Genomic DNA, 72089 nt, shown 5'->3' on the forward strand with positions numbered 1-72089 from the left:
CTTGTCACAAACACGTCTTCTTATGTCCTTGCAAACCAAATTAACCATTACAATATTCCTTTCACTTTGGGGCTTATTTCATTTTTCCAAAGTAATAGGCACTACCCTACTAGGTGATATTTTAACTCTCTATTCTCTCTCTCTCTCTCTCTCTCTCTCTCTCTCTCTCTCTCTCGTTAAAGACTCATCTCGACAGGTAGATCTTTGTGGGCTCTTAGCAATATCCCTACGAGCTAACATTCTCTCTCTCTCTCTCTCTCTCTCTCTCTCTCTCCTCGTTGGATAGATTTCTAAGGTCTCTTGAGATAGTTTCTTACGATGTTAAAAATTCTCTTCTTCTTCTTGAGTGTGCGTGTGTGCCAATAAAAAGAGGAAAATGGTATAATCACCCAAGTGTGGTAGATTGGTTATTCTTGAATAACGGGTCTTGAGTTCAACTCTCGTTGTCGGATGGATCTTTAAGGTCTCTTGGCGCAAAGCTTGAGTTCGAAGCTCGTTGACGACCTTAATTATTTCTTCTCTCTCATCTATCTAATAACTCTCTCTGCTCCTCTCACGGTGTCACAGACATGAGGCTTGCCTGCGTTCGTACATCGTGTTTGGCGAGCTTCCCATTGCTGCCCAGCCGCGCGCATGCGTTTGGCAGAACTCACCCTTTCGCTCCCCACGGCATTGGCTCCTTCAAGCCAGAACGTCTGCAGCTCGCGGCGCTTCTGCCATGTCCACTTTCAGGTAGCTCTTTCGGCGTCACAAGAAGCTTGTATCTTTATCTTTCTGCCCAGAAGTATTTCCCATGACTTGAATATATTTTGTCTTGTGATTGCAAGTGCATACTTGATGTGTGCATACGATTGCTTAAGGAGAATATGCACCTTCTTAGCAGTAACAAGGATGGGGCTACACTCATTGGATTAACAGATTGAACAGATAATGGAGCTTGATCAGAAGGTGTGACATTATATATCATACACACATATGTTACACATTCAACATTGAGATGGTCTCCACCGATTCTTTCGTTGAGAAGCCATAGAACATTAGTGTGAGCATTACGCTGTTGGTTCGGAGAGAGAGAGAGGGAGGGAGGGATCATAGACAATGGTTGAGGCCAACTACTTTATGGATATTGGACAGTTTGCAGTTTAGAGAGGCCTTAGGGAAGTTAGCTTGGTCGGAGAGATGTGCATCTTGGTATCTTTCCTTGGCTTTTGAGGTGGACAGTGAGTGGGTCCCTTCTTTGTGTCGTAGATCCGCATCCTTTTTAAGGGTACATCATCAGGAAATGTTAGTGGATGCGGATGATTTTGGAGACATGGCTTGGATGCTGTATATCAGTCAGATACCCAACATTGGAATTTGTGGTTTTCGCTACATATGTGAGGTGGACAGAGCTTTGGGAAGATTTGTGTAGACTTGATCACATTCCGATAGCTATACTTCACCACCTGATTAGAGTATCTTTATCCCTAGATGTATCTTGTGGTTTGATTCGGGATTTTTTCCCATGATCTCCTTGTATATCTTTTAGGGTTTTTCTCATCTTCTTGTATATGGACCTATGGTCGATTTTATGTAATGCAAAGGATCAAAGCCCCACTTTTATTGCAAATTAAAAAATAATAAAAAATAATATATATATATATATATATATAGAGAGAGAGAGAGAGAGAGAGAGAGAGAGAGAGAGAGAGAGAGAGAGAGAGAGAGATTTACTAAATGTGAGGTTGAAGTCAGCCTATGAGACAAATCAACTTTCATCTAATGGAAATGACAAAACAATCCAAACTGAATCAAAATAAAGAGAAAACCTTGGTGTATGATGGGATCTATGTGGTGGTGGGGGGGGGATGGAGCTCTAGTACTAGGGATGTGTGCATGTCTAAATGCTCGGGGTAGTATAACCATGTAGATGCATCAAGCTAGCTATCTCCATCCTATGCTAATAGGTGGGTGTAGAATGTGGTACATGGGAAAGGATCGGGGACAAGGGCTGCTCGGATGAATGCAGCTGGGTGAGCCACCATCTTGTCTCTCCTCAGCAACTCGACACTCTCGAGACTTGATTTCCTTGATCTGCCTGTGGTGGAGCCGTGGGGCACGACATCCGGTAACACGCGGACGCTGTCTGGCCCGGCTCATCTTAGCTTGCTGAGAGTCATTCCCCTCGGTGGGTCGGGGAGTGGAGGAGATGTGGTCCTTTGGAAAAAAATTGTAAGCTGTGAGACACTCTCCTCCCCCCCCATCGTGTCTCATGTGTCTGCAGAAGTGTATCTCTATGCCTCTGTATCTCTAGCAGGTACTACCCCAATTGTCTTTGATCTCGAGAGTGCACGATCTCACGCAGGGTAGGTTACCCTTTGAATAGTGACTCGTATCTGCCTCTAATATGAGCATAGGCTCTGCATCTGCAAACAAAATGCTCCTCACTTTCCACCTCCTCTCTGCATACTCCATAGACTCTCTCCTCCTTAGGAATGTTGTAACCGGCCTGTTCAATCCAAAAAGGGTGGTAGACTTTACTTTAAACCTTGATTTAGCTTTCACCCATTATTAGTCGTCTATTTTACCTGTACTTTCAAGACACAACAAAGGGGAGAGGGATACAGGCTGCTAGATTGCACCTGTATGAGTAGACAGACACCAGATTGACCCCTAACTTAGGCGCCCCTTTCGGTATTTCTTTATTGTTCAAAAGAGGGAATAAACGCTGTGGTTCCTACAAGCTGCCCCGCACAAACTCGGCTGAATTTCCACTGTTCCAGCGCGATTTCGGCAGCATAACTGTACTAGAACCCTTCACAGTCAGTATTCCCACGCATTGGCCAACTTTCCCGACGCATACGGGCGCTTTGCAAAACCTGGCGAGAATCTGCAGCACGCTGAATTCTCTGTTTTCAGCCCTGAAATTGCGCCAGATCACCTGTACAGCGGTCCCCTTGCGTCCCCGAACCTCCTGGGGGTATTAGGGTCCGTTTAGGGCCAAAACCCTAAACCTGCAAAAATACACAGCAGGCTGTAATTCACTGTTTCGGGCTCCGTTTCGCGTGCCGGTCGCATCCGTAGCAAGTCCTCGAGCTCCCGCACCTGTAGGGCTACTTGCCCTTTGAATCGGACAAGATTTCTGGCGTGAAACCTCTCCGAATTCACCTGTACTTGCGGGGGAATTAGCCGCTAGCTAATCCAGTACCTGTGCAAGAGGCTCTTGCCTCGGCAATCGCGCATGAACCCACACAACTGTACATTGGTCAAATGAAGAGCCCACTAGAGGGGCATAACATACTGCCAAAGGGGAGAGAGAGGACAGTGCGTAGCGTGCAGGGCATCACTCCTGGCACCGCACTGTGCATAAGAGGGAAAGCAAGCACTCCATAGCTCTTAACCTGTGACAAATCTGAAAATGAGGCTCTCCCCCTCCTAAATTCAGCGCCACTTCTTGTTGCATGAGGCAAGTGCACTAGAAGGTGCCACTTGGCACATTTATAAGCATTTTCCCGTTTCGGGGTTGCCGTCTAAAAATATCCCAACCGGTTGCCCAGTCGACTTCACGGCAGAGTAAGAAAATGTTCCCTTTGTCATTCCGGAGATAATGACGTCAACACATTTTCAGGTCCCAAAATAGCAGTTCCCTAAATTTTAGGAGATGTTGCCATTGTATCTGTCTAGGTCATCCGACCCTCTTTGTACACTGCGGCCACATCCAGAACTGAAATGTAGCCTCTGTAGCAAAGGATTCCACTTTGGCTAGTCAATGACCCCACTTTGGCTAACCATAGTCTTTGTCCAACCTTAGTGTTCTCTTGCCCTCAGGCCTGGACTCCCTCTGGACAGTTCCACACTAGCTATGCAATGCAGGGCAGTTAGATTTCCCGAGGGGTGTTTCCAAAAAGTGAAAGTAAATAGATAATAAGAAAGAAATCAACAAAAAGGATAGATAGTAGTCACACGCTGGTGACATACCCCCCTCTTGAAATCTCAAACGTCCTCGTTTGCATCTATGTCGTACATGCTCACTGTCAACACTGATGTATTCAACAACTGTCGACACATATACGACACATACATGCTCATTGTCAACCCTAGTGTATTCAACACCTCGTCGACTCATGTATTGCCTGTGTGTGAACCCTGTCCCAATGACATAGTGGTAGCTGCGCACTCTGCCATTGCTTTGAGTCACTAACTTTCCAATGACAAAATGGTAGCTGCACATTTTGCCACTGTCTTATAGTACACGTTGGATCCCGTAACACTTTCGAGCATACCCAAACCGACAGTTTAAGAATGCAGTTACATATGTACTCTTGAATAGAAGCAATCACTGTATCCTTGACAAACTGACAAGAAATACTCACTTCTATAGCACTAACCAAACTTTTGGACATTCCATAAGAGCAATTGCCAAACTGACAATCTGTACAGCTCTAACATTCATGTAACAGGTATTTCATTTGAGCTCACTTTAAATACCATGTACATCATTTGTTTCAGAAGCCATTGTCACACTGACAATCCATGTAGCTTTGAAACTCAAGGGGTCAAGTTAGGTTGCAAATCGAAGGCTTCAAGGTAAAGTGATAACATAGTTGGTGACTCTGCAAGTTCACCTTCTTCCATCCACTTAGCATCCATTGGTGGATAGTTTCTGAACTTTACCAAGTAACGCCTAGCAACCTTGCCTTTCACTTTCCTTTCTTTGTGTGCCAAAATCTGTTCAGGGACCAAGATCTCGTCAAGTTCCTCGACTTCCGGCTGATCTTCAGCTGGCATATCTTCTGGCACATCACCCACATAGGGTCTGAGAAGACTCACATGAAACGCATTGTGAATCTTCCAACTGTCAGGCAATTTCAGCCTATATGCAACATCACTGATTATGTCGCATACTTGAAAAGGCCCATAGTAACGCATGCTGAGCTTTGGAAACAGTCTTTCCTTGCCCTTCATCTTCTTTAACCTTGCCTTTTCAAAGCGTAAAAGCACCCAATCACCAAGTGAATATACCACTTCACGACGGTGACGATCAGCTGCTTTCTTTTGCTTTGCCTGAGTCCTTTCTAAGGCCACTTTGACCTTCTTGTACATTTCATCCATGTCCTGAACATACTTATCTGCTTCAAATATCTTGTCCTTTGTATGCAGTATGGGAGGAACTTTCTTGCCACCTTCAACTATCTCAAAGGGTGCCTTGCCAGTTGATGAATGCACTGTATTATTGTATGCATACTCCACCAATGGCAAATACTGCTCCCACTTTCCTTTATGCTCTGACACATAGCACTTCAGCAGATCTAGGACAGTAGAATTTGCCTCTTCTGACTTCCCATCTGTTTGAGGATGAAATGACGAAGAGAATTTGAGCGTGGTGCCCATATTCTCAAACAAGCCTCTCCAGAACAAACTTGTCATGCGTGGATCACGGTCGCTAACAATCGACTGTGGCATGCCATGATACTTGAAAATATTGCTCATAAACAAGCGTGCCATCTGATCTGGCTTTATCTTCTTCCTGACAGGAATAAAATGAGCCTGTTTGCTGAATCTGCAAATAATGATCCAAATACCATCGTTTCCTGTCTGCGTTCTCGGAAGATCAAAGATAAAATCCATAGCAATACTTTCCCATGGTTTATCTGGAATAGGTAGTGGTTGCAATAACCCTGGTGCCTTTTGCCTGTCAAACTTGACCTTTTGGCATATTAGGCATTCTCGCACAAAGGCATCCACATCCCTTCTCAATGTAGGCCAATAGAAGAATGTCTCAACCGCTTTAACTGTAGCATCAATACCACGATGCCCTGCATACTGTGGGACATGACTCTCTTCCATAACTTTGCGTCGCAATGGCTTTGTGACACACAATCTGCCATGCATCATCATGAACCCGTCTTTAAGAAGATAGTGTTCATGACGTTGTCCATCCATTAGTTGCTCGAAGACCCTTGCAAAATCTTTATCATTTGCATACTGTTCTCTCATATCATCAAGTTCATGATGATAAGGAATCGACACAACTGAAATTTGTGGCTTCCTTGACAAGGCATCAGCCACAACGTTCTTCTTGCCTTCCACATGCACAATCTGAAAATGGAACATGGACAAGATATTTGCCCATCGCATATGCTTCTCAGATAACTTTGTCTGTGTCAAGAAGTATCGCAAGGTCTGATGGTCCGTTTGGACAACAAAGTCTGCACCTAGCAGGTAGTGTTTCCAACTTAAGAGCGCATGAATCACAGCCAGTAACTCTTTCTCATAGACCTGCATGGTCATCTCTGGCCCTTGCAAAATTCTGCTCTCATAGGCTACTACCCTGCCATCTTGCATTAGCACTGCACCAATGCTACTACCACAGGCGTCACACTGGACAACAAATGACTTCCTAAGATCTGGCAACACAATGACCGGATCTGAAGTCATCTTTTCCTTTAAGAGATTAAAAGCTGAAATCTCTTTCTGTGTCCATCTAAAGGTGACTGCCTTCTTTTGAAGAGCATGTAAAGGTGAAGCAATCTCAGCGAAATTTCGGATAAACCTTCTGTAATAGGAGCATAGTCCCAAAAAGCTTCGGACATCATGCACCGTCTTCAAATTTGGCCATGACTTGATCGCTTCGACTTTTGCAGGATCCATTCTGACACCATCCTTTGAGACAATGTGTCCCAGAAAGTGAATCTCTTCCAGAAAAAACTCACTTTTCTTTGCATTGATGAGCAACCTATGACTGCGTAGCTCTTCGAACACAATGGCCAAGTGATGCCTATGCTCCTCTTCATTCTTTGAGTAGACTATCATGTCATCAAAGAATGTACCAACAAACTGCTGGTGTGGACGGAAAATTCTGTCCATCATCCTATTGAACGTAGCAGGAGCATTTGTGAGACCAAAGGGCATCACTAAAAATTCGTAAAGGCCAAACGTCGTTCTAAAAGCAGTCTTGTGCACATCCTCTGATCTAATGCGGATCTGATGGTACCCACTCTTTAGATCTATCCTGCTAAACATAGCTGCTCCTTCTAATTTGTCCATAATATCATCAATTCTAGGTATAGGGAACCTATTCTTGATGGTATTCTTGTTCAATGCACGGTAGTCGATGCACATACGCCATGAGCCATCTTTTTTTTGCACCAACAACATTGGAGAACAGAATGGAGATGAACTGGGCTGAATCAGCCCCTTTTCTAACAACTCCTGTACTTGGCCCATTATCTCTTTCTGCTGAGCCGCACTAGCCCTGTAAGGAGGCTTATTTGGTGGGCTACTGCCTGGCACCAAATCTATCGCATGGTCCTCGGGTCTCTCTGGCGGTAATTGAGACGGTAATGAATCGGAAAAACAGTCACTATACTGTTGTAAAAACATTGACCTTTCTTTATCTAGCACAGATAAATTTGATTCATCACAATCTGACACTTCACGTGCAAAAACCAAGTACGTAGAAAGATGCTTTTTCATTACAGAAGTAATAGCAGAAGCTGATACAGTAGGAATAGACTCCCCTTTAAGCTTTACATCCAGAATATGAGTCTTTCCCCTGCTCTGTACAGTGATCTTTTTGTTGTAGGCATCCAGGATTCCCTGTACACGAAACAACCAAGGAATACCTAACAACACATCACATCCGTCCAGTGGCATGATGTAAAATTCTTCAGCATCTACATAGGACTGGATATGTAGACGCAACTTTCCAATGATGGGTGTCACAGCCTTTGTATGGCCAGGACATGCCAAACCTGCCTCTGTTGTATACCCCACCTATTCAGGTCTGATTCCCAACTTTGAAGCCAATTCTGGGGAAATAAAGTTGGCTTTGGCACCTGGATCAAAGAAGATAAGCACTGTTTGATCCCTGACCTTTCCCCATGCTCTGCAAAGCTCACTTGCATCTGAATTTGGCTTATCGCCCACCATATCTGGCACTAGACCAGCCATGGGCTTCTTTCCTTTCTTGTCTTCCTTGTCATCAGAATCAGCTGGCCTTTTCTTTGTAGGACAATTGTAAGCAATGTGGCCAGGCTGCTCACATATAAAGCATTTGTTCTCTGTCCTCAGGACCTTCTTTTGCTCTTCTGACTTGCGAGGAAAACGTCTTTTCCATTTCTTTGCTGGTCCTTTTTCTGATTCAGCCGTAGCTTTGTCTTTCCCTGCGTTGGCTGACTCCTGAGTCCCTTTAGGAGCCTCATTGGGAACGTGCTTCTTGGCTGAATTTTTCTTACCTGATCGTGCCTTGACGCCAGTGTTAAATTCACAATCTTCTCCCTTGAGCAAACCATTGCCAGTGTTTGCTACCTCGATGAGCTGCGTTAAAGTAGTGACTTTTGTCTTCGTGCAGTACTTTCTCAATCCTTTAGGTAGGCCACAACAGTATTTTTCAATCTGTTCTGTCAATGGCACAAACCTATAGGAAGTTACTGGAAGTAGAGCTTTCCAAAACTTCCGATTGTAATCATCCAGATTTCTGCAAGTGGCAGCATTTAGCTGGTGCCATTCTGTCATGACATCTGCTTCAAAGTCATCAGATAACCATGCTGCTGCAAAAATCTGCTTAAAGTAAATCCATGTGGACGGAGCTTGCCCTTGAAGCAATAAAGTTGTCCACCATTGTCCCGCATTCCCTGTCAAGAAAGTGGCTGCCTTGCGGACCTTTGAAGCCTTTGTAAAGTTTCCCCCTGCATAGGCCTTGTCAAACTGCGGGAGGAATGAGAGAGCCTTCTTCCTGTCATCAAACCCTGTAAAGGTCGTGAAAGACACACCTTTGCCACCTTCTTTGTACGGAGTTGGCCTCTCCAGCGGCGTTAAATTGTCATATGGAAGTGACTGAAACATGGGAACACTATTAGGGTTCATCTGTGTTCCTTGGCCGCTATTAACTTGACCTGGAAATGCCATATTTGGCTGCTGATTTGTAATTCCAGCCATACCAAAATTTGCCTGTGGCATCCCAAATTGGCCCTGAGTGCTTTGAAACCCTGGTTGCATACCCATGACATTGTACATGGGGTTAGGCATCATCGTTTGAGCACCCCCAAACACTGTTCGTGGCGTGTAAAACTGATTTCCAGGTGCATGACCAGCCATGCTCTGGAATACCGATCCACCTCCAAAATAGCCAGGGTGTACTGAAGGTGGTGGAAAGACCTGTTGCATAGCCTGTAGGTTGCTTCCCTGCCCATTAGAACCAGCTATAGGCTGCTGAAAGGTGGCGGGCTGAACTGGTACAGCTTGAAAGACAGGCATCTCAGCCACCTGTTCTTGCACCTTAGGCATAGGTTGTGGAGACTGCATGTTCTCCGTCAAGTGTACAGGTGTTTCCATTGACTGTGCGGTATGAATCACCTGTGCTCGAGCCTTAACAGGCTTTTGAATATGATCCAGTGACCCAACTTGCTGAGACGGAACAGGAGGTTGCAGAAAGGCTAAAAACCTCGGGTTTTGCATTACTTGTGTGAACATAGCCACAGCAGTAGCCAACTGGGTCCTGAATATATCATCATCTGTCTGTGGTGGTCTTGAGGACTCACCCACTTCATGTGTCTGTTGACCCTGTGAAGAGGAAACCTCTTCAGTCACATCATCTGGTCTGTCAGCCATAATTGCAATTCCCTGTGTCTGGTCTATGATCCCCTGTGTCTTCAAGCCCAAAACTGACCAAGGCTCACTTCTATGGGAAAAAGTGATTTAATCCCGTCGATGGAACCATGTAACCGGCCTGTTCAATTCAAAAAGGGCGGTAGACTTTACTTTAAACCTTGATTTAGCTTTCACCCATTATTAGTCGTCTATTTTACCTGTACTTTCAAGACACAACAAAGGGGAGAGGGATACAGGCTGCTAGATTGCACCTGTATGAGTAGACAGACACCAGATTGACCCCTAACTTAGGCGCCCCTTTCGGTATTTCTTTATTGTTCAAAAGAGGGAATAAACGCTGTGGTTCCTACAAGCTGCCCCGCACAAACTCGGCTGAATTTCCACTGTTCCAGCGTGATTTCGGCAGCATAACTGTACTAGAACCCTTCACAGTCAGTATTCCCACGCATTGGCCAACTTTCCCGACGCATACGGGCGCTTTGCAAAACCTGGCGAGAATCTGCAGCACGCTGAATTCTCTGTTTTCAGCCCTGAAATTGCGCCAGATCACCTGTACAGCGGTCCCCTTGCGTCCCCGAACCTCCTGGGGGTATTAGGGTCCGTTTAGGGCCAAAACCCTAAACCTGCAAAAATACACAGCAGGCTGTAATTCACTGTTTCGGGCTCCGTTTCGCGTGCCGGTCGCATCCGTAGCAAGTCCTCGAGCTCCCGCACCTGTAGGGCTACTTGCCCTTTGAATCGGACAAGATTTCTGGCGTGAAACCTCTCCGAATTCACCTGTACTTGCGGGGGAATTAGCCGCTAGCTAATCCAGTACCTGTGCAAGAGGCTCTTGCCTCGGCAATCGCGCATGAACCCACACAACTGTACATTGGTCAAATGAAGAGCCCACTAGAGGGGCATAACATACTGCCAAAGGGGAGAGAGAGGACAGTGCGTAGCGTGCAGGGCATCACTCCTGGCACCGCACTGTGCATAAGAGGGAAAGCAAGCACTCCATAGCTCTTAACCTGTGACAAATCTGAAAATGAGGCTCTCCCCCTCCTAAATTCAGCGCCACTTCTTGTTGCATGAGGCAAGTGCACTAGAAGGTGCCACTTGGCACATTTATAAGCATTTTCCCGTTTCGGGGTTGCCGTCTAAAAATATCCCAACCGGTTGCCCAGTCGACTTCACGGCAGAGTAAGAAAATGTTCCCTTTGTCATTCCGGAGATAATGACGTCAACACATTTTCAGGTCCCAAAATAGCAGTTCCCTAAATTTTAGGAGATGTTGCCATTGTATCTGTCTAGGTCATCCGACCCTCTTTGTACACTGCGGCCACATCCAGAACTGAAATGTAGCCTCTGTAGCAAAGGATTCCACTTTGGCTAGTCAATGACCCCACTTTGGCTAACCATAGTCTTTGTCCAACCTTAGTGCTCTCTTGCCCTCAGGCCTGGACTCCCTCTGGACAGTTCCACACTAGCTATGCAATGCAGGGCAGTTAGATTTCCCGAGGGGTGTTTCCAAAAAGTGAAAGTAAATAGATAATAAGAAAGAAATCAACAAAAAGGATAGATAGTAGTTACACGCTGGTGACAAATGTCACGAGCTCGCCCCACCTCTATCTCTAGTCTGTGTGATGATACTCTGAGCTGACCAATCGCGGATCGTGAGCTGTGTGGCATGTAAATGTCCATATAGCGTGGTCGTTGTATGAAACCGTCCTCGAGTTCGGTAAGGAAATGATCTCTGTAGTGTGACATCTTCTGCTGAAGGGGAGATGTGATCCAAGTGTGTCTAATATATAGTTGCCAGAGATCCTATCAGAGCACTATGTTTTTCTCACGTAGTGAGAGATGAACCTGGGGTGAGTCGGGGTCATCCTAGAACGGTGGCAAGCTCTCAAGATCAAGGCCATGTGCTGCTAACCATGCTCTGACTTGGGTGTGCCAAGCTCTATCGTATCCAGAATCTATCTATACGGTTGCTTCGAATGCTCACCGTGTGAGTCTATCATTCGGGAGCTCTCTCACTCTCTGGATAAAGTAGACTGAAAGAGTGCCTCCACTACCATGGGGAGGGGGGAGTAGCAAGCTCTACACTGATGATGTCGTGTGGCACTGTGTGCTTGCCTCAAAACAAGCAAGAGATCATGCATACCTGTGGTCTCTCAATTCGTGCGCAATGGCTATCTATCAACCCGGGTGCCCATACTGGTGTTGCGTACATTAGGGCTTGGGTGACTTAAGGTATCAAATAGCCACCCCTCGTGCGGGGCTCCTGAAACTATGCCTGATGACATCTCCACTCTAACATAGCCAAAGCTACATATCCATGGGTGAGTGTCAGTGGCAGCCTGAGCCATGGAGAAGAGGCACTGTCTGCTAGTGAAGGTGACTCCTAGATAGACATAGGAGGTGACCACCTCGATTGTGCCTCCTGCTGCTATATATGTGGCTACTCCCTGAACTCACTTGGAGGTGTGGAAGATCATGACCTTGGTCTTCCCAAGGTTCACTGTCAATCCTCTGTGTACAAAACTCATCCAAGGCACTCAAATGGCTCTGTAGACCCTCTGGTGAGAGAGAGAGAGAGAGAGAGAGAGAGAGAGAGAGAGAGAGAGAGAGAGAGAGAGAGAGAGAGAGAGAGAGAGAGAGAGAGTAACGACTTCAAAATGCCAAAATGACCTATGAGACCAATCCGTTACAAACTCGTGAATCTGATACCATCTGGGTACAAAAAAAGAGACGTCAAAATGAATCTAGAAGTGCTACTAGTTGGAACTGCGTGGGGTATGTGTGGCCACCGATACAATGGGTGCCCAATACAAGAGGGTGATATAATGGGTGATGAATCCATCCTCATTTGTACTTTGGATGTCGAGATAGTATGGCTTGAATCCTCTGCGGTAATCTCCGTCAATGCTGTGAAGCTTCTCTCCTCAGTCGTGGGCGTCTTAATCTCTCTTGCTCTAATGCTCGGTCAATTAGAGTATGGCGGGTGTGAGTATGAGCTGAGCTTTGCAGTGCTGGTTGTTTCTCTATCTGTTTTGTGTCTGGTGTGAAGAAATCCGTAATTTGTCCCTGGGATTTGTCTCTCTCCAGATCTCCTTAGTGTCTGTGTAACTCAAGTAGATACAATTCAAGACATCTCTGGTCTTGATAGCGCATGACTCTAGAGAAGGGTTAGAAGCCCTCTCTGAATAGATAGTGGAAGCGACCCTGTATCTCGTAATACACTGTGCATTGAATATTTAAGGCATCTTTGTCTGTGGCTCTGTATGGCATAGGTGGCATATCCTGCTAGGTGATGGTATCCCTCTGAATCTACCAGTCTCAATCTTAAGTCTGAGTCTCAAGCTGGTGTGAAGATATTCGTATCTGACCAAGGGCACATCATAACACATGAAATGTGTATCCATATAGCCGGGTCAAATCACAATTCATCCCCTAAAGAGTTGGAGAAGATGCTCTCTATAGAAAGCCATCTTCGTGCCCGTGCCCAACTTCTGTGTCGACTCTATCCATGTCATCCTTGTGTCCAACTTGGTGAGGTCTTGGTGAATGAGTCTAGTAATCTCCACCCGTGTAAGAGACAACGATGGTGCATTAAGGGAGTACAAGAAGGGAGGCAAGCTGTCCATGTTGAAGCCATGTATGTGGAATCATGATAATATTTGTGCATACCAGCATGATGTGTCCCCTGCAAAGTTAAATGTCTAGAGGACTGAAGGGCCAATATGGCATATCTATCTCTAGTAGTATCCCATAAGGTGTGCATAAAGGAGACTGACCTAGTAAGCGCCTCTATCTCCATAGGGGGGCTTGCTAACTCTGCTCTTATGATCTCGTGTGGCACGGAGGCCTTTGCTATAATCAGCCAAGAGATCGTAGATACCAAGGGCCTCTCCATAGCTCTCCACCCATCCTGACCCACAGAGGGTTCCCAAACGTGAACCCCATAGAGCATATCTAAAGCTACCAAGGTACCAGAGAGCCAGAGCTTTATTCGGGGTTCCTGGAATTGAACCTTTGAACACTTCCTCTCCAATGATCAATCCTCCCAAGGCCACATACGCTCTGGTCAATCTAGTCTCTACTGCTCTCTTCAAAGAAAACCTTGACCCATTGAAGACTACCCCAGGATAAGTGTATGCATCTGTGTATCCTGACCATAAGTAAATATAGGTGCTGATCTTCCTGATCCATTGTGGTGTGATGTTAAACACCATAACCTTGGTTTTACAAAGGTTTACAGACAATCCACTATCCTCTGCAAAGCTATGTAAGCATCCGCATACCCTTTGGTGAGTCAGAGATCGACACATGTTGGAATTAGGGTTGCAGAGAAACGCACACAGCTTGGAGAAGACGAAGGAAGCTCAAGGCACACAATAGAGAGTGTATTACCTAGTGTGCAATGGAAAGATAGATAGCCCTAGAGTGATGGGCGCATATACAATGCACGGGGGAAAAAACCTCCTAAAGAGGGAAAAAATGCCTTGGCGGTCCTAGTGTGTTCACTCACATCACTACCACATGTATATGTAACAACTCCCCCCTGGAGTGATGCGGTGAACGAGAGCTGGCACATGAGTAAAGGGAAGTGCCATGGCCTGAGGACATGATCAGTCCACAAAGGGGAGTAAGCCCAAAGCTTTGCGGAAAGCTTCTCACTTCTCACGAGACAATGCCTTTGTGAAAAGATCTGCAAGGTTGTCCTGTGTTGGCACATAAGCCAAGCTGATCTCTCCTGCTAAGAGCCTCTCCCTGACATAGTGGTAATACACCTCAATGTGCTTTGTGCGAGCATGAAAAACTGGGTTCCTCGCAACTGCCAATGCGCTCTGACTGTCAGTGTAGATAGTGTTGGCAGCGTCTTGTCCAACACCCAAATCAGCCATAAGGCGTCTGAGCTATACACACTCAACCGTAGTTGTGAAGACTACCCTGTACTCAGCCTCAACTCGAAGTGGCCACAGTAGGTTGCTTCTTGCTCAACCATGATATACATGAACTGCCAAGCATGAAACAAAAACCACCTGTGGACACTCGTGTTAAGTGCAGCGGAAATGAATGTTGTATTTTCTCAAGATTAGTGATCTTTATTGCTCAAGGTTCCTTTTAGTTCTTAGGGAAAGAGAGAGCTTTCCGTCTTATGGAGTGCTATGGTCACGAAAAAAGTGAGTGGATATTGTGCGTGCAAGTGAATGAGACTGAGAGAAGGAGAGAGAAGAGATACGACACCGAGAGGTTTGTAAAACCCTCCTCCGAAGGCCCCACTCTCGTCGGCGAGAGTGGTCTATTCTTTGATTGCACAAAGGTGTACCATGCGTATGCAATGGACTGATGCAATGGGACTATGCCGGTGATGACGACGACGACGACTTGATGGCTGAAATCTGAGATCTTCTAATTGCTGAATTTCGGGATTGTTTCGGTTGCTGAAAATGACTGTTTTGGCTGCGTTTTTATGGCTGAAAATGGGGAAACATCTGCAACCATCTTGGGGCTGATCTGCTATTGTGTCATAGGCTGAAAACTGCGAGAATCCAACTGCTGAATTCTGCGTTTTTGCTACTGCTGAGCTGGCGTTTTTGACAAGGCTGAAAAAACGCCGAAACTGCAAGTAATGCTGGCGTTTTTGTCAAGGCTGAAAAACGTTGGCTGGGATGTATCTGCTGAGGTTGGAAAACGCCAGGCAAGAGGACTTGTAGGCGATGGCTTGCTGGGAGGAAACGCCAAAGGAAGTGGGAGGATGGCGATGGTTTGATGTTGAGGGGGGGGGTACTACTGAGAAGTTGCCTGTTGAGCGGGAAGCTCCTGCTGCCTCTTCTACCAGGAAGTGCTAACTTGGGTTTGCTTATATATTAACTTAGCAAAATTGCCCTACCTACTTTTGTTGGAAAGTCACTTAAAAATAATAACTGAAAATAACCAAAAATAGGAAAATAGGCTAAATGCACTGGAAAATTCCCGTGACTGAATCTGATGGATTCTAAAGGGAATACTGATGATCATGTTGTGTGCAAGCGGAGGATATGCATCTATGCTAAGTGAGTGGGCATGCACGGTCTACGAATAGACTCACAAAAGTGCCAGATCATTGCTAATCTAGACTTGACTGAACTGACTGAACCCTTGTCATGCTGTAGCTTGTCCACGGACACATAGGGTTGGATGTGTCACGTGACAACTGGTGTGTCAAAACAACCAGCCCAATCTGAATCCGTAAAAGCATGTAAGTATGACGGCAATGATCCCTCCTTGGGATAAAACAAGCCAAGATGTAAAGTGCCACTAAGGTAGCGAAAAATCCTCTTGACAGCGTGCCAATACTTAGACCTTGGGCTATGTATAAATCTGCTGACCTGTGAGACTGCAAAGTGAACATCCGGCCTCCTGTTGCATACATAAATGAGGCAGCCAACAGCAGTTTGGTAAAGAGTGACATCAACAGGATCACCAGCATCATGTAGACTCAACTTCAAACCTGTTTCCATGGGAGTGGCAATAGGTTTGCAATCCTCAAGTCCAAACTTACATAGTAATGTCTCTATGTAACTTTTCCGACACAAGGCAATACCACCATCACACTGCTTAGACTGTATACCCAAGTAATGATGCAACAGCCTCAAATCTTTCATCTTGAAAGTAGCATTCAAATCAGCCTTAAATTCAGCAATCTCTCTCTCATTTGGTCCAGTGATCAGCAAATCATCTACATAAAGAACCACAATGAGAAGTACATCACCCTCACGCTTTACATATAATGTGCTTTCTGTTGGACTGTTACGAAAGCCTTGTTTTACCAAATGAGTGTCAGCTTTCTCATACCAAGCACGAGGAGATTGCTTCAACCCATACAAAGCCTTCTTACATCTGCACACTTTGTCCTCTTGTCCTTTCTTGACAAAACCGCGAGGCTGCGTTACATAAACTTCCTCAAATATGTCACCATTCAAGAAAGCAGTAACAAGGTTTGATTGATGTACATCCCAACCAAAATAAGATGCCAATGCACATAGAAAACGCACAGTAGTCATACGACAAGTGGGAGCAAAGGTCTCTTTATAATCTATGCCTTTTTGCTGTGCATAACCCTTTGCAATAAGTCGAGCCTTATGGCGAATCTCACCATCCGGCTTGCGTTTCAACTTGTAAACCCACTTCGTACCAATGGCTTTTTTGCTAGGAGGCAAATCACATAAAGTCCATGTGTCATTTTCTATAAGTGCATCATATTCTGATTGCATGGTAGCCATCCAATTTTCTGAATTTTGTGCTTCATCAAAAGACAGAGGTTCCTCAACATCATGTAAGCTAGACACAGCCAAAGCATAACAATCTGATGCATAAGATGCATGGCAAGAGCCCGAACGAGTACGACTAGACAAAGGTGCATCCAATTTACTGTCATGCAATGTATGCACCAGCCATTTTGGCATACCTCTAGCCTGCTCATTGTTAGTCCTTTCCTCATCAAGTACATCATGTATATCTGCATCAATAATAGGCTGATCTATAACATTTTCTGAAACCCAAGGCTGTAAATTTGCCTCATTGGAATTTACATTCGTATTTCCACCACTGAAAAGAGGCAACAAAGTGTCATAAATGTCCTGTGAGCTTACATTACTGTCTCTAGTACAAGACAGTAAGGGCTGAACAGAATCTTCCACAAACACTACATCCCGTGAAACCAGAATACGCTTTGTTTGTGGATGATACAACCTGTTACCTTTGCTTTCAGCACTATAACCAACAAAAATACATTTGACAACTTTATCATCCAATTCTGTGCGCTGTGTTTGTGGCACCAAAGCATATGTCAAACAGCCAACTAGATTGCCTTGATTGCTTCACTATGTATATGGTAAATGGTAAGAAGTAAACCAAAGCATATGTCAAACAGCCAACTGGATTGCCTTGATTGCTTCACTATGTATATGGTAAATGGTAAGAAGTAAAAAAGTGATAGTGGTGTGGATTTTACCGTATGGCATAGCTCGTGATGATGGCTCCATAAGATCTCTCCTCGAAGCTTTCCCCAAAAACTCTATGACCTCGCATCACAAATGAGATTTTGCATGAAAAGATTATGGACGTTAACATTTCCATACTATAATAAAAACGAAACGAGATGCAGTTCGTGCATTTGCGATGCTTGTGCCCGTAAAAAGATGAAAAAACCATACGTATGTATGGTGTGGAGTAGGCACCGTTCTCCACATTTATAAAGATACAGTAGGGAATGTGCCCTTCCCCCGTCACTTTTATCCCCTCCAGTGTTGAAGGGGGACTTATGCTTCTACTCCAGTGTCGGAAGGACTTTTTATTGTAAAAATATTAATCGCATCACCGATGTTTTATAAAGACATGTATCATTCCACGTTGCCATGTGTTGGTGTATTGTCCGTATGTCCCTTTGTTGGGCATAACAAGTCTAATTTGCCACCTTCATCTGAAATCTTTTCAATAGAAATGATATAAATTCATTGCTTTATTGTATACATGATATAATCTAGGAACTTTTAAGATCACATAGAGGAAATCAAAACACGAAATATAAGTTTACCTTTGCTATTGGTCGTCTGCATTGAAGCACAATGTTGGATGGATCGGTTGCTAGACCTCCCTTGCATTGTTGCATCACCTTCCCATCAGTATGTGTTGTGTCATCGTCATCCCTTCCACAACTTCTGCCAACATGTCGACTGTCACATTCAGTTTTTCTATCATGCCTACCATTACCTGCATTACTTTTCATGTACGTGGTCTTAGGGTAGGCCGAATTTTTTGGATTGTCCGTCCATAAGCTCACACACATACACATACACAAACTCACAGTCTTGGGGCACCCCATCTGGCATACATATCAATCAAAACACAGTCAAGCATGACATCTTTCTCCAAGAGCCCTCAATTCACATTTGCTGAAAATAGCCGAGAGGTTTTTGGCGTCGCCCTTGTGGAACAAATCCTGCAATCAGGGGAGAGGCCATCGTTTCGCATCAGCCAAAAATTGTCCCTGCGGGGCAAATCTTTCAATCGGTGCATTCTAGCTCTAGACGGGAAGCTTGGCATTGCCAAGCACAAGATCTTTATCCTTATCTTACCCAGAAGAGGGCTGCCTCTCTGTACCAGATTGCATTAGACTCTTATGGGCATTTCACAATATAATGAAAGCCTTTAATCCTCTAGTGTTGTAATTACTCTCTCCTAAACAAGTTGATTTCCAGATTCCCTATATAACACGATTCTTAGTGTGTACACTTAGAAATTTGGAATAACTTTTGTCTTTTGGAGGTAGCCTTATCATAAAACCCAAGACATAGAAACTCTAACCTCAGCAATGGATCTGGCACATGAGGTATCTCTTGTCACCATGATGGATAGCTTTGTGAGGCTATGTCAGCCTTTAATACCATCGTAGGCAAATACCATTCAAAGCTAGAGAAGCTACATAGCCATACTTGCAAAATCCCCCTTGTGTTGCCTTTTTTTTTGGTGCATGCCATATGGTCTCTTCCACATGATCTAGAGATGACATTGTGTTGTAAAATCGCCTTTCAACCCACACAAAGGAGCACCACCATTATGTCATCTGGCTATCTTCAAGCACAGGTCACCACAGCTGGCATTGCGAATACAAATCGTGACCTTCAAACCTAAGTCTTTCCTAATCTCCTCCTTGTCATGAAATGCATCTTTAAACAAAAGACCAGGTTTCTTTGACATGGGAAGAACCGCTGACCTGTGCTCCAACATCACCATTGCTGCTCAAATGCTTGATGTGATTGTTGTCCACGTAAATATAGATATAGCAGGAACATATATCAACTTGCCATCAATTTTTATCATCTTTCTTTTCTTCTGGTTAAGGCAAGAAATGGCCCCTACAACCACTGTAACAGACTTGGACACTCCAAGTCAAGAATCAACCGCGACAGCACCAAATAACCACTTCAAAACAATTCACAGATCACAATAGATTTGCACTGGCCCGGCGGAGTTCCGTGCCTAGAGATATTGGCCCCAAAGACTGGCGCCCCTTTCGGTATTTCTTTTTATATTAATCAATCATCAAAGTACAAAAGAGCGGTTAGGGTTTCACTCTCAGACTCTGCGTCCAGATGCTCTGAGAAGTGAGGCCCTCACCACTAATTTAAAGGTTACAAGGGATGCCCAAAAGCAGAGCCCCAAAAGCTTCAAATCAAAAGCAATTGCTCTCTCTCTCTCACAGAGAGTCAAAACATGAAAGCAAAAGCATTCTCTCTCTCTTTCTCATTTAAGTAGAGAAAAAGCGAAATTTGCGTCGCTCATCATTTTTCAAATTTTTTTTTTTTTATAATAATAATCCGCCTCTGCGATTTCCGGAAATTAGGGTTTTTGGCAGAAATTAGGGTTTGCAGGAATTTTAGGGTTTCTGGCAGAAATTAGGGTTTCTGCTATCCGCCACGTCATCACTTTGTGACATACCCCCCTCTTGAAAGCATTGTAATCGACCGCGATTACGCCTGCAAAACCGACAAAAGCCATAAACTGTCTTAGCAGACACTGACTGTTAGTACCTACGTACTAGGAACACACATCTAGCACATGTACAAAATCGACAGTCACATCACACGACATCACAGGACATCACCAGACATCACAGGACATCACATGACATTCAACATTCATTCGGATCTTAGACCATGATTTATCGGCAATGTAGCTAGCAATCACATCTAGGTCCAATCGGGACCTCATCGATGTCCGATTGACTAACCCCTATTGCAACCATGTCTATTCGAGATCAATCAGACCAAAATGCTGCAGTCATTTCGGCTATCAGTTCCTGCACTCACAAGAAGTCAAGAACAAATCAGTATCATAATCAGGAATTCCATTTCATAAAGTCATCCAACAGAATACTGTCAGCTCTCAGTATCCCTGAAGCTCAAAGAGACATCAGTGACTTTAGTATCAAAATCGAGGCATCTGTTGACAAAGGAGTGGAGTGACTCCCCTCTTGTGCATCCCACTGCACCTGATCTCCGGCCAAGCTGAATTCTGGGTTCCGTTTGGAGTAGACTATGCTAAACCAAAACATCGAGGTAAAGTTTCACAATCCGAGGAGTATCTGCTAGGTCCTCCTCCTCCATCCACTTCGCATCAAATGCAGGAAAGTTCTTGAACTTAACCAAGAACCGCCTTCGGACTTTACCTTTCTTCGTATCATTATGTGCCAAAATCTGTTCAGGAACAAGGATCTCCTCGTTTTCTCGGCCCGGTAGTCAACCACGGCGTAGTTCTTGTGGTACCAAGGGATCCCGAGTAGAACGTCACTCACGTGCCCTGAACACCCCTGTCATTGCAAACGAAGTTTGCCAATGCTCGGTGTAATGGCAACATCCCATCCGGGTGCCAGTCGAACTACCTCCGCCTGTGGCGTCAGTCTGTCGGGCGTAGTTCCAAATCGAGCCGCCAATTCCAAGTGAAAAGAAGTTAGCCTTGGCTCCTTCAAAAGAGCTTCTTGATCCTTCGCTTTGCCCCGAAAGCGGCAAAGTTTGTACTTTCATTCATTAGATTCGGTGCAGGTCCCACGCCATGTGGTACCAGTTCTGCTTTTCTATCTGCCTTTTCTGCCACATTCCTCAGCTGCTCTCGAACTCTCAGACCTATCGTCGTTTTTATCATGTTGTTCTTTCTGTGCCGTATCAGGGCACTTCGCGGAAATATGTCCATGTTCCCCGCATCCAAAGCACTTCCCCTCTCTGATGAAGCGAGCTCTCTCCTCAGGAGTAAGCTTGGGTCGTGCATCCTTTTTTTTTCTCTGGGTTGCTCTTTTTCATTCTACTTTCATTCCCAGAAGTCTGTTCGGCTCGTTGTGTCATGGCCTCATCTGTGGGGTAGGTCAGACTGCCAGAGTGAATTGCAAAGCCCCGCTTCGCATGACTCATCAACTCCTGAATAGAAGCTGACTTCTGTTCCAAGCAGTGGTCTCGGATCTCTGTAGGTAGACATAAGGTAAACCACTCAATCTGTTCTCTGAACGAGATCTTCTTGAATGAAGAGGCGGGTAGAAAAGAGCTCCAGAATCTTTCACAATAAGAATTCACTGTATCGCTCTTGGTCATCCGGAGATGGTTCCAAGCAGCTCGTATATCTCGCTCAAACTCTTGAGTCAACCAAGAAGAAATAAAAAGCCTCTTGAATTTCAGCCATGTAACTGGCACAGTCTTGCTTAATAGAAGCGTGGACCACCAAGTACGAGCATTCCCCTTAAAGTAAGAGGCAGCTCTCCGAATCTTGGAGTGCTCTGAATAGCGTCCTCCTGCGAAAGCGATGTCAAACTGCTGTATAAAAGACAAAGCCTTCGAAGCATCTGAGTATCCTGAAAAGTATCAAACTTGATCGAGTGGCCACCTTCCTTAAACTCTCGGACTTTCTTGCTTTTATCTTCGAGAAAGTCATACTGGTTGGCTTTGTAAAAATTCTTCTTGTTCGCATAAAACTTTCCGTCATCGGAACCTGAGCTGTCTGTAGACGAGTCCTCAGTAGAACTGTGAGTCTCTGGGCGAGATTTAGCCTTCTTTGCCTTTCTCTTGCCCTTTCCAAAGCGTTGCTTCTTGCTTCGCTTTTTACCTTTTCTGTCTTCTTCGCTCGAATCCGAGGAGCTAGAAGAACTGTCAGAAGAAGAAGAAGAAGAACTGGGTAGGTCTTCAAAGTTGACGCGCTTCTTCAATTTCTTTGCCTTGTCAAATGTCGACCGACGACCTAAATATCCCGGGATGTCAGTGCCTTTCTTCTGCTTTTTGCCGTGCTTTTTGGCTTTCTTTTGCGTGTCAAAAAGCTGAGCAATCCGTGCATCAACCACGTTCTCCAGTTCCTTCTCCGTATATTTCTTGGAGGCAGAAGGTTTCTTGAGAGCTGGTTTCGGGAGTGGTGTTGTGGTTCTCTGCCACTCCATCTGTACCTCTTTCAAAGAGGTCTGGTTCATATATTTTGCCATCTTCGAGTCCTTGGCAAAATTGAGCATCATCTTTGTTGCATCGCTGATCAACTGGCGACGCTCTATCTCTTGCCGCTCCGCCTAAGTAGGCCAAGGCGGGCCATACTCTGCTTGAATCTTCGTTGTGATCCCAGCCCGCATCTCCAGATGCAGAGGGAGTCGACTGATCATTGCCTGAAGCCATAGGTGTCGCGGAAAAAAATTCGTGGATCGGATTTCCCGTAGAAGAGAAATCGGCCGTGCTCTGATACCACTGTAACAGACTTGGACACTCCAAGTCAAGAATCAACCGCAATAGCACCAAATAACCACTTCAAAACAATTCACAGATCACAATAGATTTGCACTGGCCCGGCGGAGTTCCGTGCCTAGAGATATTGGCCCCAAAGACTGGCGCCCCTTTCGGTATTTCTTTTTATATTAATCAATCATCAAAGTACAAAAGAGCGGTTAGGGTTTCACTCTCAGACTCTGCGTCCAGATGCTCTGAGAAGTGAGGCCCTCACCACTAATTTAAAGGTTACAAGGGATGCCCAAAAGCAGAGCCTCAAAAGCTTCAAATCAAAAGCAATTGCTCTCTCTCTCTCACAGAGAGTCAAAACATGAAAGCAAAAGCATTCTCTCTCTCTTTCTCATTTAAGTAGAGAAAAAGCGAAATTTGCGTCGCTCATCATTTTCCAAATTTTTTTTTTTAATAATAATAATTCGCCTCCGCGATTTCCGAAAATTAGGGTTTTTGGCAGAAATTAGGGTTTGCAGGAATTTTAGGGTTTCTGGCAGAAATTAGGGTTTCTGCTGTCCGCCACGTCATCACTTTGTGACAACCACACTAGTCACACCCCGTCTTCCTTCCCTTCACTTGGATGATGACAGTTCAAAGAATGTGAAAAAATTCTGACTCGAAAACGATTGTGAGATCAATTTTCCTTGGAAGTGTCAAAGTAAAGGTATTCTAACTTTGAAGTAGCAACTGTTTTACATTATATTGTCTCTTTTGTCATGCAGCTGGAGGACAAAAAGATGCTATTTTATACAAAGACAAGTATATCAAACAGAGCGGACCCCCTAATTTTAAGCAATTCATACATAGCTTCAAAGAAAGGTAAGAAAGATGAAAATGTATAGACAATATACCTTTGTTAGAAGGACTAAAGCCGTCGTCGTACTTTTTACAAAGCGAATGACACATGCTTGATATTTTCTGTTACATGGTTCCCTTCGAAGATACTCCAGGATCCAATAGCGTTCACTGTGAATTTGTAGCTTTTTGGCCTGTCTGCATGCATCAGAGACAGATACAAGGGAAGTCTCCAGGAAGCCAAGTAAAAACGGAGGCTCCTTGCCTCTCAAGACCCGCCTTTAACTGTAACAATTCTAATCAATGAGTGCGTTTGGAGCATGCTAAACAAATCAAAATGCAGGTAATAATCTGTATTACCTGAAAATGAGCCAAAAGGTCAGCATACCACCGAGGTGATGTAAACTGCACGTATCCAAGAAGCCCTAGCGATGCGTGTTGCAAAGGCTTCAAGAAATTCAGATCAACTCGAGAAGATGACCGCAACAATGCCGATGAACAGGCTGGTCCTTCTGGGATTGTAAATGTATGCTTGTTCGACTCTTCATGTTGAGCTTGACACCTGTATGGAAGGGAAAGACCCCTCTCACCCCCATACTTGGCAATTATTTCACCACAAAGAATCATCATCTTTGTCACAAGAACAGATAAGAGGCTAGACTAATCATCTACAGTTATAGATTTGGATTAGCTGTCTCCTCTCCTTCGACGCATATCCTGGGCCTTGGCATACTCGCAATATCAGTGTGAATTTATATGCCCATATCAGTATCTTGCGTAAAGCCACATGCCTCCAAGCTGCACCCCATATGTGATTGCATCAGGAGCTGCAGGAGAGAGGCCCTGGCTTTGCACCCCATATGTGATTGCATCAGGAGCTGCAGGAGAGAGGCCGTGGCTTTGCATCTGTTCGATAAAAACAGTGTACAACTTTCTGGCCCTGCCCTGCTCCTATCGTGCGTATCCCGCAAGCCTGGAGCTAATCCTCTCTTCTCCCTCTGCTTTCGCTCCCTTTTGGAAGGTTTTTTAATCTGCACCATCGTTTCTCAACTTCTTTGTCCAATGAAAACCAGCCACCTGGACTGCCTCTCCTTTCAGAGTTTCCAAAATCGCTCTTAGATAATCAAGGTAAAAACAGCATGTGCTTAATAGAAGACTTTCTATCATGCCATGCTTCATATGGAGTAATAGACTGCAAAGCTTTCGTAGGACACCTGTTTAGTACATAAGTGGCACAGAAGATGGCCTCAAGCCAAAAAGAATGCGGCAAAGCTTGACTTTTGACCATACAACGTGCCATTTCTGTCACGGGGATGTGGCAGCTGTTAACTATGTCACGAGGACGTGGCAATTGCTAACCTTAGTTGTTGGTTTTTTTCCAATAATTTTTGTTTTATTTTTGAGACCCTCTTTTTGAAGTAGCAAACGGTTGGACATTGTATGGCCAATGTGAACGGTAGTTTCATCCGCAGATGGGAAGTGGTCGGCATTGGAATTCGTATAGTAAGAGGATGTCTAGGCTAAGAGCAAGATCATATAGGTCCCCCCCGTCGCACTTAGCAAGTTGGTGGATACTAGGAAGTGAACTCAATAAAGGCATAAAGTCAAGGTGGGACTACCAATAGAAAGTATCCGACAGTTGGGCCACATTGCACTTTTGGATGCGGTCCCAACGAGGATAGATGGTTAGATGACCAGTGGGAGCCCAACGGAATCATTTCCTAAAATTTAGGGAACTGCTATTTTGGGCCGTGAAATGTGTTCGCGTCATTACCTCCGGTATGACTAGGGGAACATTTTACAACTCTGCTGCGAAGTCAACTGGGCAACCAGTCAGGAGATTTTTAAGCGGCAAACCCGAAACGGGAAAATGCTTGTAAATGCGCCAAGTGGCAGATTTTCATGGACTTGCCTCCTACAGAAAAATGGGCGCTGAATTTTAAGCTGAGAGGAGCCTCATTTTGGTTTTTGCCATAGGTTAAGAGCTATGGAGTGCTTCCTTTCCCTCTATGTACAATGTGGTGCCAGGAGTGATGCCCTGCACGCTACACATTGCTCTCTCTCTCTCTCTCTCTCTCTCTCTTACATGCAATTATGTGATGCCCCACAAGAGGGCTTTTCATTTGACTGATGTACAGTTGTGTGGGTTCATGCGCGATTGCTGAGGCAAGAGCCTCTTGCACAGGTACTGGGTTAGCTAGTGGCTGATCCCCCGCAAGTACAGGTGAATTCGGAGAGGTTTCACGTGAGAAATCTCGCCTGATTCAAAGGGCAAGTAGCCCTACAGGTGCAAGAGCTCGAGGTCTTACTACAAATGCGACCGGCACGCGAAACGGAGCCCAAAACAGGGAATTACAGGCTTCTGTGTATTTTTGCAGGTTTAAGGTTTCGGCCCTAAACGGTCCCTGATACCCCCAGGAGGTTCGGGGACGCGAGGGGACCACTGTAGAGGTGATCTGGCGCATTTTCGGGGCAGAAAACAGAGAATTCAGCGTGCTGCAGATTCTCGCCAAGTTTTGCAAAGTGTCCGTATGCGTCGGGAAAGTCATCTATTGCGTGGGGCTACTGACTGTGAAGCGTCCTAGTACAGTTATGTTGCCGAAATCATGCCAGAACAGGTATTTCTCAGCTTGGATTATGCGGGGCAGCTCGTAGGAGATCACAGGTTTTATTCCCTTTGTTAAAGAATAAAGAAATACCGAAAGGGGCGCCAATTTTGGGGCCTACAGGTTGTCAGTGTCTGTTCGGGGCATTCTAGGTTCTGAGCCGTGTGTGTATTCAAGTGTTAATTCCTGTCGTAGGTTCTCTTTGCAAAGTGCTCTGTGTGTGTGTGTCTAAAGTAAAGAATTTCGGGTGAAAGCCAAAGCCTACCGCCCCACGGCCGGTTTGAAGGTTCCATTGCCGGGACATCAATCACTTTTTCCTCAAAGAGTGAGCCTCGGTTGTTTTGGGTAAAGACAGAGTGCAGGAACGCGGGATTACACTATGGCCGACAAAGGAAAGGGCATTATGGAAGAGGGTTCCTCTTCAAAGGACAGAGAGGAAATCCCTATGGTTTTTGAGATTGGCGAGAGCTCACGGCCACGTCAGTCTGTACCTCGTGTTAATGTGAATGTCCCTCCAGTAGTACAGGGCTTTATGACTGGACAACTTGAGGATGATGCGTTCAGGACTCAATTAGTTGCCGCGGTGAATGTCTTTTCGCAGCTGCAGAATCCAAGGTTTATGGAGTTCTTGTAAGCGCCACCAGCGCAACAGCAAAATAGGCAACCTACACCGCATATGGAGCTTGTTGAGGCTCAAGCCCAAGTACTTAATGCGACTCAGCAGGATAGGGAACACTTGCATGTTGTGGAGTCAGGGGCTTCAAAACAGGTTCCTCCCGTGCTTGAACAGGTGGCTGTTCCACAGGTTATGCCAGTTCAGCCCGCCACCTTTCAGAGCCCGCATGCTGTCTTGAATAGACAGGGAACTGGATACTAGGCAATGCACCCAGTTTTTTCACCATCCCAGGTACATCCTGGGTATTTCGGGGGTGGACAGTGTTCCAAAGTATGGCTGGTTATGCGCCTGGAAGTCAGCCATATGTGCCAAGAATAGTATTTGGGGGTATGCAAGGAATGATGCCAAACCCCATGTATGGTAGTATCGGCATGCAGCAGGGTTTTCAGTGCAACTAGGGCCAATTTGGGGTGCCATAGGGTCATTTTGGTATGGCTGGTTTTTCTGGACAGCAGCCAAATATCGCACCTCTGACGCAAAATGTGAATGGCCAAGATGTGCCGATCATGCCTACTACAGTGCCCATGTTGCAGACCATTCCTTATGACAACTTGGGGGCACTGGATAAGCCGAAATCTTACAAAGAAGGTGGTGCAGCGGTAAAATTCAGTACTTTCAGTGGCTTTGAGCATAAAGCGAAGGCTCTCACTTTCCTCCAGCAGTTTGATACAGCTTATGCAGGAGGGAATTTTACAGAGGCCTTGAAAGTCAGGAAAGCTGTCACTTTCTTAAAGGACAATGCGCTTACTTTATGGACGACATTGTTAATGCAAGGACAGACACCCGCCACTTGGGTTTACCTCAAGCAAATGTTTGCATCTGCTTGGCTGTCAAATGAATTTGAAGCCGACGTCATGACAGATTGGCACCAGCTTACTTCAGCTTCATGCAAGAGCTTGTTGGAGTATATTAGGAGGTTTTGTAAAGCGTTACTCTCAGTGACCTCCTACAAATTTGTGCCATTGATAGAGCAGATAGAGAAGTATTGTTGTTGGCTGCCTAAAGGGCTTCACGATTACTGTACCAAGAATAGAGTGGCTACCCTCACTCAGCTAATGGAAGTTGCTAACACTGGTCTTGCCTTGTTGAAAGGAGAGGACAATGGGTTTCCGAGCAACGACAAAGGAGGGCAGCAAAAGAAAAATTCAGCGAAGAAGCTCTTTGTGAAAACGGCTCCTGATGCGTCACAGGGGTCAGAAAAGGCCACCAAGGACAAGGATTCTGCCGGGACTTCTGGAGCGCAGGCGAAGAAACAGTAAAGAAAGCGTGTTGTGCGTAAGTCGCTCGAGGAAAAGAAGGTCCTAATGGTTGAAAATAAATGCTTTATATGTGAGCAGCCTGGTCACTTTGCTACCGATTGTCCACAAAGGAAAAGACCAGCTGACTCAAATGATAAAGAAGACCAGAAAGGCAAGAAGCTTAAACTACGGTAGGTTTGGTACCAGACATGGTGGGTGACAGGCCCAGTACAGATGCCAGTGAGTTATGTAGGACATGGGGTAAAGTTAGGGATCAGACGACACTCATCTTCTTTGATCTAGGTGTCAAAGCCAACTTTATCTCACCAGAGTTAGCTATGAAGCTGGGCATCAGAGCTGAAGAGATGGGGTACACAGCACAGGCAGAGTTGGCATGTCCTGGCCACTCAGAGTGTGTTACTCCCATCATTGGAAAGTTGCGTCTGCATATTCAGTCGTATGTGGACACAGAAGAGTTCTACATCGTCCCGTTGGAAGGATGTGACGCCTTGTTGGGGATCCCGTGGATGTTCCGAGTGCATGGAGTCTTGGATGCCTACAACAAAAAGATCACTGTACAGCATAGGGGCAAAACTCACATCTTGGATGTAAAGCTTAAAGGAGAGTCAGTCCCTATTGTATCTGCTTCTGCTATCACTTTTGTAATAAAGAATCATCTTTCTGTGTACTTGATTTTTGCACGTGATGTCTCAGATAGTGATCAATCAAATTTATCTGTGTTAGATAAAGAAAGGTCAGCATTTTTGCAAAAGTTTAGTGACTTTTTCTGATTCATTACCGTCGCAATTGCTGCCAGAGAGACCTGAGGACCATCGGATAGATTTGGTGCCAGGATGTAGCCCACCAAGTAGACCTCCCTACAGGGTTAGCGCGGCGCAACAGAAAGAGAGTATGGGCCAGGTTGAGGAGTTATTAGAGAAGGGGCTGATTCAGCTTAGTTCTTTACCCTTTTGCTCCCCAGTGCTCCTAGTGCAGAAGAAGGATGGCTCATGGCGCATGTGTATTGGTTACCGTGCGTTGAATAAGAATACCATCAAGAATAGGTTTCCTATTCCTAGAATTGATGATATTCTCGATCGTTTAGAGGGTGCTTCAATTTTTAGTAGGATAGACCTTAAGAGTGGGTACCATCAGATTCGTATAAGGCCAGAGGATGTGCACAAGACTGCGTTTAGAACGACATTTGGTCTTTATGAGTTTCTAGTGATGCCGTTTGGGCTAACAAATGCTCCTGCTACGTTCAACAGAATGATGGACCGGATTCTCCGCTCGCATCAACAGTTTGTTGGGACGTTCTTCGATGACATGATAGTGTATTCGAAGAATGAAGAGGAGCATAGGCGTCACTTGACCATTGTGTTCGAAGAGCTGCGCAGTCACAGGTTACTTGTCAATCCTAAGAAAAGTGAATTCTTCCTCGAAGAGATCCACTTTCTTGGCCACATAGTCTCAAAGGATGGTGTCAGAATGGATCCCGCAAAAGTGGAAGCTATTAGGACATGGCCAGACTTGAAGACTGTGCACGATGTCAGAAGCTTCTTGGGATTGTGTTCCTACTATAGAAGGTTTATTTTGCATAGATAGCATCTCCTCTTCACGCTTTGCAAAAGAAAGAGGTCACTTTTAGATGGACCCAAAAAGAGATTTCAGCTTTTAGTCTCTTAAAGGAAAAGTTGACTTCAGATCCTGTAATTGTTTTGCCAGATCTCTGGAAGTCATTTGTGGTCCAGTGTGACGCGTGTGGCAGTAGCATCGGAGCAGTGCTAATGCAAGATGGATGGGTAGTAGCTTATGAAAGCCGAATTTTGCAAGGGCCAGAGATGACTATGCAAGTCTATGAGAAAGAGCTCTTGGCCGTGATTGATGCACTTTTTAGTTGGAAGCACTACCTCTTAGGTGCTGATTTTGTTGTCCAAACAGATCATTAGACCTTGCGATACTTCTTGACACAGTCAAAGTTATCCGAAAAGCATATGCGATGGGCAAACATTCTTTCCATGTTCCACTTCCAGATTATGCATGTGGAAGGCAAGAAGAATGTTGTGGCTGATACATTATCAAGAAAGCCACAAATTTCAGCTGTGTTAATTCCTTATCATCATGAGCTAGATGACATGAAGGAACAATATACTGTTGATGAAGATTTTGCAAGGATCTTTGAACAATTACAAGAGAGGCAACATCATGAGCACTACCTCCTCAGAGATGGTTTTATGATGATGCATGGCAGACTTTGTGTCACAAGGCCACTGCGACATAAGGTCATGGAAGAGAGTCATGTCCCACCGTATGCAGGGCATCGTGGCATTGATGCGACAGTTAAAGCGATAGAGACATTCTTCTATTGGCCTACCTTGAGGAGAGATGTGGATGCCTTTGTGCGAGCATGCATAATTTGCCAAAAGGTCAAGTTTGACAGGCAAAAGGCACTAGGGTTGTTACAACCACTGCCGATTCCGGATAAGCCATGGGAAAGCATTGTTATGGACTTTATCTTTGATCTTCCAAGAACGCCAACAGGGAATGATGGTATATGGATCTTTATTTGCAAGTTCAGCAAGCAGGCCCATTTTATCCCTGTCAGGAAGAAGATAAAATCTGATCAGATGGCATGCTTGTTCATGTACAATGTGTTTAATTACCATGGTATGCCACAATCGATTATCACTGATCGTGATCCTTGCATGACCAGTTTGTTCTGGAGAGGATTGTTTGAGAACATGGGCACTACTCTCAAGTTCTCGTCTTCGTTTCATTTACAAACTGATGGACAGTCAGAAGACGCTAATTTTACTGTCTTAGATCTGCTGAAATGCTATGTGTCGGATAATAAAGGCAAGTGGGAACAATATTTGCCTATGCTTGAGTATGCATACAATAATATGGTGCATTCATCTACTGGCCAAGCACCTTTTGAGATTGTTGAAGGCGGCAAGAAGGTTCCTCCCATTTTGCATACAAAGGACAAGATCTTTGAGGCAGATCAATATGTTGAGAACATGGATGAAATGTACAAGAAAATAAAAGTTGCCTTGGAGAAGACTCGGGCAAAACAGAAAAAGGCTGCTGATCGTCACCGTCGTGAATTGCTGTTATCACCTGGTGATTGGGTTCTGTTAAGGTTCGAAAAGACAAGGTAAAGGAAAATGAAGGGCAAGGAACCGCTATGTCCCGAGCTCAGTATGCGTTACTATGGGCCTTTTCAAGTGCTTGACAAGATCAACGATGTGGCTTACAGGCTGAAATTGCTTGATGCATGGAAGATTCATAATGCGTATCACGTGAGTCTTCTAAGACACTTCGTGGGTGATGTGCCAGAAGATATGCCAGATGAGGATTAGCCAGAAGTTGAGGAACTTGATGAGATCCTGGTATCTGAGCAAGTTTTGGCACATAAGGATAGAAAAGTTAAAGGACAAGTTGCAAGACGATATTTGGTGAAGTTCAAGAACTATCCGCCTATGGATGCAAAGTGGATGGAAGAGCATGAACTGTCAGAGTCACTAAATGTATTGCAGCTTTACCTTGAAGCCTTTGGGTTACAACCTACTTATGCCCCAACCCAACATGTGCAAAGGAGGGGTAATGATAGAGCTAGTACATTATTTAAATATACATATGAATTCAGTGTAATAGATGGAAATGACAAATATGAAGGTCTCATTAAGTCATTTGTATCTATGTGTTACGACCTTTCTTGCAGATACATGCGATGATAAAAGAGTGTTAATAGCACAAGATCATAGTGGCGTGTATTTATGGTATGCAATCGAGGACGTTTGCGATTTCAAGAGGGGGGTATGTCACGGGGACGTGGCAGCTGTTAACTATGTCACGAGGACGTGGCAATTGCTAACCTTAGTTGTTGGTTTCTTTTCAATAATTTTTGTTTTATTTTTGAGACCCTCTTTTTGAAGTAGCAAACGGTCGGACATTGTATGGCTAATGTAAACGGTAGTTTCACCCACATACGGGAAGTGGTCGGCATTGGAATTCGTATAGTAAGAGGATGTCTAGGCTCAGAGCAAGATCATATAGTTCCCCCCCGTCGCACTTAGCAAGTTGGTGGATACTAGGAAGTGAACTCAATAAAGGCATAAAGTCAAGGTGGGACTACCAATAGAAAGTATCCGACAGTTGGGCCACATTGCACTTTTGGATGCGGTCCCAACGAGGATAGATGGTCAGATGACCAGTGGGAGCCCAACGGAATCATTTCCTAAAATTTAGGGAACTGCTATTTTGGGCCGTGAAATGTGTTCGCGTCATTACCTCCGGTATGACTAGGGGAACATTTTACAACTCTGCTGCGAAGTCAACTGGGCAACCAGTCGGGAGATTTTTAAGCGGCAAACCCGAAACGGGAAAATGCTTGTAAATGCGCCAAGTGGCAGATTTTCATGGACTTGCCTCCTACAGAAAAATGGGCGCTGAATTTTAAGCTGAGAGGAGCCTCATTTTGGTTTTTGCCATAGGTTAAGAGCTATGGAGTGCTTCCTTTCCCTCTATGTACAATGTGGTGCCTGGAGTGATGCCCTGCACGCTACACACTGCTCTCTCTCTCTCTCTCTCTCTCTCTCTCTCTCTCTCTCTCTCTCTCTCTCTCTCACAAGGCAAGAGCCTCTTGCACAGGTATTGGGTTAGCTAGTGGCTAATCCCCCGCAGATACAGGTGAATTCGGAGAGGTTTCACGTGAGAAATCTCGTCCGATTCAAAGGGCAAGTAGCCCTACAAGTGCGGGAGCTTGAGCACACGAAACGGAGCCCAAAACAGGGAATTACAGCCTGCTGTGTATTTTTGCAGGTTTAGGGTTTCGTCCCTAAATGGTCCCTAATACCCCCAGGAGGTTCGGGGACGCGAGGGGACCGCTGTAGAGGTGATCTGGCGCATTTTCGGGGCAGAAAACAGAGAATTCAGCGTGCTGCAGATTCTCGCCAGGTTTTGCAAAGTGTCCGTATGCGTCTGGAAAGTCATCTATTGCGTGGGGATACTGACTGTGAAGCGTCCTTGTACAATTATGTTACTGAAATCGGGCCAGAACAGGTGTTTCTCAGCCTGGATTATGCGGGGCAGCTCGTAGGAGATCACAGGTTTTATTCCCTCTGTTAAAGAATAAAGAAATGCCAAAAGGGGCGCCAATTTTGGGGCCTACAGGTTGTCAGCGTCTGCTCGGGGCATTCTAGCTTCCGAGCCGTGTGTGTATTCAAGTTTTAATTCCTGTCGTAGATTTTCTTTGCAAAGTGCTCTGTGTGTGTGTGTCTAAAGTAAAGAATTTCGGGTGAAAGCCAAAGCCTACCGCCCCACCGGCCGGTTTCAATTTCCATAAGTGACCTGTTTTTCCTCTCATGCAACACCATTTTGCTGAGGTGTATAAGGCACTGTACATTGGTGTTTTATCCCACTACTAGCCAGAAATGCATTAAATTCATGAGACATATACTCCCCCCCTCGATCGGAACGGAGGGTGCCCATAGTACATTTCGAGACATTTTCAGCCATAGCCAGAAATTGTTTGAAGCACATAAAAACTTCGGACTTCGCTTTAAGCGGAAATACCCATGCATACCTGGAGTAAACATCAATGAAAGTCACGAAGTAAAGGTAATTGCTCAAGGACGGAGTTTGCATGGGTCCACAAACATCACTATGCACAAGTTGCAATCTGCATGTGGCCCTAATTGAACCATCCTTTGGAAGCTTCGAACGCTGCATCTTACCCAAAATACAGCCTTCACAAACATGTTTGACAGGTGCTTCAAGAGGTGGCAAAGAAGCAACCATATTAGATTTTTGCAAACGCAGCAAACTGGCAAAATTCAGATAACCAAAACGTGCATGCAAATGTTTTGCATCTGAAATAGCCCTTGAATCAGCAACTGCATTTGCAAAATTTTGTCCACACTTGTCATACAAAGTGAGCTTATACAACCCACGACACAAAAGCTCAGATGCAACAATTTCATCACCAAAACTGAGATCATGAATTGTATATTTGCTATCCACAAATTTGACTACAAGTCCAAGTCTAGCAAGTGTAGGTACAGACAAAAGATTCTTCTTGATCCCAAGTACATAAAGTGCATCAACAAGTGTGAAAGAACTGCCATTTGCAGCAGTAAGCACAATCTTTCCAATTCCTTGAACCGGATAAGAGGCATGGTTGGCACAAGTGACTGAATTCCCATGAGGGACAGACTCGAGAGAGGTGAACAATTCACGATGTGAGGTAATGTGCTTTGTAGCACCATTGTCGAAATACCACACATGTGAATGTGCAGCAACTGACATGCATGCATCATGGACAACAGGATTGTAAGTGCACTCTGCACTAAAAGCCCATTGTGCATCAACATCAGCATCACAGTCTCCTTTCACAGAAGACTCAACAATGGTTGCATTGATAGTGGAACCAACATTTGCAGTGGAACCACCCTCTTTCTTCTTAGCCTCTTTGGCCTTCAACTTAGGACACTGCTTGATCAAGTGATCATTAGCTTTACAATAATGGCAACGCATCTTCTTTTTGCCCTTATCACCAGAATTTCCAGACGAAGTGCTGCTAGCAGAAGCATTGGGAACAAAAGTTTTGCCACTCGCAGCAGAACCATAAGAAGTGGTGGCATTGCTGTTACCACCCTTTCTTTGAGAAGCAATAAAAACCTGTTCAACTGCACGCTGTCTACTCCTGTTTTTTCTGGAAAGTGACTCTTGCAACAGCAATGTGCATAATGCATCAAACTTGACAACTTCAGGATTTCCTTGGGTCATAAGTCTCCAAGTACTAGCAAAAGTCTGGTAAGAATCTGGTAAGGCATCAAGAACAGTCTGCACAAGGGAACTGTCTGAAATGACTTCACCTGCAGAAATAAGTTGCTCATTGATATCCTTGACACCAGTCGGACAAAAGTGCAGCCTATATGCATATGCTTTGGGTGGCCAGCCTTGTGAAGCAGCAGAGTGGTATAAGTCTTAACAATGATCCCCCAAATCGACTCAATGGGCACTCCCATCTCATGTAGTCTGCGCATCAATCTGGCTGTGGGAACCACGTCAAATGCTTTGTGGAAATCTACAAAGCTACAATAAATCCGTCTCCGCCCTACCCTCCTGGATGATGGCTTTGAGTGTTAGAATATGGTCAAGAGTGGAGAAGCGTCTCCTAAAACCGGCCTGTCTCGCTACCCGTATGCTATCACTCTCTGCTCATCTGCTCGACTACTGCTCAAGGATGGATGCTTACAACCGTGCCAATGTGAAAGAGGGGGGGGGGGGGGGGGGTGGGGGGGGTATGAAGAGGGAGGTGCTGGTATGAAGATTTGGCCAGCGCTGCAAACCAGGGCACACATAAGACACTTGCACATAGCAGCAGACTTCCTCTAACCTATACATGTGCTGTGAATGACGATCCACGAGCTTCTATCAGATGATGCTATGTGACAAGTTAGATCTTAACGCTTATTTGCTAGTGTCTTTTTTGTATGACACCCTTTGTTTTTCAAGAGGCTCCTTTTTTGTGCACTAAAAACATGCATAGTGGACCATGCTGTGCTCGTGTGCTTCAATGTACTTTATTTCCTGCAAGTACTTCTAAGAACATGCATTGTAATGTTTGGATATTTTCGTTCGAATTTTGTTATGATGTTTATCGATACCAATGCATAGGACAACGAATGTATGCTGTGGTAGGAGCTACTGTAACAACTAGTGAAGCTAGCAGAGGGCCTGCCTCTGCAGGTCCTCCTCCTCCCATTACTGAAGAAAGCATTGATTACAACCCACCACGTGGTACCAGAGACTTTGCCCCAGATGAAATGCGTTTGCGAAGCTGGCTCTTTCAGCGCTTCAGAGAGGTAATTTAGACATTATGTTCACAAAATAATTTCAAGTGCTTGTTGTGGATGTTTTTCCACATGTTTCATGCACTGAATTGAAGAGTACATTTTATTCACATGTTGATAGGTACTGGTTGCTTGCATCACTTGTCTTGGACAACACATGATTTACATTGTGGCGGTGCCTAAAGGTATCCAGGTTATTCGCTTTTGAGGAGGTGGATTTTCCTGTACTTGAATCAGAGGCTTTGTTTGTAAGGAAAGCAGGTGAAGAAATCACACAGCAGGTATTCTTGAGAACCAGCACTCTTCTTGGTATTTATGCATTTAAAACCTCTAGTCTTGTGAGATTCATGCTTGTCTTGTTATTTTTGTAGCTTTACAACTTTGAGGACAAGAGTGGTCGCCGTGTTTCGTTGCGACCAGAGCTTACCCCATCATTAGCTCGACTGGTTTTGCAGAAAGGGTATGTACAATGACAAGTACTTTTGTTGTTTGGGGTTTTGTGATGATAGTGTGTTTCTTTTGTTGCATGTTGATTTTGCATAGAAAAGGTTTGCCATTTCCTGTGAAGTGGTTTGCCATAGGGCAATGCTGGCGATATGAAAGGATGACCAGGGGTAGAAGACGTGAACACTATCAATGGAACATGGATATACTTGGGATATCTGGAGTCGAGGTAACTTCTAAACGCAAGCTTCTTGCTTTGTGTGTGTGCGCGCTACTTCACTGTCTTCAGTTTGAAATCTAGATTATCCAGCTGTAGATAAAGAAAGTATATTGCAAGGTCCCACAATAAACTGTTGTGATTTGGACTGGTTTCTTTTAAATGCATAGAAAATTGGTCGTTGCATATGCTCTATTTCATACTACATAGTGAGGACACAAAGGCTGTGCAGACTCCAGAGGCCTTGGGTAAACCAGCTTGTATTGTAGGCATCATCCGCAGCTGAATGTTGTGTATACAAGGTGGTTCACAGTTTTGACACCTTTATAATTAACAAATTGGTGGGTAGTTTTAAAAGAGTCTTCCTGTTGTTTAGCTGGCTAACTGTCATCTAACATATGTTGAACTGTTAACAGGCAGAGGCAGAATTGCTGGCTGCTATTGTCACCTTTTTCAAGAAAGTTGGCATCACAAGTGAGGACGTTGGAATTAGGGTTTCCAATCGAAAGGTTTGCCATTTGTAAGCAGCTTTTTTGTCATGTGATACTCTCTTTGGGTCTTTGTCAGTTAGTTAACTACCGGTCATAACGAAATGCTTTGGAGATGCTCAACCATTTACTTGTGCTATGCAGGTTCTTCAGTCTGTTCTTGGGCGGTTTGGTGTGCCGAACGAATCGTTCGCTGCAGTCTGTGTGGTTGTGGATAAGGTTGTTCATCTCCTTTAGATTTTGAAGTACTGTTCAACAGATTTCAGATGCTTGTGGGTAAAACTCGTTTAAATTCTGTCTAGAATACAAGAACATTAAGCATGGCCAGCCCACCGAAGGGCACGAATACAAACGAACCAAGTTTAATTACAAACGCTAAACAATTACAGAGATCGTATAACAATCTCCTACTTGTAAACAACCGTTGAAGATGTATTTTGGAGTTATCAAGCCGTGTGGATGCTTAATACCTTCGTGTTTATAGATGCTCATATGTGTGTGTTGGTGTGTTTTGTTGGGAGTTATATTGATACCTTGTTCCACACCCAGTGCCCACCATGGAAGCTGGGAATGTGACAGTGTTTAGTCAATTCTGTGCCTGATGGAGCTGACGTTTTTGTCGATGACTACCACGAGTCTACAACTTTGTTTCTCTTGAGAACTGAGTTTGGGCTTTTCTTGGACTCACGTGCGTGCACACACGCTAGTGGGAAATTTCAAGGCGAGGAAAACCCATCGGAAATGGGATAGTACTATGTGGATTAGCTTCATGGTGAATTAATCAGTGATCTCGTAAAAGCAGAGTATCTTAGTAGCATTTGAAGTAGAGCTCATTGTTCTCAAAAGATAGATCCTCCAAAACAAAAGCAAGCGATGTCGAAGAGACATCTGAAAACATGGAAAACAATCGGGATTATCTTGGTGAAGCATGAGAAGATTAGGATATCTTCGGAGATCTTCAAACTGCCAAAGCGTCCAAAATGTGTCCCAAGTGAAGAAAGGCTATATCCTTAAAAATATTTGTAGATTTTCCTTGCTTTGAAAGCATGATGCCTTGTTTACACACAAACCTCTGTGCTAGTGCTGGTTTAGTAGGCCTTTTGCCCTTATGAGTGCAGAAGCAACTTAATACCTGGTTTTAAGCCATTATGAGCATTGTGGCAAACGTTAAAGATTTGTTTCATTTTGTCTTTTGTCTGCTTAATTAAATTTACTCCACTTTGCAGTAGTGTACATGTTTGTTCCATGGGTTGAGGTTGGACAGATTTTGGTGGGTCCTCACCCTGAAATGTGGCATTGTGTTTGGAGTTGGTTCTTTTTGCTTGCGATTCTTCTTATAGAGTTTAATATATTTGCAGATTGAAAAGATTGCCAGGGACGAAGTCGAAGGAGAGCTGTTGAAGCTTGGGGTTTCAAAGGATGCTGCTGATGGTATTCTTAGTGCGCTGTCACTGCGGACCCTCGCTGAACTTGAAGGTAGTATCAAAGAACACGTGGAAAAGATTCTTAAACTCTTAATTTTGTTTCTATTTTATGGATAATTGCTAACCTGGGAGTATGTACAGCAACATGTGAACTACAGTTGCATTTCATTTGTAGACATCATTTCTAAGATGGCCTGCGAACTTAGAACAAGTCTAACATCTGTATTTTTGGACTACATAAGTAGTCCTTAGTAAAGGGTTGTATTTTGGGTGCATCGGATAAAGTTTGCAGATTAGTGCCACATGGCAAGCTAATGATAATAAACCTTTTTATTATTATTTCTTTTAGGCCTTGGAGAGAGGGTGTTGACATTTGTGTACCTCTCTCTTTAAAGAGCATTGAGTATTGTGTCAAACCTTAATTTTTTATGCTGCTTGAGTTTTTTCATGTAAAATTCTTTTGTGAGTGTACTGTCAAAATCAACTGCAAAGCAAATTCTCTTAGTTTTCACAGAAAGTCTGGGGCGACAAGACATTCCCAAATTTGTTGTGTTTATTGCGACTGTAAGAGGGATGTGTCCATAATCTCCGTGCTAGATGTGTGTGCCAGGCAATCGATCCAAAGTCGTGAGTGCTGCAAAGCATGGCATGCTGGGCCTGTGGTTGTACTCCTTTTGGTAGGGATAATTTACCCTCGCTGATTAATGCTCTCTATTTCTATGGTTTTATGAGTGCTGTGGATGTATAATCATTTGTGTTTTTCTAAATAGAATTAGGGCCACGCATGCTCCAAGTTCAAGGGTCGAAACATACTTCCATACCTGTATGTTTGTCGTACGGAAACGTATGGGAAAAAAGTTCTCTTCAAATGTTTCTGATCTTATGGTAGGCTTTACTAATGTCAAGTTTATGGGGGTTATTGTGTTGATGAGATCACTGGTATGATTGCTGCTATCTTCAGCTATCTTCTAGCTTGTAGCAATAGGCGTCTAGATGGAGCTGCTGAGGGTCCCTGCTGTGTGGCCTCTTGGAAGAACCTGTTAATCGGAAAATTTGAGCTGCTCTTTCTTGCTTAAGCATTTCTTATCGGTTGCTTTGTCTTGATTTTTGTACTTCTAATACTGTTTTCTGTTTGATTTGTCAGCTTTGCCTGTGGACTTCTAATGCCATTTTCTGTTTGACCTGTCAGCTTTACTTGGTTCTGAAAATGAGGCAGCGACTGAGCTGAAACAGTTATTTGCCTTGGTTGATGTGTATGGTTTTAGCGATTGGCTGTCCTTTGATGCTTCAGTTGTTCGAGGGCTCGCTTATTACACAGGCACTGTGTTTGAAGTAATCTCTCTCTCTCTCTCTCTCTCTCTCTCTCTCTCTCTCTCTCTCTCTCTCTCTCTACATACATATACATATATCTTTTTTTATACATTATGTTTGCACATGTGCAAGCGCGCATGCACGCGCACACACAAACAGATCTCTTAATAAATACACCTTCTAAGAACGTGAAGGGATTTGTTGAAGGGGTTTGACAAAGCAGGAAAGCTACGTGCAATCTGCGGAGGTGGGCGATACGATCGCCTTCTGTCTACTTTTGGAGGGGAAGATACTCCTGCATGTGGCTTTGGTTTTGGAGATGCAGTAATAGTAGAGGTCAGTTCTTTGTTTACATTCAGTTATGTTCGTCTTTAATGTTCTCAATTGCAAAAGCCAGCAGTTTTAATGCTCCGAAGGTTTTGAGCAGTTACTGAAAGAGAGGCAGTTGCTGCCCGCTCTCCAGCAGGACGTAGACTGCATTGTGTTTTCCCTGGAGGATACCCTGCGGCCACAAGCTGGCTTAGTAGCCAGAACGTTGCGGGATGCAGGATATGCTGTGGAACTTGTGCTGGAGAGTAAAAAGATGAAATGGTAGAAAATTGTGTTTTTTCATCCTTTTTGCCACAATTGTTTGAGGGCTCTACGGGAATTCTTAACATGTCGATTTTCTGTAGGGCCTTCAAACATGCAGAAAGGTTGCAGGCCAAACATTTGGTGCTGTTGGGAAGTAGCGAGTGGGAACGTGGATGTGTGCGCATCAAGAATTTAATCTCAAGAGAAGAGAAAGATGTTGCCATTGATGAGCTTGTTACAGAGGTGGACATGTTGAAAGAGTGAAAAGGCAACAAGTTCCTGCCCTTCTAATTTTTCAACGATGTAAGGGATGTTTTGATTGCTTGCTGAAGAGGCTGAGAGGTGTTTTGTGAGTTCATCGAGGAAGGTGGAGACCACAGATGAGAGGAAGGCCACATTTTTACTTCATATTTGTGTTATGGATACCCTGATGGCGTGCTACCTTAGTCTTCGGTTAGAAGTTTTTTAGGTTTGCAAAGTTAACTATTGGTGTATTACCATCAAGAGTCTGTTTACTCTGTTTCTGCAAAAGAGTAACGGAATCATTAAACACATTAATGGTTGGAAGCTTTCACGGTGAGTTCGCTGATTGACCTTTAGCAGAGATTTAGAGAAATCTGTGCAACTATAAGCCACTCCTTTTTCACATTTAAAGGGGTTTTAATTGTAGAAAGTTTCTAGATAGCTCGTACTTTACTACACCTGGTTCTCATGTTTTGGCATCATTGCTCTTGAGAGCAAACCTTGACTAGTGAGTCCACACTCACATAGGGGGCATGTAAGTGATTAGCCACTTTGATAGCTCGATTGGTTGCATATTGTTTAGATTCACAGTAGATTTAGAGGTGTGTAACAGCTCATTTCAGCATAGCTCGAAAACTTGTAGGTACATCAATACTTGGATGAAATGGTAGTACGTAATGAAACTATTTTCTTCTTTAATATCTACTAGCATTAGTTTCTATAGATACTCATTTTGCTCTGAACTCCTCACTTTTTACTTTGAACACAAAATGGGGGCTTCATGATCTTGACCAATTCGACCACCTCCTTCGAGTCTCGAAAACAAGTCAACATCGTTAGAAGTGCTAGCCCTCTTGACGGATTTCCCCACAAGAGCTGTTACTACTGTAGGGGCCTTGGCTATAGGTTGCAGCTCGTTTGCTACCTGCTGACTGTGCTAGATGTGTATCATTCTTATTAAATGTAGAAATCTGGTGCTCTTATGCATGTGCCCCTATGGTTTAAAATCCTCTTAGCATCATAAGTGGGGCCGTTCGTGGTGTTTGTAACTTAGGTTTGCTCTTCTTCACCCCTAGAAACAAAACAAACCAAGGTATAGTGCCCCTCAAGTTGTAAAAGAGCCGTTTAAAGTGTCTTCCAATGCTTAGACCTTGGGCGATGCATAAATTTCCTCACCTATGGGGTTGTATACTGAAGGTGTGGCCTTGTAATGCATGTCAAGAAACCAACATGCTACTAATAGAGAGTGACATCAAAGTAGTTAGCATCATGAAGATAAGCTTCAAACCTGTCTCCATAAGAGTAGCAATGGGCTTGCAGCTTAGAATCAAACCTACACAACAATGTCTCAATGTACTTTGTTCAACACAAAGCAAGACCTCCATCACTCTACCCAAAATGTATGCCCAAATAATGATGCAAATGTGAATATATCTCTCATACCAAGCACGCTTTGTTTCTTGTCCTTTTTGAAAAAAAAAAAAACCATGAGGTCCCACTAAGTGTACTTCTCATGCAAATCACCATTCAAAAATGCAGTCTTCGTATGCATTCCGATTATTATAAGCTATCAATGCACAAATGCTACGAATGATAGTCATACAACAAGTGGAAGCAACAATCTTATCAAAGTTGATGCCCTTCTCTTGAGCCTCGCACTTAATTAGAGCTTAGTTAGCCCTAACTAGGCATCCTAGTTTTGGACACCTCCAAGTCACCTTTACTAGTATGAAGGTGACCATTGCCATCTTATTCTCATTCATCTAGTTGTATAAGCTTTCTCTTGAATTATTGAGCTATTTCTAATGTTAAAGGTTAAAGTAGCAGGGAAAAGTGGCAAGAGGGGAACTTATTGAGGAAGAAATGCAATCATTGAAGAGGTTGGTACTCTACTCCCCAAGGAGTGAACTTATCCATACAAAGATATAGCTATATACATCTCATGTAAAAATCCCATTGTAATCACATCTCTTAGGAGTCCTAAGAAATTTTAGAATAATTTATATGCATCATGGAATCAATGCCCAAAGTGGAATGTAATATGGGTGTACTTGATTGGTCCTATGGGTCTTGGCTCCCAAAGGACGGTAATGGAGCTCTCTCTCTCTCTCTCTCTCTCTCTCTCTCACCTTTTGCCACAACTCATGCTAGCTATCCACAACACCATTAGGCATATGTTTCAAACTTGAGAACCCACACTACTAGTGCCCTTTTTGCCAAGGGAGGTCACCCAAAGACCATGTCCCATTCTTCATAATAGAATTAGACTCGAATTGAATTATAGCCAAGTAATTTTATGGATTTTGTGCTTTATCAAATGACAAAGGTTCCTCCTCCTCAAACATATTAGATAAAGCCAACGCATAACAATTTGATGTGCAAGACGCATGTTCAAAACCTGAATGAGAACGGCTAGATAAGAGTCCTGATTTATTGTCACCTTAAGTCTACGAAGCTACTCTAGCCTACTCATTTTCAACCATATCCTCGTTAAGTAAATCTTGTCCATATGCAACAATGATGGGTTGATCCGTCCATCATTTGAAATACAACCATTTTGTCCACCTAAAGCTATCTTTGGTAGCACATGAAAGTTGGGGCACCAACTCATTGAGAGAAAGCCGCTACGTAATGGCGTATGAAGCCAAGTGGGGACGTCACCAAGCCCATGAGGCTATAGTGTTGAAGCTCCCACAATCTGTGGCATTGTTGAGTGGCAATGTGAATAGAGAATGCAACACAAGCCTATTGAGCTCATATTATTTTTTTTGGAGTCTTCAATTATCTTTCAATTACATCATGGCTTATGTCTACCTATAATCTGTATTGTCTACAAAATTCCACTAAATGTGGCCACTTGCACAGTTAGAGGATAATTGAAGTCTCAATAAGATAATAAGATACTTGGGAATAACTCACAAAATTTGATATTTTCACATGCCCATGATCACATACGAAATCAATAAACACAAGTAAAGTTGATGTAAGTACATGAAAATTGCCCAAAATTTACATTATACATATATGAATTTGTCTATCTGGCATTGTATGTAAAACACAAAGACGAAAATTTCCAGTAGTTTAGCAAAATGTAAGGGCATTGCAAAATTTTGGACGCCAAATATGGTGTGTGAAAGACCATGCTTTTGTAATGATAGGAACACATGGTGCAAAATTAAAGCCGGTTATTGTTTGGAGGGACACACTCTCTCTATCTCTCTCATATATATATTAGAAAAGAGGTTTGTGGTTTTATAAGAGGTGTTGATCCAGAGCTTAAGAAGCAAGTCAGACACAAGATACCTAGCCTTTGCAAGATCCATTAGTTCAAGCACATAATCATAATGATCCTAATAATGATAAGCCATTTGTTCCATCATTGCGCAAAGCACAACGCATCATCATACTAATATTGATACTACACGTATATCACCTCATACTTATAATAAGAGAAAGTGTCAACGTGCGACTACCAATGAAAAATCCAAAAGATCTAAGGCCCTCAAGGACCTCTCTTTCAACAAGAATTTTAGAGAGCTAAGAACATAAATCTTTGTTTCAATTGTTTATCAGGTTGTCATGCTAAACAGGATTGTCCTAAGTGGAAAGTAGAAGGTGTGGGAAAGGAAACAACATTGCACATGGTGCAACTAATTTCTATTGTCTCTTCCTCTAAGTATGCCCACATGGAAGTATCACATATGGAAAAGGTTCATGAATGTTGTTTGAATGCCTCTATGTAAAGTTAGCTTTTGAACCACATGTCCTCGTTAGAATGCATGCCACTATCAAGGGGCACAAGGTGCATATCTTGGTACATGATGGTGCCTCCTAGAACTTCCTTACCTATAAGATACTTGAGAAGCTAGCTCTACCACATAATCCTAGTTCACATTGCTACACAGAAGCATTGATTTATGGGAATAACACAGAGGTGCGGGATACCCAAGTTAAGTGTACTTCTCAAGGTGTGCAAAGGTATATCATGAATTTAAATTACCAAGTTACGAACATGGATATGATAGAATGTGGTTCTTACTTGGGAATGCTTACATGGGTTGGTCCTACATTGAAGAATGCACGACTGTGTTGTGTGTGTGAACGGAGAGAGAGAGAGAGAGAGAGAGAGAGAGAGAGAGAGAGAGAGAGAGAGAGAGCACATGATGTGGGTGGAGCAACTCACCGCAATGTGTGTGAGAGCGCCCCTTATTCTTCTATCTAGTAAAGAATAAGGTGAATACAAGTGATGAGTGGTCGGATGCCTCTAGCATGTCCAACCTGGGTAAGAGGCACACCACCTTTATCCCAACAATCTCTCACTCAAAGGAAAATGTGTTGATAAGTGGTACTACTATAGGACCTAGTAGCATGTACAAGAGGTATAAGAAGGAAACTTGTCTCAACCTATGCCCACTGGCTCTCTCAAAGTCGATGCATGCCACCGTACAGGCTCTGGCGGTGTGCAGAAGCATATATCCTTGTCAGAATCACCATGCATACCCTACAAGTATCCTGTAATGGCCTGCACTGCTCCATGATGCATCATGCTAGTGTCAGTCATTGCATGACTATATCGGGACTCGACACTAAGAAAAGATTGATGATAAACGCATAATCGTTGTCGCAATATCCGTGCCAATCGCATTAATGCCATGTGCAATAACCTCTACCAATCTATTTGCAGTAGATATCTCAACCCTCACTGTATCGCCACAGAATTAGTCACTAATAGATGCGTCAATCTTGACTCCAAGGTAGTCATCGCTATCTAATCGTCCATAGGGACTGTATCCACATGTCCTGGAATCACCATATGAACCTCTCATTAGGGGAAGTTTGAGGTCTCTTTTTTGCCTTTTAACGTTTAGAGAGAGTGCTCTAAGCCAATGAGGGGAGGGATTCCGTATCGAAATCTTCTTTTTGAAAATTGCATTTGATTTTCTAAGATGCATTTTCTTTGAGCCACAATCTGAGGTAACTTTCAAGTATATGTTCCTTTTACCTCAAAAAGGTCTCTTTCATTGACCCAAAGATTTTTTCAATCACACGGTCTTCATTTCCCTCCTTTTTCTACCCCTCTTCGTCTCACGTCCCATTCCCTCCTCTTCCTGCTCTGCTGACCTCTCTTCCCCCTCATCTGCTTTGCATCCTATTCTCCTTAAGCAATAGAGTCCACCCAATCCAAACGCCCTAGCACATCCATCGAATCCAACACAATTTATGCCACATTAGATGAACACAATCAATGGATCCCCATATCTATAACCAAGGGTATTTGGATTAAAATGCAAAAGAGCAGCAGAAGAAAAGCCTCATCCAAGAACCCATTCTTGTCATGTTGGAAAGGGAGAATGAAAGATTTTTGACTAGTTGGAGCCAAGAAGATAGTGAAAGAGTTTTTGGTGTAGCATGTTTACATGCTCAAGGAGCTTCACCTACAATTCGAAAGCACAAATCTTCCTCTGCACATAGCTAACTTAAGTTTCCCACTTCTCTTCTTGTTTGTTGTTCTGATGTACATAGTAGATTATCTTCTGTACTTAATTGTTATAACTTTGGTTGGTTGTTCTCTACTATGTTTGTGGTTCTCTACATGATTGTCATAATTTTGGTTTGTGGTTCTCTACCATGCTCGTTAGAGATCTGTATCCCTCAAGCATAGAGGAATGGAAACTGGCAACCAATGGAGTGTGTCATAGATATTTTAGATGTCTGGTACCGATCCATTGGTGAAGAGATTTACAAAGGGATAACACATAGTTCTCTAGTAGAAAAATGGATATTCTATTATGATAATTTTTATGTCCCACCAAAATCTATGAAGGATTGGGGCACTGTCATCAAGGTTGCATTGCTTAGTTTCAAAAGTGGAGAGTGTCCATTGCCAAGCTCAGTAACAAGTGAAAGCTATAAGTGCAAGATATTTTATGAGATCTACAAATGTCTAAAGGCCAACATTGCAAGAAAGCTGAGCAGAGTTTTAATGTTTATGCCCATCATTATCTTTGTGGATTTCTTTGCAAAGCTTGATGTGAAAGTCTCTAGAACAATGATGTCGATTAATAAGTATTTAGACATTGAAGATGTGTTAGAATTTTTGGATGAGGGTTGGAGTCAAAAAACACTGAATGGGGTCCTTTGCAAAGTGAAATCTAGCTCCATTACCTGTAAATACATGATCCATACCCAAAACTTCATTATTTTATTTTCTTATAGTCGATGTCATCATGTGAGGAGGGGGCTTGGTTCCTTTAGATCAAAATATGGATGATTTCAATGAGAATATCATTCAAGACATTGATGTATGAATGCACAATGAACACTTGGCAACATTGAAGATAAGAACCAAGTGCTTATTGTACCAAGTGAGGCAGGACTTACACAATGAGGAGATAGATTTACCTTCAACTTTTGCTTTTCAGATAGCTGAAAAGAAGGTATGCAGGTAATAGTTTCTTTTTCGATGGAGAAATTTTTGTGTGACCTATTCTTACTTTTCCTATTTTTCAATATGGATTGCACGTCCTGATGAGGATTGAGAAGAAAGTTTTATGCCAAGAGGTGCCAGAAGGAATAGTACATCTTCTTCCAAGCTAAAGCCTGCTAAAGCCTATGCAAATTGTATCAAACTGGCATTTTGCACAAATGCTGGTTTTTTCTTCTTGTAGAAGACTAGCATTTTGTACATTTCCATATCAATGACAAATGACATTTTGGTTCAAATGTCTTGTTTTATGTCTTATTTGTTTTTTTTTATTGTTTAGATGTCGTGTTTTATGTCTTATTTGTTTTTTATTGTTCAGATGTCTTATCTTGTTTGATTTCAATGTCAACAATATTGTATGCCTTCACAACACTATAAATAGGCTAACCCGGTTTACATTTGTCACCCTTTCTCCTCTTCCTCTTTTTGTGAGCAATAGATCAAGAGATATGGATAAGGATTCTGGCTCCTCTTCCTCATTTCCTGTGAGCAAGAAGGAGAAGACGAAAGGGATAAAATCCCATGAATAGGAGAAGGAAGAGAAGGAAGAGGTGAAAGAGCAGGAAGAGAAGCAAGAGATGGAAGACCCTAAGGCAGTTTTCACTATCTCCACTTACTTGAAAGAACTCCCACCATGGCTGACAAATTTTCTAGGCCCTTCTGGAGTAGGGTTGGAGGATGACATGGATTATGGATTGGGGCTTGACATGTTGATGTCAACACAGTTGGACTATGAAAAACACGCAGAGACAAATGCAAGGGCTACCACAATAGCATTAGAAATTGAAAGAATGTATTGGGAGCTACACGAGAAATGGAGCCAATGAAAGTCGTAAAATTTACATCATACTCTCAAGGAGAGAATTTGTCATGTTTTCTCTTTACAAAACAATACGAGTATGTAATGGTTCCTCTTTAAAAAATGCTCTCAAGTAGAGAGTATGCAATGTTCTCAAGTAGATAGTATGTAATGTTCTCAAGTAGAGAGTATGCGTTAGGAAAATCTTGGACTCAATTTTGGTCCTTTTGGCGCTAGAGTGAGAATGCCATCCAACCAATAGATTTGGCCTATCGTAACGATAGCTCCAATTTATTTCAAACTCCTCTCAAAATTTTGCGTGTTTAGAAATGATGTTTTAATTGCTTCAAAAAGTTTGGAATAAAAGATACACCACGATTTATGCAAATCATCCTTCTACCTGGACAGAGGTAGGCCAAGTGGTGTAAATCAAATTGAATATAGGTGCACTTTTCTAAAGAATTTCCATATACCGAAGGTGAACTCTTCTTTGCTTTTCCTTGTCTTCTCTGTGTTTCGTCAGAAAGCTCGTAGAGAAAATAGCAATGCAGAGCATATGACCTCGTCGACTGTCTACATCTATCAAGTTAATGGAAATATTCAACAGCTTTGACCTGGACCATGGTCGATGGCTATTCACTATAATAACTATTGGCAGCTGGGTTCTTCTGTTGACAAGAAGAAGAAAGCGGGCGCGCAACAAATTCGTCAATAGCTACAAAGGACGTGTGAAATAATTTTGCCTATCTCAGACGGGAAAGTCGATAAACGAAGTGCTCATTGAGAACGCATATATGCACTCCGAGTTACGGTTGCGAGAGGCACCATTGGGGTTTCCTGCTAATAGACCTAAATGTGCATTTACTATACGTGATAGCAGTCTCTTTTGTGAATTTTATTTTGAGATCATTATCTTACCGTTTGATTTTGTAGATATTTTTCCCTATGACAGTGAATATTGGCAGTCAGTGGAGCGCATAATGGACATCTTTGATGCTTTTCATGCATTGGTGGAAAGCTTATGTACAAAACTAGCACTAGAAGAGTGCTTGTAGAAATGGGGGTCTTCTTCTATGAATTCTTCTACAAATCTCTTCGCTCTATCCATGGCTTTGACACCCTAAGTCATCTCCCACTTTCCCCACATAATGGTCTAGAGTGGCCAATCCCGACTTCTGAAACTTCTGAGTGTTTCAGACTCAATCTCCATCAAGAAATTTAGAAGTGCTTATGACCAAACGTTGCAAACCTGCATGTACATGTCTCTATCTTCACACCAATTTATAGACTTCTTCCACGACGAAGAGGTTAGAAAGATAATGACCACGTTCATATGCAAGTCGAAAAGAACCTATGTGATGATGCTAGTAATCCCTTGAGAGCGATTGAAGTAATGTGTGAAAATGAGCTGGTGATACTTGTTAGAGTTAGAAGTAATGTCACCGTAAGACAGGTGCAGGAGGATTTTCTTAATGAGATCGACCTCAACATGCCTGCAATTTTTTTTTCAAGTACAAAAGGTATTATGCTGCACGTCCACTAGTTATTGTGTTGATGTAATACGTTCTCATTGTGATCATGCTGACTCAACTCTTCTCCTGCTTGTTGCTGTGCTGCATATGCACCCAAGAGAAAGGAAAGTACGATAGTATGTGCACATATTGCAGACGGTAGACTGGACGTTGTGCATTGCAGAGCTCGATACAAAGACTAGTTTCACGGATTGCTAGAACAAAGCACTTTACCCTAAACCCAAGATGACATATGAATGCCATTTTCTCAACAAGATATACACAACACTTTTGTAAACATTATACAATGATCAATACATAGGAAAATTTGCGTCCAAATTTCCATGCAATAAGTATAAATGAGTACATTTGTGTTTTGATGATCTCCAACAATAGGTGAAGGAAGGGCATGAGGGATAGAGGGTGAGGTAGGGGGAGACGACTGTTGTGGGGGTGGTGTTCCTTGGTGTGTAGAAGAGGTAGGGGCATCAGACATGGGTGGAGGGTTATGAGGGGGTGAGGGCCAAGGAGATATATCTCTGGAAATGGTGATGGGGGCAGGTTGCTCTGTTGCTGAAGGAGCTGAGGGGTATCTCCTAAGTTGAGGCTGTGGAGTGGGCCTTGGTGCTCCTGGCACGAACGCATCATGCACTCCTTTTGGACACGTTGTTACAAGGTTAATCATGTTCTCGACCAATGTGGTTGAGAACAAATCAACATGCACATCTGTATAATCTGCTAGTTTTCTAACCTGCAAAATCATTCAACCCCATAAATTAGTCTAAGAGGCTATAAGTCATGGATAGTGATGAACAAAAAGCAGGTGCTTATGCTTCTGTGCTCCTCCCCATACATGTGCTCCAACAAGAGATCTGTGCTCATTAACACCCTCCAACACATGAATGCACGTCTTGTTGTTTGGGGACCTTACAACTCAAAATGGTCATCTCTTCCCATATCTCCTCCTGGGTCAATGCCTCTAGAGTAGTTACCAACTTTCGAATAGACCTTAAAAAATTGGAATCAAGTGTCATAACAATTTCACAAATAGCTTGTGACACTCAAGAAAGGAATCCACTGACCTTCAAACATTCCCGTGAAAACTATGCGTGGAGTTTGCAAGGTAGCAAAGCTTCCGCTCCATGGCCAAAGCAACCAGGCCCCAGTGGGAGCTGTTTTAACAAGTAAGGTCAACTAACATGCATGTTTCCAACATAAACATAGAAGGTAGATTGTTATTAATGACAACTCTTACTCTTCATTGTTTGTATTTTTGAGCGTTGTGTGTGTGTGTGTGTGCATGCACACACGTGCGTGTACACTACCTTTCCTCTTGAAGCGCTTAGCCTTGAGGGTGAGCATCATCAAGACCATAGGTTAGCCTTGAGGGTGAGCATCATTAAAACCATAGCTTAGGATGTGAAGTAAGGGTGATGGGTATTTAATGCCTCATTGACTTTTTGTGATGGAAGCAAGTGAGAATGCCAATGCTATAATCTTGGGAAGGCCATGGATTCTTGCCATATGAGCCGTGCAAGACTGGGAAAGTGGGGTGTTCACCTTACCAGATTAAGAGAATGGCAAGCAAGTAGTGTCGGATCTGATGACCAAGCAAAGTCACTTTTATCCTATGGTAGAGGGTAATAGGGATGATTTGACAACAAGCTACACGTATGAGATTGATTTCGCTTATGACAAAGGATACACAAGTATGGAGGAAGAGGAGAGTGATGACATAAAAAAATCTATTAAAGGTTATTATTTTTACAAATTAAGCTGGGTTTTTATAGATTTTAAGAGGAAAGTGCTCATTATATTCCTTGAAAAGATAACAAATAAGGGATTTATGAAAGTGGTTATGAATGCACTCGATATAATGCAACTATTGTGATCGTTTAGATTAGGGATCAGAATGCAAGCACCTCTATGAAATCCACCTGATATTTAGGAGGGAAGGATTGTTGATTGCACATACAACTGGCTTGAAACATCAAAGAGAACAGGCTTCTTAACTTGTTTAGTGGATGACTCAAAGCTTAAAATGTCCTTGCATCCAACCACCTAGGCACTGAGAAGTTGACTTTTAGTGATATGATGGTAAGATGGATGCTTCTGTGATTTATTTGGTTGCATGAATTTAATGCTTACTTTGCACAAATAACAAGAAAAAAAGTAACGTTAAAGTATTGACTACTGCCATGTATCTGTCGGGGCGGGTGATGCCATTAATTGATACCAAGCCTAGCATGAGGCATAGTTGGTTGAGCATATTGAGAATGCCACGGATGGGGCACTACTGCCTTACAGTTGGGCCAACTTCCAAGACAAGGTCAAGGATCATTTTATACCACCTCAAAGAGGATTGGAGAGGCCTCAAGTAAAATGACACTCTTGCTATGTCTTTTTCTAACCGTATTTTGCTGATAGATGTTCAATTGTGCAAGTCGGATGCAGATCGTAAGGAGGATTTACTCTTTGTTTTGGACGAGTACATCAAATACGACGTGAAAGTCTTCCGACCCACTAACTACAATGACACCGTCGGAATTGCTCTCGAGCAAGAAATGAAGCATAAAAAAGATAAGTCAAAGAAGAACAAGTCCAGTATCCCTCAGACACAATAGAATGGTAAGAACGATGGTAATCAAGAAAACCCTACATTGACACTTTATGAAAAATATGCTCAAGGAATAGTAGGAGGTTGGTGAAGTCTTGAAGAACAAACCAAGTATGGAAAAGAAGGAAGATGTTTTCAGTGTCACACTAAAGGTCACATGAAAAGAGATTGTCCTAAGAAAGAATCCACAAAAGAACCCATAGAATCTACATCTTATGTTAGTGTCATAAATGAGGAAACTAATATGCCCCAAATTTCTAATGATCATCTAGATGAGTCTCTCATGAACAGTTACGATCATGTGAATGGCCAACGCATTGTGATCTTGTTTGATTTTGGCAGCAGTATGCATGATGTGATTAGTGATTCTCTTGTGAAGAGCACATGTTTAGAAGCTATTCCAATGGATCCCTTTGTGGTCTCTGGATTTGATCCTAGCATGCACTCCCAAATCACGCATGAATGTCATAATGTGACACTCTCAGTTCAAAATGTAGGTTCTCGTCTTAAGTTTGTGTTTCTCCTCTGTCTAGACGTGATATAATTTTGGGCATGAAGTGGTTTTGTGAGTTTAATTCACAAGTTAATTGGAAAGAAAACTCTCTCTCTCTCTCTCTCTCTCTCTCTCTCTCTCTCTCCCCCCCCCCCCCCCCCCCCCCCCCCCCCCCCCCCCCCCCAAAAGGTGCCTCTCCCGTGGTTATTTTCTATGAGAAGAATATTTTTTCATTTGTCATTAATCTCTCACTCTAATGTTTTGAAGGAGGATAAAGCATGTAGTCCAAGAGTCTCTCTCAGTACACATTCAAACAGTTTAGAAAAGAATCAGTCATTGCATGAAAAGGAACCTCTCTCTGTCATTCATTTTCTATAGCGTGAGAAGCATTTTTTGCATGATAGAGATTTAATTGTTCCTAAGGATCATCAGGCCTTCCAGTGGCTCCAGTTTGTATTGAGTACACCTTGGAGTGACTGTCAAGCTAGATGGCTCCAATCTTGTGAGAAATTTGGTGGTTTGATTGATTATGCTCTAGCAAAGCTAACCCAATTGCAGCTACGATCAACCATGAAGGACAAATCATGGCTTTTGAGTCGAGGTCCACATTACCCATTCAAGAACTATCTTTTGTTCGCATGAATAGTTAGTATGCATTTTTGAGTCTCTCAATCGTGATGGTCTCTTGTATGTTAGTCGCCGTCTTTGTGTGCTACCTTCTCATAGGAAAGCCATATTGCACGATGCATTTGATTCACTCACGAATGAGAACAGAAGCATGAACCACACCTTAGGAAAGGTAGAAAGCTTGCATTCTAGGAATATTCAATGTTTCACCATTGTAGGTCATGCATAATTACAAGGAATGGGAATTTTCAAGTCTCCGCTCCCCATTCTCATTTCAACTTCGTGTTTTGAATCCGTGTTCCATGTTTCAAATGTGAGTATTTGTAACAGGGAATAGCATTTCATGCCTGTTGCCATTCCCTATTTCCCATTTTGATTTGTTTTTTTGAGTAACTATGAGGTTATGTCAATAAATTTTGCATGCTCATTCTTAGGTCAAGACACAGTCATGGCAAAAGAATTAGCATGATTTTCATCAAGCATTGGTATTCCCTTTATGGTTTGCCAAAGTCAATAGTTCTAGGAAGAAAGGTCAAGTTTAGATTTTTGGCATGTATTTGTTGAAAGGTCTAGCACTTCCTTTGATTTTTCATCTCATTCCACCCATAGTCGTTTAGGAAGCATAGTCCTTTTCCAATCACCCGAAAAGTAAAAGATGTTTCTCTAAAATTGTGGTTGAAGTTGTTTTGGGGAGATCCTTCAAAGGAGATTCTTGAAAAAGATGAACCCAAGATCATAGACGAAGTTGAAGACATGGAGCCAAAGCACATTATTCTGCATCGCTTTTGGCATGGCCCAAAGAAGCAAGCTTTACAGTCCTTTTCGAAGTTCAAGTATCACGACACCCACGCAGCAGAGTGGGCCAACAAAGATTACTTTGTAGATAACTTGGTTGTTGGCAGACTACACGGAAACCAGACAGCTCGGTACCAATATCTCACCTTGAAAAGGGGGGGATTACATGTACACATCTAACCCTATATGTGCATGTGGACAAGCTAATTCCTATTTCTAGGGTTTAGGACAATCTACGAAGTGTTATGGCACCCTTGTGAGTAGGACGTGCATGTCCATGCACTTTAGAGTAGCTGCATACCCTTTGATTTCACATGAGCACAATAGTGTCTGCTAGGTGTATGCACTGGGGAGTGTTCCCATTCAACACCATAAGTGCCAAGCCTAGGTAAAAATTGCATGTGATGCACCTCTTATTAATAGTTCTCTAACTTCTTAATAAGTGACATTCTAGAAAATTTTCCCAAGGTCATGGGGGGTCAAATAGCACCACTCGACCCTACATGAATTGTGTATATAAGTAACCGGGTGGGTCAACTCTTAAGGCAAGAAGATTACCCTCAGTACTACACCACAAGGGCAACGTTTTCAACACCTATCCTCAACGTTTTCAGCCCCCAATTAAGTGTTTCTAGAACCTTAGAACTCACATTTTTTCAACATTCCAGCCCATTGCCATGATAGCAGAAGAGCCAGCCAACGTTTTCAATTCCAAAACTTAGCGTTTTCATCCATGAGTATTACAGCTCATTATTGCCATCAAGTTGCAGAATTCAACCCTCTGAACCACTAGCATTTTTGTAATTTAGCCCTTAGCCTCACAGTTTCGAGCATCTACCACAAGCACCCATCAACATTTTAGCATCTAGGACCATTGTATCAACATTTGTGCAATCTAGAGCAGATACCTCTCTAGCGATAGAGAGGGGGGCCCTTGGAGGGGGGCTTGGAACCCCATTTGGTCTCAGTCTTCTCTCTCTCTCTCTCTCTCTCTCTCTCTCTCTCTCTCTCTCTCTCTCTCTCAATCACTCACTCACAATATGATTCTCTCTTCTATCTAGTCTATTGCACATTTCTCATGAAGTAAAAGGAACATGGAGTACGCACTGAGCACTCATCTTGAGCATTCACCACCATCAATCACTTTCGTTGCACATAACATGAACACATCCTGCTCTAGTTGTCAGTGGTGTCCATGAACTCTCACCAACCTCAAACACTGGAGGAACAACCTTTCTGTCATGTGAAGAGGAACCCTCTTCCTTGGTGTCATTCGTCCTGTTAGCCATATTGTAATTCCAAGTTGCTTTGCTTTGTGTCTTCGGCAAAAACCAACCAAGGCTTACTTCTTGATTCCGTCTCAACAACAACTGAACCATGGAACCGGCTCATAGACTTGCTAAAGGGCGGTAGACTTTAGCTTTCACCCGATTTTTAATTGAACTTTACGACACAAAGCAACTACTTGAATAAACTTGTAACTGGAACTTTAACACTTCAAACAAAACACAACTTGGCAGCTACAGTGCTTCCAAACAGACAGTGGCACCACGTTGGTCACAAAGGTTGGCACCCCTTTTGGTATTTCTTTATTCAATTAACTTTAGAGAAAAACCTGTAATCCCCTACGTGCTGTACGGTCCCACTTTTATTGGGCTAAAAATGGCCTATTCTAGCCCAATTTTTGGAACATAACTACTATAGGAGGCTTCACAGACAAAATCCCCATGACAAAGTTGAATTCTTTGACACATTCGAGCACTTTCCTTAACCTCGCGAGAAATTAAAGCACGCTAAATTCTCTGTTTTTGGCCTCTAAAATGCATGAGAACATCTGTAAGGTGATTCCCTAGCTTCCTCAAAACTCCTGGGACTATTAGGGATCAAAACCCTAGACTTGCAAAAATACATAGCAAGCTATAATTCCTGTTTTGAACTCCGTTTTGCGTGCCGCTTGCATCCATAGCAAGCCCTTAAGTGCCCGCACTTGCCCTTTGATTTAAATGAGATTTATTGCAAGAAATCTCTCCGAATCAACCTATATCTACAAGGGATTAGCAACTAGCTAATCCAATACCTGTACAATAGACTCTTGCCTCGACAATAGCGCATGAACCCACAAAACCGTACATACAAGTGAGTGGCCCTTGAGCTAGTTTTTCTTCTAAAAATAGTATATGCAAAGATTCTCATTGTGTACATATCCATGTATTTTTCAAAAAAGTTTTAATGTGCTTTGAAGGTTTTCAAGGGGTTTACGTTGGATATCAAAAATTTTGAGTGATTTTTGTTCAATTGTACCTAGACGATGGCTCTTAAAAAATAACAAATTTACATGAAATTATTATTATTATTATTATTCAACTCCCTACATGCCTTGAAAACAATCCCTAAAAGGTTTTGATGAGTTTTTTTGTAGACTATGAGAATAAGAATTTACAAAAAGTTTCTTATAGCCACAAAAGTGGCTCATGTTCAGACAACCCTAGTGTTAAGCTTCAATTATATTGTAGCCTAGCAAGTAAAAGCAACGATTTCCTCTTGCCTTACCTCGGATTGAAGGCGACTCAAATCAATGACCAAGGGAAATCCGATGTCAACTTCGATGTCGCTAGAGCAACGACACTAAATGTGCTTGCCACCTACAACATCTCACTTCTCATCCCATACTCACTTGAGTGGTTCTCATCAATCCCATTTCCAAAGAAAGAGGTCTCTCTCTCTCTCTCTCTCTCTCTCTCTCTCTCTCTCTCTCTCTCTTTGCACGCATGCGCATGCACACACACAAAGATAGAGTATTTGAGGTCCCTTAGGTTTGTTCCTACAACATGAATTCTTCTTCTTCTTCTTCTTCCTCTCTCTCTCTCTCTCTCTCTCTCTATATATATATATATATATATATATATATATATATATATATATATATATATATATATATATATGGAACTTTATATAAGACAAGGATAGCCTTTTCATCACCAACCGTGATATAGTGGCCTATTTCCCTCTTGAATAACAAGGCTTTAGTTCTACATGGTCTCTTGGGATTATTCCCACGGCATTAGAAGTTCTTGTTGTCTTCTCCTTTTATCATCGTCTCTCCAAATGGCATAGTGTGGTTGAAGGGGGATCCATGGTTGATGTTAAGCATAATGGATCTTGGTGATATTTTGACTAGTAAATCAAGCTATAGAAGTGGGAATTGAACTCTTTAGAGCTACAAAGGCATTAACTTTTGTACTCTCTATGGTTTCAAATTGCACATTCATTAAGACATGGTTTCTATTATATTACAACCAAACAAGTAAGAGGACCCTACCTAGGATTGAACAACACTCAAGTAAATAGCAAAGGGAAGTCTCTTATCAACTTCACTATTGGAGGAGCCACAACTCAAAATGTGGATTATCTTCATGCCACCTACAACATCTCTATTTTCATTCCTTATTCACTTGACAAGAAACTTTAGTGGTTCTCAACACTTCCCATTTCCAAAGATAAAGGTGTAAAACACTCTCTCTCTCTCTCTCTCTCTCTCTCTCTCTCTCTCTCTCTCTCTCCTTATGTACACACACAACCATAGGGAATGCAGGGAACAAAGGCACGACCCTCTTGAAATGGGGAGCTTGCTCTTTGCATTCCCTTTTTTGAGGAACACGTTCCCTGTCTACCTTCCCACAAAGAAAGGGAGCCACAAGGGAACACATTCCTTGCATTCGGGATTTTTGTTTTCTTCTGGCAACAAAAAATGGTGCACATTTTTGTTATTTTTTCACGAAGTAGCTCTAGTGAGGCCCAGGCTTTCAACTCTTTCTCACATAGGCAAAAACACAACTCTCCCATCAACTTTTGTTTGATATCAAGTTCTCTTGTGGTCTTTATTTCCATATTAGAAGAGCTGTTTTTGAAAACTTTTAAAGTTATTATATTATTCATATTTTGATACTTCAAATAGATACTCTTATTTATAATAAACTTGAGTATCCCTTGGTTCATTTCTTACTCTAATTCTTGTTCATTGTTCCGTACGTCCCTCCTTCCTTCTTACTTGGTTGATGTTGCTATGATGTGTGTGTGTGTGTGTGTGTGTGTGTGTGTGTGTGTGTGTGTGTGTGTGTGTGTGTGTGTTTAAGAAAGATTATCTAACAACAGTTTGATTTCACAAACTATTGAACCATACAATGGGACTAGAGACCAGTCAACATTTAAATAATCAAACCTTATGTATACATTAGACAACAAGTAGATAAAGCTAAAACTATAATTGACATTTAAACTTGATACTGACATATAGTGTATTACATGTTTTTATCAAAAAATCATATACAAGGGCCATCTATCACTAATAAAAATAGCCGAACAGTGGACGATCTTTTGTTACTGTTGTAGTTGTCATTGTAATCCCAAGGAAAGAATCTCTTACCTATCACCATCCAAGAAACACAAGCTTGTCAGAACTGGCATTACTTGGGAAGACAGGTGTCAACGACTCCCTCCCCTTGTTATTGGTGTCAAAAATTACAACAAAAACTATCACCATAACATAGATCAAATATTTAGTTTAAAGAATGAGTCATTTATTTACGATAATGTTTACATCATTTATTTGAGAAAAAATCGGACAACATCCCCTTTGTAATTGAATCAATTTTCAAAAATCCAGTCCACTGCCATCTCATCCAAGACCCTCACTTGAGGATTAAGGCTCTTTTTATAAAAAAATTTAGAGTATATTCAAAGTAAAATAGTAACACTAATTTCAAAAGTTATGCATCTATTCAACAAAGAGAAAAGTGTTGAAAAGTAGTTCCCAGTACTGAATTTAGTAAAGTGAATATACTCGGCTATAGCCATACAACTATAATCATATACCTACCACTATAACTGTGAAAAAGGCCAGCATCAACTGCAAAAAACCATGTTTTTCCAACCCAAAACATTTTGAGAATTATGAATAGTGACAAACTAGGTTTTTCAAAATATGTGAGTTCAAAATAGGTAATCATTCAACGATCGTACTTGAGTGTATGCTCACTGTGAAATATGTACCCTCATGCTGTATAAGCTATGTATACCCAATTATCCTATTATTACAATACTATAATGTGGTCTAGATTTATCGTACTGGGTGAAATCACCGCCAAACCCCATAAGAGCTGAAAAAGTAAGACAATAAGAGAATTCTCTACTTGAAACCGATTCTCTACTTGAAACCGATGATACACATGCGAGCGAGTAAAACATTAGGTTTGAGCTGATTGTGTTTTAATTAGATGTCAAAATAGAGACATCGAATTCTATCTCCAACTCATGTGTGAGCTCCCCTCCCCGTCTCACCTAGACGGAACTGGAGGACACTTGACGGTCGCTAGATCCTATGTGGAAGCAAACAAAAACTCGGCTAAGAAGAAAAAGAAGACCAGTGGATGGTCTCTCATCACTTAGTGAATTGAGTCCAAGCCACTAGTGAAAAGGAATCTAGCTCCGTCCCGCAGGGGAAGCATAATTCGTACTATCGGTCCTATTCTCATCTTCCAGGAGGAGAAGCAACCTCAGTGCCTTTTTCCCCATAATTATCAGAGGCACGCACACAAATTTCCTTCCGCTCTAGCGTAAAGAGCTATCTAATGATGTTCTCTATTGCGCAGGGCAGAGAGTTCCCGACTAATCAGGACCACCCGTCTCGTAGGCTTTGGCAACCAGAGCCAAGTCCCCACTTTCCACCCCGCACTCACACAGAGTCTTTGTGTGGCCTAATTACTAACACATTGTTGTTCAACACTTAGGGTTCTTTTTTTTTATATTTCCTCGACACAAGTTCGTTAAGACATCCCTTCAAACATTGTCAAATCGGCACCAAAACATATCTTTCCTAGGAAAATACTCAACAAACAATACTTCATTAAAAATTCCAATGTCCTGGAGTTGTGAGGACCTCCAGCGAGTGTTAACTCCACCCGTTGTCAATTGGCCGCCCATACAACTAGTCCATGATTCCACCCAATTCATGGAGTAACTCTCCGGGTAAAAATCATGTATCCACCGCATAGAAAGCAAGCCATGGACATATCCACCGCATAGAAAGCAAGTCGTGGATTTATCTCCTGCGATAACTTCGCGAGCTATCGCCATGTGACCAGTAGGGGGTTCATACTAAATCAACATTGGAATAATGAATGAAACTTGCTTGAGATAGTTTTTCAATACCAACCATTCTTTCCTACTTCCAAGCAGTCTTTCCATAAAGCATTTCTTTCCTATTTACTTCAACTTAAATTTAAATAAAATCTTTAAAAGATACCAATGCCGTTGTCTCAGTTGGATTTCCAACATAGTTTGGGGAATTTAAACATTCCTAAGTTATCATAATGCAATGTTTATGTAAATACAAAAATTAAATTCATCCAAAGTCATGAGCTTCCTCCTCGATGCCCCGTGAGATGGCCGTATTTTCTTCTTGCATCGGTGCTTTATCGTTGTTCACCATGTTTCTAGTCCCCGCCTCGCCGTCGTTAGCACCACCAAACCGGGTTCTCTTGGGAGCCATATCTCACTACTAAGATTAGTTCTTTCAGAGAAACAAGAGACTATGCGTAATTCTCATAACAACCAATGAGAAAGCTTGACAAGGAATAACCTTATTCTTACACATAATGCTAGATTGAATGCCAAGCCTTCATACTGCAAGTATGCAAGCTAACTCAAGAATTCCACGAGATGATTATGTCTTAATAACTCATACCTCATCCCAAGATTATCATAACCAAAACTTCCTTCGTATGCAACATGAGATCAAGATTATTGTACTAATTAAATGAATCGTTATAACATACAATGGTAGACTACAACCATGAAAATACCCAATATAATAGATGATTCATACACAATTTGCTAAAGCAACATAATACCCTACTTGTACATCTTTTTTTTTGTATGCAAGAAGTCTCATAATTATGTCCTAATTTCATGGGCAAATCAAGGGTTTAATTCCTTGATTAATCCTCAATTTGGGTGCACAAAAAGTCTCACCATATCTTAGAGAATCATAGGTAAAGAGCTTTACACATAACTATGCACAACATGCATAACTGGCAATGATGATTATATGCATAAACTCATGCTTAATTAAAGGAAAATTAACTATCTTTAAAAAGAAAGGTGCTCCTTAACCCAACAATGGAATACAATCAATGAATGGAAACCATTGACAATACCCCACATATAATAGAGAATAGAATTATTTAGTGTTGTAGCCAGCTAGCATAATTAAGCTCGACATAGGAATCCTCTAGAGAAAAGAGACTATGGAGCAATAGGACTAACATAAATATAATTAAATTACCCTCAATTAAGGCTTGGTTTGTGTGTTATGTGATGTAGAAAGGCTTCACAAAAGAATGATCTGACAACAACACTTCCTTGCACTGACTTGGGAATTGTGTGTAAAACTGGGTGGGAATGCTCCTTATATAGGCTTCTGGGGGTTGCTTGATGGCCAAGGCATGCCCATACCTCCCTAGCTCACCCCCTCTTGCCAAAAGAAGAAGTAGGGGTGTCACCGGGGTGTCACAAGCCGCTCACTAACCACTAGAGGTGTCCCCTTTTACCTAAATTAAGTGATACACCTCTCTAGTCCATACTTAGACTCTATGCCACATTCCCATACTTGACCCAACACTTGGCACAAGGCTACCTATACACATGACCCATGGCCATACATGATGGGGTTACATGCCCATGCATACCCATGACCATGCATGCACACCCATGACCATGCATACCCATACATCCATATGCACCTCCATGCCATACACATACCTTAGAAAATGCTAACCTTAGGCTAACTTGATCTATACTAACCCGAATTTAATTATGGAACTTGCTAACTCAAGATAGACCTGTAGGTAACGGATACGACTACCTGCCGTAAATAACAGCTTTTGACATTCGAACCCTATTTTTAAGGAAATCTGGGTCGGTGCACAATTTGACGAGCTGGTCGACCCTAGACCATACCGGGGGTCAAAAAATATCTATTTTTGGGAATTTTTCACAAAAATTGAGTTTGACCAGAATTAAAAGTTCTACAAGGATCACAACTCAAAAATGACATCTGATCACTGAAACCTGTGAAAAATAGCACCTTTTGTCAAACTGATATTTAGACCTAAAATTTTACATAGGTATCCCTCTTCTAGGGCAGTTGGAGACCTTACATTCTACCCAACGTGAAAGAATTGAGATGCCCTCATCGCAAGGGTAAGTCTGGGTAATCCTTCTGAAGTGTTAGTTGATCTTCCCACGTTGCGTCTTCTTCTGGAAAATCCTTCCACTTGACTAGATGTTCGATAATGTTCCTATTCTTTAGTTTTCTTTCCCGCGTCTCAATGATGTAATCAGGTTGTAGCTCGAGAACGCCTTGAGTAGCAATAACAACTTGTTTTGAATCGACAAGGTGATCCGGATTGGGAATATAAGATTTAAGAAAACTCACGTGAAAAACGTCATGAACTTTAAGGTTTGAGGGTAACTGCAACTTGTAAGCTTGTTCACTTACAACCTTTACGATCTCATAAGGTCCACAATATCTTGGGCTAAGCTTCTTGAATTTTCCCAAGGATAGATTGCTCCTCTTGGGTATAACCCTGAGAAATACTTTATCCCCTAACTTAAAAGTTCTTACAGATCTTTTCTTGTCTGCATAATGCTTTTGTCTGTCCTGAGCTGCTTGAATATCCTTGCGAATTTCTCTAGTCTGGCTTCCATGTCTTCTAACATTTGCTTTGACGCTTCCACTTTAATAGTTGGATCAGAAAAGTTCAGTGGATCTATACACTCTTGTCCATAGAGTGCCTTGAGTGGTGACATTCCTATGCTTCTATGATCAAAAGAATTATAAGCATATTCTACTAAAGGAAGATATTGAATCCATTTCCTTGGCTCTTGTGAACAGTAGCCTTTAAGGATATCCTCGATTACTTGGTTCACCCTTTCAGTCTGCTCGTCGGTCTGAGGATGATATGCTGTACTGAAGCATAGCTGAGTTCCAATTGCTTGGAAAAGAGAAGTCCAAAACTTTGAAGTACTCTTGGCAGTCATAACACCACACATTGGGAAATTTGGTAGCGGTTGAAGTAGCTACCACAGGACGATCCTGATAAGCAAGGTTTGCCGGTCCGTTATCCAGTTATTTGGTCTGGCCCTCTTCGCTAAGTAATTTCTTATCCTTGAGCAACTTTCATGATTTCCACAGCTAACGGCTTGGCTCTTAACAAAGCATCTTGCAATGTTGTTGGTCTAAGAGCTTCCAATCTACTGTTCAATGGTTCAATGAGGCCTTGACAGAACCTGGCCACTTGTTGTTCCAAGGTCATCTTGGGTGAGTATCTCTTCAAAGTCACGAACTTGGAGTAGTATCCCTCTACAGTCAATGATAGTTGCTTGAGTGAGAAAAACTCGTTCATTTGGATGGCCCTATGAGCTGGTGGTAAGTAGCGTTCGGTCACTGCTGTCGTAATCTCTTCCCATGATTGAGAAGATCCAACAATGTCGGAGTCTCGACAATGTTGTTTCCACCATATTTTGGCATCTCCGGTAAGTCGAAACATGGCAAGCATAGTCTGATTCTGCGGATGAGTTCCCGCAACTTCAAAATAATCCTCCATGGCTTCGATCCACACCACTGCATCTCGTTCAACGTTAACCCCTTCACCTTTGAAGTTGGGGGGTTGCGCTTGCTTAAGAAGAAGTTTTTTCTCCTGAACCGCGGTATAAAGAGCAGAAGCAGGTACCTACATGATTTCATAAGATTGGTAGACTGACAAATTTAAAGACATATCACACGGCTAAGATTTAACTTCAGAACAGACACAAAATCAAGATACTCAATTCAAAAGACTTGATTCTTTATTCATAAAGGGAATATTTACAAGGATAGCCTTACAAAAGAGGCTTAGGGTATCTCATCCTAACTTATTGTAATTTTTTGCGACATCTAAAGAATCCACATAGCTGGCTGACTTGGAATATGGTGATACAAACAATGGGTATTTGTAGTCACATTTCTACAATCTTCTAACTGATTGGTATAATAGTTCTTATACTCATTGGAAATTGAAAAGTAAATTACAAGATCCAAATTCTTAGGGGTATTCTGAGAAAAAGTTCTAGTGGCTGCCCATACAACCAGTCCATGATTCCACCCAATTCATGGAGTAACTCTCTGAGTAAAAATCATGTATCCACCACATAGAAAGCAAGTGATGGACATATCCACCGTAGAGAAAGCAAGTCGTGGATTTAGCTCCTGCGATAACTTCGCGAGGTACCACCCTGTGTGATCAGTAGGGGGTTCAGAATAAATCAACATTGGAATAATGAATGAAACTTGCTTGAGATAGTTTTTCCTACCAACCATTCTTTCCTACTTCCAAGCAGTCTTTCCATAAAGCATTTCTTTCCTATTTACTTCAACTTAAAGTTAAATAAAATCTTTAAAAGATACCAATGCCGTTGTCTCAGTTGGATTTCCAACATAGTTTGGGGAATTTAAACATTCCTAAGTTATCGTAATGCAATGTTTATGTAAATATGAAAATTAAATTCATTCAACCACATGAGCTTCCTCCTCGATGCCTCGTAAGATGGCCATATTTTCTTTTGTCATCGGTGCTTTACCGTTGTTGACCATGTTGCTAGTCCCCGCCTCACGGTCGTTAGCACCACCAAACCGGGTTCTCTTGGGGGACTATATCTCACTACTAAGATTAGTTCTTTCGGAGAAACAAGAGACTATGCGTAATTCCCACAACAACCAATGAGAAAACTTGACAAGGAATAACCTTATTCTATGTAAAACTGGGTGGGAATGCTCCTTATATAGGCTTCTGGGGGTTGCTTGATGGCCAAGGCATGCCCATACCTCCCTAGCTCGCCCCCTCTTGCCAAAAGAAGAATTAGAGGTATCACAAGCCTCTCACTAACCACTAGAGGTGTCCCCTTTTACCTAAATTAAGTGATACACCTCTCTAGTCCATACTTGGCCTTCATGCCACATTCCCATACTTGACCCAACACTTGGCACAAGGCTACCTATACACATGACCCATGGCCATACATGATGGGGTTACATGCCCATGCATACCCATGACCATGCATGCACACCCATGACCATGCATACCCCATACATCCATATGCACATCCATGCCATACACATACCTTAGAAAATGCTAACCTTAGGTTAACTTGATATATACTAACCCGAATTTAATTCTTAAACTTGCTAACTCAAGATAGACCTGCAGGTAATGGATACGACTACCTGCCATAAATAGCAGCTTTCGACGTCCGATCCCTATTTTTAAGGAAATCTGGGTCGGTGCACAGTTTGACGAGCCGGTCGACCTTAGACCATACGGGGGGTCAAAAAATTTCTATTTTTGGGAATTTTTCACAAAAATTGAATTTGACCAGAATATAAAGTTCTACAAGGATCACAACTCAAAAATGACATCTGATCACTGAAACCTGCGAAAAATAGCACCTTTTGCCAAACTGATATTTAGACTTAAAATTTTACATAGGTATCCCTCTTCAAGGGCAGGTGGAGACCTTACATTCTACCCAACGTGATTGAATTGAGATGCCCTCATCTCAAGGGTAAGTCTGGGTAATCCTTCTGAAGTGTTAGTTGATCTTCCCACGTTGCGCCTTCTTCTGGAAAATCCTTCCACCGTACTAGATGTTCGATAATGTTCCTACTCCTTAGTTTTCTTTCCCGCATCTCAATGATGTAATCAAGTTGTAGCTCGAGAACGCCTTGAGCAGGAATAAAAACTTGTTTTGCATCTACAAGGTGATCGGGATTGGGAATATAAGGTTTAAGAAAACTCACGTGAAAAACGTCATGAACTTTAAGGTGTAATGGGAATGGCCTATGAACTTAGAGAATAGCGGAATTAAGAGAATTAGAGTGAGCAATTTTGAGAGCATAGAGGGTGAACTTAATTGGTAGTAGCAACTCTATCATAACACTTAATTAACTAGGCATGAACAATACTTTTACAAGAGAGAGAGTGAAGAGAATATGACAACAGTTGAGGACCGGATTTATGTGGAGCCGGTCCCCCCTCCAAAAGGCATTTGTATTATAGATTCTCTCATTAAGAGAGACTTGGTACAATACAATCTTTGTGTTCCTTGAGACCTCCTTGGCAATATGAAGATGGAAGGTTCACACACCAAGATTTTGCATAATTTCAACAATCAATCTTAGCTTGGAAACAATCAAGAACTTGTGAACATCATTAATCTTTGTGTTCCCTAAATCATTTGAGTGCATGAAGATGTATACTTTTATGCATCAACTTGTGCTTAAAGCAATAATTAATCTACCTTGCAATACAATTAATCTACTTGCATTAAGTAATTAATCTACTTGCAATAAACCATTAGCCTTCTTGCAATAATCATAACATGCACTTGTAGAAAGCATTAACTATCCCAAGCCTCAGTCCCAAGACCTCAAACACCTTCGAAGGTGGAGAGAGCTAGCAGGGAATGAGGGTAGGGAAGAGGAAGAAGAAACATTTCATAGGAGAAAGAATTATTTCCTCACTTATCATACTCTTGTTGCTAGCATACATAATAGCATAGTAATGGAGAAGAAGAAGATGGCAAGCTTAAGCATTGAAGCATAGCTCTTGGTTGGATTTGCATTCCATAGCCAAGAGAGTTGGTGTAGGCTCTCAACTTCTCAAGGAGCTTCCAGAAGGAGATGGAGCTCTTGCACTTTGCATAGCACACAATGAGAGTGTTTGTGAGTGTGTGTTCTCTCTCATCCCCCCCCTTGTAGGCTCGCCCCCCTCCTTGTAGGGATCTTTTTGACTTTGGATGAGCAAGCCCCTTAGTCATCAAGCATGACAAAGCACTTGAACTAGGGGGTGTTCCCACAAGCATCTCAAGGCACCTCAAGCACCTTAATCATGCAGCAAGTCAAGCACCTCAAGCATCTTAATCAAGCACCTCAAGCATGTCAAGCACCTCAAGCACGACAAGCACCTCAAGCAGGACAAGCACCTCGAGCTTAGGCCGGGTTCCCACCTCAAGCTCAGCCCTAGCTTGCCTAAGGTCAAAGGACTTTTACACACATTATTGGAGGTCTTCAATGAAGCTAACCCTAAGGTCTTATGCTCCATTGGTTAGCCTTGCTCTTTGATAGAACATCTCTCATTTGGGCCCCTTAACCATTTTCCCCGTGTTGAGATAGATCTATAAGCACATGTCTATATCTTAACCCTTGTTCCCGTGTATTCTCCCACATTAAGTGATCAGTTTAATATGAGAAAATTATTTGGGTTGGATAGATATTAATTTTTATGACATTACCTCTCTCTTGAAATCATAGTCGTCCTCGACTATGAGGTAGAGATGGTAAAGTCTCACCCATTAGTCCATTGGTCTTAGCGAGTAGAGGATCCATTTTTACCCTACGACATCATTCCAGAGTGGATGACTAATCCACTTGGTGCTTGAGAGACATTGTCTGCCGCAAGCATGTCTGCTCTTTTTAGTCCATATTATACTTCCAAAGTAGAGTGACAAGTTCTACTTGGTGTTTGGGAGACGTAGTCACCACAAACATGATCCTAAGTATGCATACTTTAAAATTTGTGCACAAAACATGAAAAGAGAGTCTTATAAGACAAAAACATTGATCATTTAAAATGCATTTCTTTTACATTTGCTTACTCTTTTGTGTCATTGTAAGAATCATTAACAAGGTTCATATTATCCTTAAGCCTTATTCTTTGCATGCATTTAGCATCTTTGAAAGGATAATTAAATAAGATACTGTCAGTAATCTTACCATTTCTTAATACCTTGTCTTCTTGTTGAAGGATGAACTTGGGTTGGAGCTCCTCTGCTTCATCCTCGATTTGTGGCGGGTCTTCATTTGTGTGTAATTTGCCTTAGATGAGCCTTGGGAAAGTTTAGCAAGACCCAACCTTGAAAAAAAAAGAAAAAAAAGGATAAGGCTCTTTTGTGCCTAACGGCAGGAGCCTCTTTTGCGTAGCTAATAAATGGATATAGCCTGTTTAATCTTGTAAAAAGATTCTTTTTGATCTCGGCTATACTCCTTTGCAATGAAGATCTTCCCAGGTATCTTAAGCTACAAGGGACTTTCGGATCTTCCGTCTTTAGCCTCGAAAGGTAGTTTCTCCTTAGAAGTATGTTCACGTTATTAGAGACATACTGTTGTTAAGATAAGTACTTCTCTCATTTTGAGCATTGATCTACTTCGAATCACAGGCTTTTAGTAGATCAAGGATCATTAGTTTTGTAACTTTGCTTTTGGCCATCCGTTGGAATAGTAGACCGACATAAGAGGATTACTCTAATTCTGATAGAGACTCTATCAAAAATTAGTGGTCATAGTAGGATTTCTATTCGACACAATTGGATGTTGGCAAGCCATGGTCCTTTTTTCATACTTCATCTTTTGGTATACCATACATTTTGAAACATTCTCTTGTATGTTATTGTTTCTTGGTAAGCCAATACAAGTATGCTTTTACTCCTAGCAGAGTAAATTCGAATTCCTCTTTGCCCCGCATATGGAAGGAGCATGGGAAGTAAGGAAGATATAGCCTATTGAGGTATGGAAGATAACCATCCTTTTACGTGAGTGGTTCTTTTTCTTCCATTTGTAAGGCTATTATCATATCCCTAAAGCCTGGGTTAGAAGCATATTTAACTATCATAAAACATAGCTCATTGTAAGTTGCTATTGATATCCTATCTACCCTTGGCCATTGGGAAAGTGCATCGGCTACATGATTGTGCTTGCCAGCAATGTGAGCAAAGTAGAATTTAAGTTGCAAAAAGAAATTTTCCTACCTCATTTGATTGTCCGAGAGCTTGGTTTGCATCATGAATGGAGTCCGCAAGAAGTACTTCCATGTGTCTAGAGCATTTAAAACAGCTCATAGGTCCTTTTGTATATGACCAACATTCGCTCATTGGAGTTGAGTTTTTGAATCTTGTATGCTATGGTATTCCCTTCTTGAAGAAAAATTTTGCTCAAAGGCAATCATCCAGGCATTACATTGGACCTCAAATAGCTTTGAGAGATCCCATAAGTTGAGAAATAATTTTCTTTTTAAACTTTTAGAAGTATTTTTCTCTCTTTGCAGTCCATGTATACTTAACGTTCTTTTTTTGTTAAGTCATGTATTGGACCTGCTATAAGCATGGATTTCTCCTATGAAGCATCTTTAGTATGCACTCATACCTTTAGAGCTTTGCAACTCATGTAGATTCCTTGGATTAGGCCATCTTTTATTACCTCTACTTTTTGTGGATCCATAGAAATACCACCTTTAGAGATAATGTGACCTAATTATTGAATCTCTCTCGAAACTTACCAGTCCATGTTATTGCCTTTTTGAACTCCTCTTGTGGAGCTTGTAAAGCTCAATAAGGAGGCTTATTAGGCAATGAGCTTCATGGTAAAAGCTCCATTGTATGGCCATTGTCCACTCATTGTGGAGATAGCTCACGGAGGTATCATCATTAAAAACATTTTGGAATCCATTTAGGAATTTAGACAATTCTAATTCCTCTTGATTCCCGTTTTTTTTTTTAATTTAATAATATTGTTATTGGTTGAAACATTAAATTCATTTATAGACTTTCTAACAGAAATCGTGTATATGAAAATATAAATTTTCATTAACTTGTGAAAGCATGCATATTTACAAGGGATAGGATACTACCCGACTCATAAACATGTATGTACATATCTTCTAGCATAGGAAAAACAAAAGCCTTTTTCTATAAGCATCCTCTTTTGGAGTTTCCAACATAGAAACTCAAGGTGGCTTGTTGCGTGCATTTCTTTGGGGACAAGCACGATAGACATGCCCCTGTTGTCCACACTTGTAGCATTTGTTATCCTTACGATAACACTCTAGCTCTATTGCAGAGAGTTTATTCTTACCTTTATAGACTCCTTTCTCCTTAGCTTTGTTATCGGTGTTGCTAGAGTTGCCTTTGGAGGAAGTTTGAGCATTAGTCCTCCCTCTAGGCTCATTTTGATCCTTCACTTCCATGGGTTTAGAGTTTTTCTTAACCCCTTGTTGGGAATCGATTTGAGAGGCGACCATAGTATGGTGTATGACCGCTGATATGGTATTAGGCCTTTGTGAGTTAATATACTCGGCATTCTCTTCAGAAATACCCGCACATAATTGTTGCTCTTGCTCCCCAAAGTCTATCTTTTTGTAGATAGTGGCTTTGAGAAATAAATCCCAAAACTTATCTACATACTTTTGGATAGACTCGTAGGGAGACAGTTTCAAGTTTTGCCATTCTGTGAGGACATTTTCTTGAGCGTTGCTTGCCAAAAACTGTTTTATGATGGAGGCTCTTAAAGCCTTCCATGTCTTTGGAGCTTTTCTTTGGGCTCGTAGGCTATCCCACCATTGTCGAGCTAGCGGAACTTTGGTAATGCATAGATACTTGACGCAGTTTAGAGGACTCTGTGAAGCCCTCATCACCGAAGGCCGCATCAAGCTGTTGGATGAAGGCCAAGACCTTGTCCATAGCACCAAAGGTTCCAGCATAGGCAAGAAAAGTGGTGTTATTCCCTCCCTCTTTGAACTTCTTTAGCTTCTTGGACCTTCTCCATACCGGATAGAACTTGCGATGGCCTTTCCTCTGGGGCTCTTTGAGAGAAGAGCCGCTACCTTCATTGGAATATGAGGAAGTTGATGAAGATGGAGAAGAGGGTGACCTCTTTCTCTCCTTTTCCTTTATTTGGTACCTCTCTTCCCTTTTGTGATAACGAGGAGGAGGACTTTGCAGTGATCTTTCCTTCTTGGGGGAAGTTGGAGATCGTTGAGGCTACCGTCTTCTTGGAGCCATATCTTTGGAAGTATTGGAAGACTCACTTCCTTCTCCTCCTCTTGGTGAAGGCTCTAAAGTAGAGACTTTATCTTTCTTCTTGGATGGAGGTAAGCCCGCTAGTAAACATTTAAGCACTTCGTATGGGTTCTCCTCTTCTCTCGCCGTAGAGAGCCCTCTCTTGGAAATCTCATGAAGAGACTTCTCAGGTGCTCTCTCTTTTGGGGGAGTTTGGAGAATCCCATAACTATGAAGTTGTTGGAAAACTTCACCTTGTAGGAATGGGTTTTCCATAGCTTGTTGCAGCTTAGAAACAAGACATTTGATAAACATGGGAGCATCATCATTAGCACTTTCATGTGCAAAATCAAAGTTATCAATGTTCATTCTACTCTCTTGATTATTGTCAGCCATGTTAACATAATTTATGTATGTACTTAGTGTATGCTTTGGCAATTCAAAACCTTAGTTGCCACTCCTCTTAGCCTTTGAAAATCGGCTCTTAAGTATCTACACCCACGGCTCAAAGCGGTTAATTATAGAGAGTAGAAGAGTAGGTCTAACATAGCAGAATTGCCAAGGGCTAGCTCCTTTCGGAATTCTTCTGGCTCAATAATGGTAAAGCCGTAGGCAAGTCTAAAATGACTCCATTATTAAGTCCAAAGCTCCCGAGGTGTGCACCATCCCCCACATAGTGGGCTTAACAAAACCGATATTAGATCCCAGTTCCACTTACCCTATTATAATTAACAACATCAACCATTTATAGGCTACTTAAGGACCCCTCTTCTTAAGCAAGAAAAGAGAAACCAAATGCTCTGATACCAATGTAATGGGAATGGCCTATGAACTTAGAGAATAGCGGAATTAAGAGAATTAGAGTGAGCAATTTTGAGAGCATAGAGGGTGAACTTAATTGGTAGTAGCAACTCTATCATAACACTTAATTAACTAGGCATGAACAATACTTTTACAAGAGAGAGAGTGTAGATAATATGACAACAATTGAGGACCAGATTTATGTAGAGCCGGTCCCCCCTCCAAAAGGCATTTGTATTATAGATTCTCTCATTAAGAGAGACTTGGTACAATACAATCTTTGTGTTCCTTGAGACCTCCTTGGCA

At 42.4% G+C, this 72089-nt stretch overlaps 1 protein-coding gene across 2 annotated transcripts; it reads left to right on the forward strand.

Moving 5' to 3' along the window:
• Nucleotides 1–510: 510 nt before the first annotated feature.
• On the forward strand, nucleotides 511–41079 carry LOC147434678 (histidine--tRNA ligase, chloroplastic/mitochondrial-like). 2 transcript variants are annotated; one of them, XM_086491128.1, is made up of 12 exons: nucleotides 511–732; nucleotides 35858–36045; nucleotides 36219–36314; nucleotides 36405–36493; nucleotides 36577–36706; nucleotides 37111–37203; nucleotides 37327–37401; nucleotides 38541–38658; nucleotides 39796–39938; nucleotides 40125–40253; nucleotides 40345–40508; nucleotides 40592–41079. In XM_086491128.1, the coding sequence occupies exons 1-12, from the start codon at nucleotides 570–572 to the stop codon at nucleotides 40752–40754; spliced, it is 1551 nt and encodes a 516-aa protein (XP_086347254.1). In that variant the 5' UTR covers nucleotides 511–569; the 3' UTR covers nucleotides 40755–41079. The 2 variants fall into 2 exon arrangements, with proteins under 2 accessions (XP_086347254.1, XP_086347255.1); XM_086491129.1 differs by having other exon boundaries at nucleotides 512–732; nucleotides 35882–36045.
• The last annotated feature ends 31010 nt before the right edge of the window (nucleotides 41080–72089 follow it).

This window comes from Adiantum capillus-veneris, chromosome 19, assembly GCF_014529385.1.
Source record: "Adiantum capillus-veneris isolate H3 chromosome 19, ASM1452938v2, whole genome shotgun sequence".
Classification (NCBI taxonomy): Eukaryota; Viridiplantae; Streptophyta; class Polypodiopsida; order Polypodiales; family Pteridaceae; genus Adiantum; species Adiantum capillus-veneris.

Bases quoted from the DNA above. Each gene is read 5' to 3' on its own strand.
- LOC147434678 (XM_086491128.1), top strand. From the start codon at position 570: ATGAGGCTTGCCTGCGTTCGTACATCGTGTTTGGCGAGCTTCCCATTG. The intron at 36,315-36,404 runs GTATTCTTGAGA...TTATTTTTGTAG, and splicing joins GTGAAGAAATCACACAGCAG to CTTTACAACTTTGAGGACAA. The intron at 37,204-37,326 runs GTTTGCCATTTG...TGTGCTATGCAG, and splicing joins TTAGGGTTTCCAATCGAAAG to GTTCTTCAGTCTGTTCTTGG.